The 72,089-nt window shown below is 42.9% G+C and overlaps 1 protein-coding gene across 3 annotated transcripts; it reads right to left on the bottom strand.

The window, feature by feature from the left end:
* Positions 1–19,705: 19,705 nt before the first annotated feature.
* Positions 19,706–63,512, bottom strand: PWWP3B (PWWP domain containing 3B). 3 transcript variants are annotated; one of them, XM_062184138.1, is made up of 5 exons: positions 63,441–63,512; positions 40,941–41,090; positions 27,894–27,997; positions 25,500–25,627; positions 19,706–23,343 (listed from the first exon to the last, which is right to left on the bottom strand). In XM_062184138.1, exon 5 carries the CDS (start codon positions 23,136–23,138, stop codon positions 21,060–21,062), a length of 2,079 nt encoding a protein of 692 aa, XP_062040122.1. In that variant the 5' UTR covers positions 23,139–23,343; positions 25,500–25,627; positions 27,894–27,997; positions 40,941–41,090; positions 63,441–63,512; the 3' UTR covers positions 19,706–21,059. The 3 variants fall into 3 exon arrangements, with proteins under 3 accessions (XP_062040122.1, XP_062040123.1, XP_062040124.1); XM_062184139.1 differs by having other exon boundaries at positions 40,941–41,095; positions 63,441–63,503; XM_062184140.1 differs by lacking the exon at positions 27,894–27,997.
* Positions 63,513–72,089: the final 8,577 nt, after the last annotated feature.

Raw genomic sequence — 72,089 nt, 5'->3', positions numbered from 1 at the left:
AGCCTTCCCCACGACCCATACCAGTGTCCTGTGGGATCGCTAACGGCCCAGCTTTCCCGCGAGACCCACGGCGAGGACTGACGTGCACTGGGCATGTCGCGTGCTTGGTTGAGAAGCAAGTCCAACCCTGCCAGCCACCAAACCACCCCACCCCTGACCCTCAGCTGCCACTGCTGCCTCCCTGGCCTCAAGGACGGGGAGGAGGCATCGGAACGACGTGTGAGACGCCCTGCATGTGCGCCTCGCACTGCTCCGTGGTCCCCGAGGCCGTGACCAACCAGAGCTCACCCTTAACTCGCACAACTGGTCTTTGTCACCGCTGAAGGACACGCCGAGGTGCAGAAGGCCCAAGTGCTTCCCAGTACTGCTCATTGTCCTAGACTCCAGGTATATTTCACTGCAATCCAGGCCAATAAAGAATCTCCTGTGGCCGGGGATGTGGCAAAGCTCGTAAATCCACCTCCTACAGTGCTGGCATTCTATTTGGGCGCTGGTTTGAGTCCCAGCTGTTCCACTTTCGATGCAGCTCTCTGCTATGGACTGGGAAAGCAGTGGAAGATGGCCCAAGTCTTTGGGCCCTTGAACTCATGTCGAAGACCTGGAAGAGGCTCCTGGCTCCTGGCTTCTGATCAGCTCCATTCTCCGTTGTGGCCATCTGGGGAGTGAATCAGTGGATGGACGCCCTCTCTCTCTCTCTGCCTCTCCTCTCTCTGTGTAACTCTGCCTTTCAAATAAATAAATAAATCTTGAAAAAAGAATCTCCTGCCTTCTGTTAAGTCATTTGTTGAATGCCTGTTTTCCATGATGTGTCCCTTTTATCCCCAGAACGCCAGCATTGGCCAGAGTGGAAAGGCCACTGGTGACTCACACAAATGAGAGTGAAATACGTACAAGGCAGGGGATTAGACCGTGACATTGTGAGGTCTCTTTTCAGAGCACGGCCCCAAGGGTGTCCTGCCCCTGTGTCCGAGGTGCTCCTGTCCTACTTGTGCCCAGGGCTTGCACGAGGGTAAGTTGGTTGCCATGGGTGGAATGCCCATGGGCACACTGGATACCATAGAGGAACACCACACTCAGAGAAGGTAGAGACATCCAACCCTCCATGTACAGAGCAAGACAGCCTACACACTGAGCTATGCCTCAGATCAAAACGGACAGGTCAGTGTGTATACATAAAGAGATGGTTTGCTGGCTTTGGGGTGCCCCTGTTTCAGCTACTGGTTGTGACGCCAACATCCCATATCAGAGTGCCAGTTTGAGTCCCAACTACCTCACTTCTTTTTTTTTTTAAAGAAAGGTTTATTTTGGGGTGGGGGAAGCCTGATGGGCTAGGAGGAGAGGGTAAGAAAGAGGAGGAGGATGTAAGAGAGAGAGAGAGATTGAGAGAGCACGTATTCAGGAACTGGTCCTCTTAAACATTAGCTGGGAGGGGGCAGGGAAGTAGGAGCAGGAAATCCCATTAGGGTTGGGGTGGAGCTGACACCTGTGGTTGGGCTATCTGGTCACCTGGCTTTGAGCAATGATGGTGGGGGCCAGAGCCCAAGATGGTATCTGGGGCATAGATGGTGCCACAGATAAGACTGTGCCATTTTACTAACATTCCCCCCTTCTGTTTTTTATAAAGCAGCTGTTGTATGAGATTACACCAGCCCAAAAGTCCCAGAGGGGTAGAATGATGATGTACCTCACTCCTTTTTTAAAAAAGTGTTTATTTGAGAGGCAAAGCTACAGAAAGACAGATGCAGAGACAGAGAGAAATCTCCATCTGCTGATTCTCTCCCCAACTGGCCACAATGACCAGAGCTGCACTGATCCGAAAGCAGTACCCAGGAGCCTCCTCCAGGTCTCCCATGAAGCTGTAGGGGCCCAAGGACTTGGGCCATCTTCTACTGCTATCCCAGGCCACAGCAGAGAGCTGGATCAGAAATGGAGAAGTGGGGACTCGAACTGGTGCCCATATGGGATGCCGGCACTACAGGTGGCTGCTCTACCCGCTAAGCCATAGTGCCGGCCCCTCAACTACCTCACTTCTGATTTAGCTCCCCACTCATTGAGCCTGCTAGAGCAGCAGACAATGGCTCATGAACTTGAGTCCCTACCACCCATGTGGGGAGACCCAGATGGAGTTTCCCTAGCTTCAGCCTGGCCCAGCCCCAGCTGTGGCAGCAATTTGAGGAGTGAACCAGAGATGGAAGATTTCTCTCTCTCTCTCTTTCACATATATGAATAAATAAATACTGTTCATTTTATGATAGTAAATATTTTAATAAACCGATATTGATAACTAAAGAAGCAGAGGAAGGGAGTCGTGACAAAAAAGGCTTGCACTGTCCTCGTGGGCATTGTGTTTGGTGGCCACTGACATAAACTTCCCCCAGGGCTGGTTGCAATGTACTCTGTCAGGGAACACTGCCTTCTACACAGCCAGTTAATGAGCCTGCTCAGTTGTGTGCCATTGTCAGATGTCATCTACTTGGGCTTGTAGAAAGACGTTTTGGCAAAGTTGGCCAGGATCATACACGTGTTTCTGGGTCCACGGGTATATGCGGCTTCTCTCCGCCATCTTTGCATGCTGATCACGTAAAGAGAAACCTGCTTTTGTCAGTCCTCCTGGGACCTCTTAGCCAAGAACCCCCCATGTTCCTGTTGGAGTACAGGGGATGGAGACCACACTTAGGCCTGTGTACAACGCCAAGGAAGGTTCCAGCAGCTCCTCCGTGAGCAACACAGGTGTCAAGGCCCACATTCTGGGCGGTGCAGTCTCTCATGAATGTGAAATAGCAGGGTTGTCCACGGGTAGACTTTGCAATCAGAGACTCACCCAGAATGGTGGATGAGGACTGAGTGTGGCTCTGCGGCTTCCGCGCTGTGTGGCGTGAATTATTTTAGGAGCTGCTCTGTTTCCTAGTCTCCTTTTCCAACAAACAGCCACAATGTCAACATGTCTGTGCCACAGGGGTCGACAGGAGGACACACAAGTGCCCTCTGTGTTTCATTCGGCTCATAAAGGACAAATAAAGGTGCGAAACACACAAGCCAAGTCCCCGTAACACGATGTCACACAAGGTGCATGGGAGCTGGGATTTCAGCCTCCAACTACGTTCCTCCAGGTGTCAATGCAGAGAACATCAGTGGACATCTAGATTTTCTATCAACATTCTCACACCTTGCATGAGGGGGGACAAATAGGTTTACCATGCACCCTCGATCCTGAATGAGCAAATAGAAGGGGCAGTGGCCAGTGAGTATGTTAAGGCACCTTCAGCAATTGTATTTAAGAACAGAAGTGTGAAAGACATTCTTTGCTTTTCCACATTCCAATGTGCAAAGCAGGAAAATAAAGTGAAATATAAGGTTTGTCAACATCTGTGGAAATCAGCACTGAAGGAAACCTGCTTATGCTCAAGTTCACAAAGATGGGAAGAGAGACCGCCAATGAAACTGTGGATTTCTGCAGCCAGTGAAATATTCTTCCTGGTATTTGTCATGTCCTGTTTTGCTGTGAGAACCTGCTTTCTACTGTTTCATTAGTTCATTTTTAATTGCCAGCTCCTTCCACTCTCATTCTTACGTTTTCTCTGAAAAGAATCATTTAGATAAATGCCAAAGCTAGAATTTCCAATTTGATGTGACACAGATTACCAACCTCAGCTAACTAGACACACAAATTTGCATACAGCCTTGCTTTGATGCTCAGGATAATCTACCACATTCAGTAAAGTCTAAGGGGGGACAGCACTGTGGCTATGCCTAGATTTCAAATATTGGCACCAAAATAAACTTATGCAGTGCCAGCATCCCATATGGGCATCAGTTTGAATCCTGGCTGCTCCACTTACCATCCAGCTCTCTGCTGTAGCCTGGGAAAGCAGTAGAAGATGGCCCAAGTCCTTGGCCCCTGCACCCGCATGGGAGACCTGGAAGAAGCTCCTGGCTCCTGGCTTCAGATTGGCTCAGGCCTGGCCATTGCCACCAATTGGGGAGTGAACCATCGGATGGAAGACCTCTCTCTCTCTCTGTCTCTCTCCTTCTTTCTCTGTGTAGCTCTGACTTTCAAATAAATAAATCAATCTTTTAAAAAAGATAAGGAGGAGTATTATATGAGATTTTATTTTGCTGTCATTTTTTCCAAATATGAGACCATTAAATGATTTTATTTCCTAGTTTTTCTTCTTTAACCATTTCAACATTATTCCTTAAGATAATAGATTACAAAATCTTTTTATTAATCAAGATAATATTTCAATTGTATGCATATGCATCTATATCTCATATCTCATACTACATCACAAAGATTTTTAAAAATTTATTTATTATTTATTTTTTGAAAGGCAAAGTGACAGGGATGGAGGGAGGGAGAGAGAGAAATAGAAAGAGAAAGAGAGATATAGCTTTCATCCACTGGTTCACTCCACAAATGGCCACAATGGCCACCATGGCCACAATGGCCAAGGCTGGGCTAGCCCAAAGCCTGAAGCCTCCAATTCTATCAGGGTCCCCCATGAGGGTGGCAAGGACTCAAGTATTTGAGTCATCCCCCACTGCTTCCCAGACACCTTAGCATGTGACTGGATCAGAAGTGCAATGTAGGTCGATCCAAATCATCATTCTGACAAGGGATGCTGGTATTCTAATCAGTGATTTAATCCATTGTGTTAAAAATGCCTGCCTCTACATTACACACATTTGTAAGCTAAATTAGTATCTTCTATCACTCTCTCCTAAGAAAACATAAAGATGCAGATAAATGGGATGTGTAACCCAAACTATTTGTTTACACGGCAAGATGGCAAAGAAAAATACTCCCATGTCATTTGTTAAGTAGCCAATAGCAGGATAAAAAGCAACAACAGGAATATGTACTCTCATTTAAATACAAATGTGTGTGCATTTGTGTGTGTGTGTAAGTGTGAAATGACAAGAAATACACGGCAGTACCGTCCATCTACTACATGGAAAATGTCACCATCAACAAACCACTGTGTTCTTGTGTCAGAAAATATGTTTGTGTGTGTGTGTGCATGAGTGTATGTGTTTGTTTTTATGCATGTTTAAGAGGCTGTTTTCCAAAATGATAAAGCATGTTATTTTAAACTCATTTTATTCTGACAATATGAATGCTCATTAAAAAAAGTCAAATGTTTACAAACTTCCAAAATGTGATTCTTTTCATGGGATGTATTTCTATGAATGGAAGTATTTTTTTTTAATTCTATAGCACATTTTTAAAAATATTTATTTAATTAGTTACAGAGAAGCAGAGACAGAGAGAAAAAGAAAGATCTTCAATCCGCAGGTTCACTCCCTAGATGGCTGCAATGGCCAGAGCTGCACCGATCTGAAGCCAGGATCCAGGAGCTTCTTCCAGGTCTCCCAGGACAGTGTAGGGGCCTAAGGACTTGGGCCATCTTCTACTGCTTTCCTAGGCCTTAGCAGAGAGCTGGATTGGAAATGGAGCAGCCGGATCTCGAATCAGTACCCATACAGGGTGTCGGCACTGCAGGCAGTGGCTTTACCTGCTACGCCATAGTGCTGGCTCCTCTATAGCACATTTAAAAATAAATGCTTGTGTTTGCATGTCTCTTAGAAAGTGTGACTCAGGTTAATGGTGCATTTTTTATACATCCTCAAATTATAAATTTTTCTGATAAAAATGATTCATGCTCAACATAAATAAATAATTGTAAAATACTTTAAACTTTAAAACATCCAAATTACAGTCACATCTCCCAGGAGCCCCTTTATAGCTTTTAATACCAGGTTTGTGTATAAACCCAGAAGTTTCATTTCATTTTCTATAGCCAGTTATCTCATTCATTTCATATACTCTGTTCCCCCCTGCCTTCGTCTGTTTCTCCTTCCCTGTCTCCCTACTCTTCATGTGTGTGTTGTCCCTATCTCCCCGTCCCTCCATCCCTCTTGCCTTCTCTTTAAACATTAATACATGATACCAAATACATTTAACTTACGTTAATGAAGCCCCCAAATTACTGAAATCTTGGGTTTCCACAAGTATCCAAATAGCTCAATTTATCCGGACTCAAACCTCCTAATACTTGGTATAATGTTTTAAATAAAAGTCACATTGATTTAAGGAGCAAGTATGAATCTTGCCTAATTCATATCCCATAAATCCATAATGTTCTAAGGAACATTATTCAATAAGCTGTAGAAACTATAAGTTTTTCATCTCCATACTTTTAAAAATAATGATGACTCATTTTTCACCATTGCTTTCAGATTGAAATGAAATCACTGATCAAAATGTAGTTTTCCATTATCCAATCAATAGCTATGCTCTCTAAAATTATTAACTTGGGAGTTATATTTCGATAGCCCCTTACCTGAATGGTTGATACATCATACATCTGGAGTTCTATGTAAGGGCACATTTCCCAAAATGACCCTCATTGAACACCAGTACCCATAGACTGAAATTCATTTTTGGTGACTTTAATCTCAAATCCACATCACCAAAATTTATTTATTCCCTTAGAGTTTTTTTATAACCTGTGGAAAAAGCCATCTAAGAGTACTATTTTGTAAACATAATAAAGAAACTTTTTTATTATAAAATACAGGTGATTCGTAATGTTCCTACGTAACGGAAGAGTGGCAGAATATGTTACCACAAAATGTCGCTTTGACATAGAACTATTTTGAGCTAAAACCTCTTGAGAAACAACAGATGCAAGAGGGCATTCTAACCTCCCTGTTTTCTTCTTGGAAACAAAGATCACAACTTGCATTTGAAATGTGCCCTTTCTGTACCAGAAAAATAGGAATACTCTTCATCGGGGAGTCATAGCTCAGGGAGTTCTGTACAAACTGACCTTGTTAAGATAATTCTTATCTTGCTTTAGCCTCCTCACATCATTTAGTTGCTTTGCCTCATTGCTACTTGTGTTTAACCTGGTATATATATATATATATATATATATATATATATATATATATAAACACTGAGGCTTTGCCACTTCTTTGGGCCTTCATTTTCTTATGAGGGCCTTTGTGGCACACGAGCCTTAGATATAAGTTTTAGGCTCTCCTTCTGTTACTCTCCATGACTTATCAGGCCTAGCTGAGAATTCTGAGAGTACAGGCAAAATTTTTCCTCGCTTACTTAACAGAAATATATTGCTTACTCTGCCACCTTAATGATACTAGAAATTATTTAGTATTGCCTTCTGTACTTAAAAGGAACTTTTGATAATCAATTATTTTGGCATTGAGTATATGGGACGGTTTAACGAGAATCTGAGTCTTCCCCCAAATTGCACTTTTTCCCCTAATAAATAATGCCCATTTTGTCAGAGGAACTTTTATTGTATAATGTTGACATGAATATATTGTGTTTACAAAATAATGCAATTAATTTAGCTTTCTTTCTGTTCTTCTGAATGTTACTCTGTGTCCACCGGTAAGATCCAGTTCCAAATCTGAAAGGCTAACTTGGCTCTCCCTGCACAGGTGTCAGGCTATTTTGAGACACAGAAACAGGGGAACTGAATGGGTAACTAGTGACTCAGCTACTCACATCTCTCCTCATGAGTAACGGAGAGTCTCTCTCAAGTTACAGGGGGAGATTGGACCCTATTTTTGCACAAAAATAACACAATGCCTCAAACACACACAGATAGAATGTGTGTGATAGATAATGATGGAAGACCCCAGTAGGCTTGTTATATACACGTGGATTCCTCTCTTTCTGCCTGTAAGAATCCTTGCAAGTTGTTTCTGCCTCTAGCCATTAGAGAGCATGTCCCAGTCGTCATAGAAACCAACATATCAGCATACCAATCAGTTTCGCATTAGCTGTCCACAGAAATGGGAAAGTACAAATTTAACCTCAGAATCACTGAAATGAATGAATGGATAAATGGCAATATTACAAGGGATTATACTATCAACTCCCAAAATGTCACCATGGGAGTAAGATAAAAGAATTTTGAAGAAATAACTTTAAAAGAAAGAAGAGAATATATAATCATTGTGGATTTCCTGTCAGACATATCCAAATTGGTCTCAGTCTCTGGACAGGATAACCTGAAAATCTGAAATAACTGAGGCTTGTGTTGAAGCGCATCTCAAATTCCACACAGCCCTAAACCTAGTGCAAACAGTCAATAACTCCAGCTGACATGATTCACAAGATTAACATGTTCTTTCTACTGAACCTGAAATTCCTCCTCAGAGGCAGAGCATTGTATCACAGTTCAGTGGTTCAGGCTCCTATGACTTGCACTGGTACAACCAAATGGATGACTGAGGTAGAATAAAAATGTTAGAATTTGGACATTGAGATGACTCAGAGAAAGCAGCATCTAAGAATGAGAGGTATATAAGAAACATATTTTCCCTGCACTAAGATCTTTGTTGGTAATGGGCAAACTTGATTACAGTATTCTCCGTGAATGTAATGATACCATGCTCAAGGACATTTGGTAATTTTGCAACAACATACAGGGTACAAAGTTTAGCAAGTAGCAATCCTCCAGATACAGTATTAGGGAAATCAGCCACTGAGGAGCTACCTGAGTTAAGGACACTGCTAAATTTTTGGACAAATATCTATAAAGATGGCAGTATGAAGAAAATGATTCCAGAAAAGATAGTCTGACATCTAATTCTGAAACAAAATGGGATAGAAACACTTTTATTGCTCTTTCCCTTTAAATATCACAGGAAAAACTCAACAATCACCGAAGGACTCCACAGGTGGAAGGAAGAAATCGACAGGCCAGGGAACTCAGACATGAGGAAAGATGTGGCTGTGAGACCCTTGGGCTTTATTTTAGTCTCCCATATATTGCTCCTTAGGTGTCAGAGAGGCCTAGAATCAAGAAAGTCCAACAATCACGGAAGACAAATAAAAGAACACAAGAAGAGTCTGCCCTTTCTGCCCAAAGGAATCGAGAAATTGTATCCCAGTAAAGACTTCGTGGGGCAGTCTGCCCTAACCAACAAACAACCAGTACAGTAGTGGCCTGGTCCACAGTAACAGCATAGTCATTGGGGCCCAGCCGAGGATCCAGCTGGCAATGCACAGACCAGTGGCAGAATGGTTCACCACAGCATCAGTAATCAAGGTGCAGTGTTTGATGAACTCTTATCCAATGGCTGGGGATGCACAGCTGGCACCTGCAGGGACCAACTGGGAGAAAAGCAGAGCCAGAACAAAGCCAATCAGAATAGCAGTGACTCAGGCTCAGAATGCTACATTGCCTTTTGAACTAAAGGTCACAAAATTGGGCAGAATCTGTAAGCTAGACATAAATAGGGTGACTGCCTATTGAAATGGAATGTTTATATATGACGAGGATCTCTGAACATAATGGTTAAAATATTCATACTGTATGATCTTACATAGGGAACCTAAAAACACTGAACTGTGGCTACAGGAGAATCCTCTAAATTTAATAGTCCCTTTAGCAGTTCCCATGCCTACTTTCTTTTACAATTAGTACACAGTTCAACATGCCTACTTTCTTTTAATTATTACCTTTTATTCCTTCCTTCCCTATAACCTGAAAAATTAGAGATTCCAGAAAGCCCTTGTGACTTTAAATGACTGCATGAGTACAAAAAGAAGAGACTAGGAAACAGAAAATCTGTACTAAAAGTAACAAAGCTAAGACTCAAGCCCATACACATTACAACTATGGATGACTCCAGTATGAGGGTTCTCAGAAAAAAAATACAGAATATGCAAATAAATTTGCATTTCAGACACACAGAATTTTTAAGTACAAGTATGTCCTATGCAATATTTTGTGTGTATTTGAAATTCAATTTTAACTTGGTTTCATGTAATTTTGTTTGCAAATCTCATCAATCTTGCAAAAATATTTATCTTCTGTGTTTAAGTCTAAAAGACAGAATGTGTGTCTTGGTTTCCTTCTCCATTTTCACCTCACTAAAAATATTGAGAACATTCACGCATTTACCATACAGGCATATTTCTTGACTTTCTTGGCACATGCCCTGTGGAGTCTAGGAAATTTCAAATGGGTACTTATTGCTTTTAAGTCCTTTGGCTACCACAAGCACAAGGAGGGATGCCTTCTGTGCATGTTGATAGGAAGTAGAGCTGTGTCCTACTGCATCTTGTTTCTCTAACTACGGTAAATGTGTATCACAGAGACTATCTATGTGTTTACCTTTTCTTTGTTTAAAAAAAAAGATTCACTCCCCAAATGGCCACAATGGCTAGAGCTGGGTCGATCCAAAGCCAGGAGCTTCTTTGGGGTCTCCCACATGGATGCAGGTCCAACAACTTGGGGCATACTTTGCTGTTTTCCTAGGCCATTAAAAGGGAGCTAAATTGGAAGTGGAGCATCCAGGACTCTAACTGGCACCCATAAGGGGTGCCAGCACCACAGGTGGAGGCTTAGCCTGCTATGTCACAGCGCCTGCCCTGTGTTCACCTTTTCTAATGACGAATTTGTATGGTCATTCTCAAATGTACCTGAATTTTATTTCTTAAATTAATTTTAACATAGCACATATGTTAAACACCTACCTGTAAATATATTATCTATTGTATCTGTAGATTTCACCACTGCTAGGGAACAATATAATCTGTACTATTGCAACCTCCTATTCATCTTCTGTCTCGTGTTGTTTTGTACCAGAGCACTATGAAGTGGCTTATCTTTTTTTTTAATATTTACCTGCCAAATAAAGATTGTGTATCTTCAAGGTATACTATATAATTATTTGATATAAGCATGCATTGTGTAATGACTATCACAATCAAAATAATTCCTCACCACCTATGCCATACATTATATCCCCAGAACTTGCTCATGTTTTAACTTAAAATCAACAAAGAAATAATGGAGTTAAATAATGGAGTTAAATTGCACCCTAGATTAATTGGACCTAACAGACATCTACAGAACTTTCCATCCAACACCTATGAAATACACATTCTTCTCAATAGCAAATGAAATATATTCCAGGATAGATCAATTGGTAGGTCTTAAAACAAGTCTCAACAAATTTAAAAGAATAGAAATAATGTTGGTTATTTTTTGAATGCATGGAAATGAAACAACTAACTCCTGAACAACAAATGGGCCAATGAAGAAATCAAGGGGGCAATTTAAAAAGTTACTGAAATGAATGAAAATGTAAACACAACATACTAAAGCCTATGGGATAGAGAAAAAGAAAGCCTAAGAGGGAAGAAATGGACAAATTACTGGAAACATGCACCTTACCAATATTGAATCAAGAGGAAGCCTAATACCTGAACAGACTAATGTTGAGTAGTAAGACTGAATCAGCAATAAAAAATTTTTCCATCATTGAAAAAAACCGCATGGCTTCTTTGTTGTCTTCCATCATTCTTTTAAGAATTAACACCAACTTTCTTAAATTATTTCAAAAAAAAGAGGAGGGAATGGTTGGCCAGCATTATTATCTTGATACCGAAACCAGACAAGAAAACAACAAAAAAGAAGGCTACAGGTGAATATCCTTGATAAACTCCAATGCAAATATCCTCAGCAAAATACTGGCAAATCAAATCCCATAGCACATTAAAAAGATGACTTACCATGATCAAGTAGGATTGATCTCAGGGATGCAACGATGATCCAATATACAAAAATCAATAAATGTGATATATCACATCAGCAGAATGAAGGACAAAAACTGTATGATCATCTCAATAAATACAGAAAAGGCATTTGATAAAATTCAATATCTCTTAATGATTAAAAAACTACCTCCCCGAGTATAAAAGAAACATACCTCAAAACTAATAAAGGGCATACATAACAAACCAATGGCTAACATCATATTGAATGAGGGAAAAAAGGGAAGGCTTTCTCTCCAAGATCTGGAATGTGACAAGGATGCCCACTTTTACCAATTTTATTCAGTGTAGCACTGAAAATCTTAACTAGAGCAAGTAAGCAACAGAAAGAAATAAAGTACATCCAACTGGGAAAGGAGAAAGTCAAACTCACTGTTTGCAGAGAACAGGATTTCATATGTATGGTTTATAAACATGTTCTTCCATTCCATAGGTTGTCTCTGTACTCTATTGCTTCCTTTGCTGTGTAGCCCTAGATTGCTGAATGTTTTCTTTTTTTCTTAAATGTTTATTTATTTGAGAGAGTTAACAGACAGTGAGAGGGAAAGACAGAGAAAGGTTCCATCCACTGGTTCACTCCCCAAATGGCCACATCGCTGGAGCTGAGCTGATCTGAAGCCAGGAGCCAGGTGCTTCTTCTGGGTTCCCCACATGGGATCAGGGGCCCAAGGACTTGGGCCATCTTCCGCTGCTTTCCCAGGATCATTAGCAGAGAGCAGTTGAAGTGGGGCAGCCAGAACTTGAACTGGCGCCCATATGGGATGCCAGCATTAAAGATGATGGCTTTACCCGCTACAGCGCCGGCCCCTGTTGAGTATTCTTATAATGAAACAGTGTTGTAGGAGTGGGCGCTGTGGTACAGTGAGTTAGGACACCACTTGGGATGCCTCCATCCAATACAGAGTGCCTGGTATTGAGTCCTGCCTCAGCCTTCTGATCCAGCTTTATGTTAATATACCTAGGAAGCAGAAGATGGAGACTCAAGTACGTGAGTGCTTGTCAGCCATCTGGAAAACCTGAATGGAATTCCTGGTTCCTGGTTTCAACCTGGCTCAGCCTGTTGTTGGCATTTGGGGACTGAACCAGTGAATGGAAGATCTTTGGACCTCTTTCTCTCTGTCTGCCTTCCTTAAAAATAAAAATTAATATGGCCGGCGCTGTGGTGTAGCGGGTTAAAGCCCTGGCCTGAAGTGTCGGCATCCCACGTGGGTACCAGTTCGAGTCCCAGCTGCTCCTCTTCTGATCCAGCTCTCTGCTATGGCCTGGGAAAGCAGTAGAAGATGGCCCAAGTCCTTGGGCCCCTGCACCCATGTGGGAGACCCAGAGGAAGCTCCTGGCTCCTGGCTGCGAATCAGTGCAGCTCCAGCCCTTGTGGCCATCTGGGTAGTGAACCAGCAAATGGAAGACCTCTCTCTGTCTCTATCTCTCTCTGTAACTCTGACTTTCAAATAAATGAAATAAACCTTTTTAAAAAATGAATAAATATTTAAAAAATAAAAAAGGATGTTGGAAGTTGACAGATGATATTGCTGTGTCAATAGAAATGATCATGTGTGTGTTTGTCCCTTCATTTTATTTTTTTCTTTTTTGAAAATTTTTTGTTTTAATATAAAAATAAAGGATTTCACAGATACAATTCTAAGAAGATATCCATACTTTACTCCCCTGCCCCAGGCCCCCCGCCTTCCTTTCTTTTTTCTTCCTTTAATTTTGGCAACAACATACTTTCAATTTACGTTATAATCACAGGCTTAATGTACCATGAATGGTTTATTACATTGTTTGATATTTGTATGTTGAACCACCCTTGTCCCTATTGCTTCTGAATAATCTGTTAAAGTCACTGTTATATTCGGTTTGCTAGTATCTTATTGAGGATTTCTGCATATGTATAGATGAGGGATATTGGTTCACGATTTTCTTTTCATGTATTATTTTTGTCTGGCTTTTGGATCAGGTACATCCATGGTCTCATTAAATGAGCAAGGAAATTTTCCTTCCTCCTCTGTTTTTTGAAAATATTCTGAGGAGGAGAGACTTTCATTCCTTTTTTAGATTTTTGGTGAAATTCACTAGTGAAGTCATCTGGTCTTGGGCTTGTCTTCCTTAGGAGATTCTTGATTACTGATTAAATCTCTTACAGGATTATGCATTTTCTATTTTTTCCTGAATCAGTTTTGAGGGTTTGTGTATTTCTAGGAATTTCTCCATTTCATATAAAAGATACAATTTGTTGACATCCAATTATTCATAATATTATATCTTTCTTATGTGTGTAGGGTCAGTAGTAATTCATGCACTTTAGTTCTGATTTTAGTAATTTTCATCTTCTATTTTTCTTAGTCTATTACAAGGTTTGTCAATTACTGTTGATCACTTCAAATAATTTATTTTTATTTTCTTGCTTTTTCTATTGTTCTTTCTCTATTTTATCTCTGCTGTAATTATTATTATTTTGTTCTCTCTGCTAACTTCAAATTTATTTTGCTCTTCTTTTTCTGATTCTTTAAAGCATGAAGTTAGATTATTGGTTTGGTGTTTATTTTATTATAGTCCAGAATAGCTATTTCTCTGAGCCATGCATTCTCTGCATCTCATAAACCCGGAATGCTGTATTTTGCTTTCACTCATCTCAAGCGATTTTTAAATTTTCTTTGAGATTTCTTCTTTAACCCATTAAGAATGTGTTGTAAAATTTCCACATATATCTGAATTTTCCTGTTTTACTTCTGCTTTCAATTTGTACTTATATTCCTTTGTGATCAGAGAACATACTTTTTGTGATGTTAATCTTTTTACACTTATTAAGACTTATTTTGTGACCCAACATCTTGTCAATTTGAAGCTCTTCATCTATTTTTGTAAGACATCCCCTTTCTCCATCCCTCAGTGTTTAGTAACCACCATTCTCCTTTCTGTTTCTTTGAATTTGACTAATTTAATTTAATTTGCAAGGCAGCAAGAAAAACATCTTCCACCTGCTGATTCACTATCCAAAGGTCTGCAACAGCCATGGCTGGGCCTGGCCAAGCTGGAAGCCAAGCAATCAGTCTGGATCTCTCAAACAGGTGGCAGGGACTCAATTTCTTCAGCCATCACCTGGCTGCCTCCCAGGAGACATAGCAGGAAGCTGAAATCAAGAGTGCAGCCTAGGCCTGCGCCGTGGCTCAACAGGCTAATCCTCCACCTAGCGGCGCCGGCACACTGGGTTCTAGTCCTGGTCAGGGCACCAGATTCTGTCCCGGTTGCCCCTCTTCCAGGCCAGCTCTCTGCTATGGACCGGGAGTGAAGTGGAGGATGGCCCAAGTGCTTGGGCCCTGCACCCCATGGGAGACCAGGAGAAGCACCTGGCTCCTGGCTTCGGATCAGCACGGTGCGCAGGCCACAGCGGCCATTGGAGGGTGAACCAACGGCAAAGGAAGACCTTTCTCTCTCTCTCTCACTGTCCACTCTGCCTGTCAAAAAAAAAAAAAAAAAAAAAAAAAGAGTGCAGCCAAGATGCAAACCCAAGCACTCTGACGTGAAGTGCAGATGTCCCAAGCAGTGTCTTAACTGCTGCACCAAAGGCCTACCTCAGATTTTGACTACTTTAAACACTCATTTAAATGAAGTCATCTAAGCATTTGTCTTTTGTGACTGGATTATTTCCCCTACCATATAGCACATGACAGGATTTCCTCTCTCTTTTTAAGGCTGAATAGTATTTCATTTTACATATATGTCACATTTTGGTTGTACACTCTCCCATCCATGGACATTTGGGTTGCTGCCGTTATCTTTTTGTAAGATTGCAAAATACCAAGAGTGTTGATTCTGAGTTTTCACCAGCATATTCATTTCTCTGGGGAATTGACAGGTCCTTGAGAATTCCCTACTCCACATTTTCAGTGGCTCCGCTTAACTAAACAATTTTTTAAAATTTCTACATCACACATTGAAATCAACATTGCAAATGTATATAATGTATTATAATTTTTATTTGAAATTACCTGAACATCTGTCTTCCTCTTAAAACGTAAACTTACTAAATGAAAGAAAAATAGGTAATCACTCATCCAACAGGAAATGCGATATGATTTTTTCCTAAAAAGTGAAGAGGATATGAAGAAAGAGGTCTTGGGGCTGTCACTGTGGTGCAGTGGGTTAAGCCTGTGATACCTGCATCCCTTATCAGAGCACCAGCTCCAGTCCCTGCTTCTCCGTTTCCCATTCAGTTCCCTGGGAAGGCTGCAGAATATGGCCCAAATACTTTGGCTCTTTCACCCATGTGGGAGACCCAGATGGAGTTCTAGGCTCTTGGTTTCAGCTTGGCCAAGTGCATGGTATTGCAGCCATTTGGGGAGGGAACCAGCAGATGGAAAATCAATCTCTCTCTCTCTCTCTCTCTCTTTCTCTTTCTGCCTTTCAAATAAATACATCTTTAGAAAATTTAACTTTTATAACATTTACTATCAGGAAAGTCTTGTTGCATGTTAGAATAAACAATTCATCAGATTCAAATTTCAACCTTAATTGTGTGTATATATATATATATATATATATATTTAAAGATTTGTTTATTTATTTGAAAGTCAGAGTTACACAGAGAGAGGAGATGCAGACAGAGAGAGAGAGAGAGAGGTCTTCCATCCGATGGTTCACTCCCCAATTGGCCACAACGGCCAGAGCTGCGCCGATTCAAAGCCAGGAGCCAAGAGCTTCTTCCAGGTCTCCCACGCGGGTGCAGGGTACCAAGGATTTAGGCCATCTTCTACTGCTTTCCCAGGCCATAGCAGAGAGCTGGATCAGAAGCGGAGCAGCCATATGCCACAATGCTGGCCCCCAATTGTATATATTTAACAATATTTAGAAAATAATCATATTTAGCTGAATGAGGAATTATTTTGTGACCAACTTCCAATTTCCAGATTCTTGTCTATCTTGTTGTTTTAGCAATTTCTAATGATTAACCAATCAGAATTTATATTGTTTGGACCAGTGGAAATTATTCTATCAATAAGCCATAATAACTCTTCCTTGGTTTGAGACAAATAATATATATTTGGAGACGAAAGACTCAGAACAAGGTTCTTGCTTTTTCTGCTTTTTATTCCAAACTACATGTGATCTTAAGCAGTCAGCCTGAACTTGTGTGTTTTGAGTAGCCGAATTGGAAATACAATGACATTAGCTGCCTTCTACGTGGGAGCAGATGGCTGTGTTACAAGGATCCCTTCACTGACAGTTAGGAAGAGAGCCAAAAGCCTATATGTTTTAAAAATCATTCAACTATTGAAGAATGGTTACTCCTCAAAATGGAGTTTCAGGCAAGTGTAGCGTGAACAGTCTTTCTCAAGGCTGCCAAGATAACAGATTTATTCACAGACATATAGACTGGATATAGATAGTGCATTCATTTTGTCTTCTGATTGTAGATTTTTTTTTTGCAAAATCAACTGAAGCTAATGATAATGCATAAGCAAGGGTCTCTGTCATTGGTTTGATGTTTCAAACCTATTATTCCAAAAGTAATTAGGCATAATAGGGACATTCAGGAATTATCTTAAGACGAGATGCAATCGTTTATATCAATGAAGCAAAAAAGAAGAAAATATTCAATTTGTATTTCTGAGAGAAATACATTAAAAAATTTAAATTGCATTTGCTGATAATGGCTGCACAGGGAGTCAGATAGTGAACAAAGGAGAAAGAGCCCAGCAGGCTTCTTGCTGCAGCTCTGCTCCTCTAATACCCCATCCCCTTCCATGCCAATCCAACATGGCTGCAGGGTTGAACCCCTTTCCCATGATGCACTTAAGCCTCATTTTCTCCATCATGCACAAGATGCCATGATGATGTGTATGCTGAGCTCCTCATGGAGATGCCATGAAACCTTCCCAGAGATCACCACATGCACTAAAGCCCTGCCCGACCTTTGCCCTCATTTGTATATTCTGTTAGGGCACCACACTCCACCCCATAAAGAGGCAACTCAAACTTCAGTGGGGACAGCAGCAGCAGCGCCAGCAGTTGCCCCTCTCCTTGTGGAAGGAGCCTGTCTGTACTTCTGTCTTGAGTGTGTACTCTCTCATTAATTTCTTTAAATAAACCCTGCTCTCATTCTTGCACTTTATGTCTCTGTTTTGAATTCATCACTCTTGCCTAGAAAATAATTTGGGGACCTTCACACCCCTGTACCCCCCAGAACACTTGTTTGATATCTGACCATTGCTGTTTTGTGTAAAAGAAAAAATGAATGTGAAACATATTAAAATATTAGTCAACAGAAATATTAGAAAATAAAATGGTATTTTCCTTTGAAAATATTTGACAAATTGGCAGATCATCTAAGCTATTAAATTTGTATGCAAAGTACCACCGAGAGTATTATAATATTCTTTTAATGGTCATGGGATTAGTAGCTATGTCCTTTCATTCCTGATATTGTTAACTTGAGTTTTCTATTTTTCTTGATTGCTTTGGCTAAGACCTTATCAAATTTATTGATCTTTACAAAGAAGAAGCTTTAGGTTTCATTGACTTATTATTTTATTATTTTCAGCTTTATTGATTTCTATTGTTTATTTTCTTTCTTCTGCCTGTTTCTGATTTAGTGTGGGTTTCATTCCTTAGGTCCATAAGGCGAAAATGTAGGTTATTGATTTTAGCAGGAGAGACGGGGGAAATGTGTGTAATTGTTATCCAGAACAGGAAATTTACTAACTTTTAATACTTTGTACATATGAATGTTTATAAACAAGAGTGTCAAATTGTTAAATCAACCTCACGAGTCACTGTGTACTTACGTCTCATGTGGGATCTGTCCTTAATGTGTTGTCCAATGTGAAGTAATGCTATAACTAGTACTGAAACAGTATTTTTACACTTTGTGTTTCTGTGTGGAGGCAAACTGATGAAATCTTTACTTAGTATATACTGAATTGATTTTCTGTATATAAAGATAATTGAAAATGAAAAAAAAACTTGGTGTTAAATTGGAAATTGCATAGAAAATTAATCAATTTTTAAAAAAATATCATGTAGGATCTCTGTCCTTAATGTGCTGTACATTGTGATTTAATGCTGTACTCCAACAGTATTTTTCACTTTGTGTTGCTATGTGAGGGCAAACTGTTGAAATCTTTACTTAATATATACTAAACTGATCTTCTGTATATAAAGAGAATTGAAATTGAATCTTGATGTGAATGGAAGGGGAGAGGGGAGGGTTGCGGGTGGGAGGGAAGTTATGGGGGGGGGAAGCCATTGTAATCCATAAGCTGTACTTTGGAAATTTATATTCATTAAATAAAAGCTTTAAAAAATGTTTACTGCATATTGATACAGTAGCACCTACTTATATTTTATCATATATATATATATATATATATATATTTACTGCTAGTTGTCCTAGCCTGAATGTCCATAAAAGAGAGCCTGATACAAATACTTCTATGTGAACATTTGTTTAGGATGGTAATTTATATATATATATATTTATTTTTTAAATATTTATTTATTTTAACTTGAAAGTCACAGTTACACAGAGAGAAAAGGAGAGGCAGAGAGAGAAAGAGAGAGAGAGGTCTTCCACCCACTGGTTCACTCCGCAGAGAGAGAGAGAGAGAGAGAGAGAGAGAGGTCTTCCATCCGCTGGTTCACTCCCCAGATGGCCACAACGGCCGGAGCTGCGCTGACCCAAAGTCAGGAGCCAGGAGCTTCTTCCAGGTCTCCCATGCAGGTGCAGTTGCCCAAGCACTTGGGCCATCTTCTACTGCTTTCCCAGGCCATAGCTGGATCAGAAGTGGAACAGCCAGGACCCAAACCGGCGCCCATAGAAGATACCAGCACTGCAGGCAGCAGCTCTACCCGCTACACCACAGTGCCAGCCCCAGGATGGTAATTTATATTGCGTGTTAAAATAATGGCAACTACAGAAAACAAAAATTCCAAACAATTTTGTGTGTGTGTGTGTGTGTGTGTATTCAAACTTACACAAACATCTCTTAGGTAGCTGCAATATCTGAAGCATGACATGCACATCCAAAGTGAAGAATATAATGATTTTATTGAAAGTCAAAACATCAAACTTTTATAAATTTCACATAAACATGTAGCCATTTGAACGCATAAAAAGAGCCCCAAGGTGACAGATGTCTCATTATAAGTGGTCAAAATAAAGACAGGTGCATGTTAAGCCTTCAGCATTTCTTTTACCATCAAGTTTTTAAAATAAACTAGCTTTCCTAACATTTATTCTCACAAAAATCTGTTTCAAGCAAAAATAAATGATCCATTGGCTTCAGATTTTAATGGTTTATATTTAACCATATTTGGAATACTGTCACATTTATTCAAATGGAGGCATTTTCTGTGACTTTATTCTAAGTTCCCATATTCTGGTCCGTCTACAACTGCTAGTAGTGTGGAATGATTTATAAGTTGGTGTTTACATTATTGGAACGAGTTGGAACTATTCTATGGAGAAGTCAGATAAAAAAGCTTGCTTGGTTTGAGACATATTTGGAGATAAAAGACTTGGAACATGGCACTTGCTTTTTCTACAGTTTATATAAAACTAGATGGGCTCATAAGCAGTCACCCTAGCTCACATAACTAGGTTGGCCAGGTCCTGAATACAATGACTCTAGCTGCCTTCTACATGTGGTCAGAGAACTACATTGAGAAGATCCACTCATAGTTATGGAGACAGCCAGGAGCCTGTTCATTTCAAGAAAGTGTTTAGCCTTTGAAGGAGAGACTCCCCAAAATGAAATTTCAGGGAAGTATAGAATGAACAATCCCGCTCAAGGTTCAAGGCTGTCAGAATTATTTTCTGCATGCTGAGATGTTATTCACACATGTATAGACTACATGCAAATAATTCATTTTTTGTATTTCAGATTTTTTTGCAAAAGCAATTCTAGTTAATTATAATATATAGCAAAGCTTATCTATCTTTGGTTCTAGGTCTCAGAGATTTTTTTTTCCAAAAATAAATAGGCATAGCAATAAAAATAATTCAACTATCTTAAGAGAAAACTGAATATCTTATAAAAAGCAAAAAATATATAAGTGCTGTTTCTTAGACTTTTTTCTAATTATCTTGCTTAATATCTAATACCAGTGCAATTGTAATATTAAAATGACTGTGCACATTGTATTTACCTATACACCATAGAAACAAAAATATCATAAAACCAAATAGTACTTTCCCTTAAAAATCATTTATGCACTATGCATTCTAAAAATGTATGGAAAAGTAAATTGCTGAAATGCTGGCAAAATTGACTTTGAGAAAGCATAACCAAAGGAAGTGAAGATGTAATGATACCCACAGATCCCAGAGATAAAAATAAAAAAAACCACATTACTCAAAGTCTCCAGTTCTCAGAAATGTAGAGAATTTTCAGAGATTTTTCAAAGAAATAATATCTATGAAAGCATATTGTTATGATTTGGACTCTCAGGAGATTTAATGAGCTTCCTTTGTTAATGGTTTCCGTCTCTTTTCAAATAAGATTTTTGAATCAAATAATTCTCTTTCCCTATAGCCTAGAGATGGTCCTTTTAGATACTTTGCTTCTGCTGCTTTGTAATCTAACCCATCAACAGCTGAGATTGAACAAATAATTGCTTCTGGTAGAAGGACTTCCAGGATAAATTTAATTTTATCATGTTTTATGAGACTCATCATTTTTTCATCTACTTGATTGCAGACTCCTTGTAAATATTTCACCACTTCATCCAACTGATCGTCATCCTCAAAGTATGTTTCAATACAGGGCGAGAATCTCTTTGCATTCAAAAATGATTTCAGCCATCTGGATCCTTTTGTGCCATTTAAAATGGACTGAAGATGGTCTTCTGTTCCCTTTGCATTCACAATGAAGTCCACAAGGTTTTTGTTGGCTCGGTCTCGTGCAGCTTTCATTCGGTCAGGAAGAATTTTCTGGAAGGACATTTTCTTGGTCTGAGAAGTCACAGTCATGTGTTCCACAGCATCTTCATTATACAGCTTTGGAAATATATTCCGGAAGGTCTCCTGTTTGACTACTTTCCTAACTGGATAGCTAATATCAGCAGCATAATACTCAAAGAAAGAGCCTGCGAAAGAACCACAACCTATTCGAACTCTGTAGTCACAAATCAGTGAGATGCACCAGTCAATACTTTCACTGTAATCTTCCCTGGCTTTATCCACTAGTGTTTGCTTCTCTTTGCAGTCGAATTTCTTTAATCTTCTGAAGGATACTCTCACGCCTTTCTTTTCAGGAGTCATGTTTGCCTCAACAAAAAGCACACTTGCTTTCCTTTCTTTTCGCCTGATGCTTTTTACCACTGCTGGCCAATAAGGATATTTTTGATATTTAAACCAGACTATCATTCCTGTTTCAAAGGAACGTTTCTCGTATTGAAAAATGAAGCGTGGAAGTTCTTCTTCTTCCTCATCATCAGCTAATATGGAATCAATGATAGAATTTAGGTGCAATGACTTGTCAGAAGCCTGAAATTCCTCAAGATCATCAAAATCCAGTCTCTCAAGATTCCTTTCTCTATTTGCAACAAGTGAACAGGCAAGGGCAGGGTTAGGGGCACTAGCAGAGACCTGCTCTTCCCATGAACAACTCCCAGTGGATGTTGTAGCACCCACTTCAGATTCTACAGAAGGCTGATTCTGGCTGGGCTCTAAGCATGGATTCGGATTAGAAGGACCTTCACCTGGATCTTCAATATTCTCTGAGAAACTAGAACATTCAGAGGAAACAGGTAGGGGCCCTGGGCACACGTCTTGTGGCTCCTCTTTCAAAGCTTTGGGTGTAAAGACAGTATCTGATGGCAGATCTGGAAGACATTTCTCTTCTTTAGCATATACATCCTCCTCTTTGACTGTGGAATGAATGGGCATAAGTGAAATATCGATCTTTTTCTTGTCTTCTTTTTCATCTTCATCTTCTGAACGTGAAGGGAAAGTCTGGCCCCAGCTAGAGTCTAGCAATGGCTTTGTTTCCATTTCCCCTGGAATAATACTGCTGGTTGTGTGCACCTGTGATTTATCATCAGCCAGGGAATCATTCTCTGGAGATACTAACAAGGATGCCGGGTTTTCACTTTCCTCGAGGTATTTGGGTAAGTCTCCTTCCTGCTTCCGATACTTCTTCTGAGGCGGTGAATCGGACAGCTTTTGCGGCACATTTTCAGACAGGGTAGCAGTCTCCTCTTCACCTGAAATGCTTGCTTCACTCAAATTTGGTCTCTCATTCAGAATATCCAGTGCCACTTTAAGTGCTCTTCCATAGGCTGTCTCATCCCTAGGTGAAGCACCAGCCTCTGACTGCGCTGCTAGTGAGGAGGTAATGGCTTCAATCTGAGATTTGTTTAGGAGCTTTGTTTCTGTGCTATCTACTATAATTTTTTCTTCTAGTGAGAGTATTTGAACTTCTAGGGAAAATGTCTTTTTTCTCTTACTGTTTGGTGACGTTTCATAACTGGACAAAACCTTTGCTGGCCACAACTGGTCTTTCCAATTGCACAGGACATACTCAGCATCCATTATGATTTAGATCCGTGTACCGATTGCTTATTATCAGTGGTTGGGGTGGCTAGCTAACCCTGTCACTGCTAATGTAGGTGCTACCAAAAACAACACTCTCAACAAATGCTCTTTTGTTTTCTGACAACAAAAAGTTAGTTTGAAGGCACTGTTCTTCTCCACCTCAGTTTCCAAAAGGTACTTGAACACGTTGTTTGGGACAATCCTAGACAATACAGAAATAGAGGAAAGGAATACCATCAGCAAATAAAATTATTTTGTCAGATTAGGAGGTGAACAACTGCAGATAGAGAAGGGATAAAAGAGAATGTGAAGTGCAACATTGGTCAGAGGGGAAAAGGGGTGTGTGTAGGGGGTGGTGGGTAATAAGAACTAGAAATGCAGTTTTACAACATGTCAAAATCAAGAACTTGCCCTTATCACAGTGCTTGTTTGTGAAGCGGTGAATGTGTGCACATGCCAGCAGAAGTGGGAGAACTTGGGTGGGGGGCGGTGTCAGGGTCTAGTTATGTTATTGAATACTTTGGTACCTTTGTGCTCCCATGGGTATACTTAATGGCAGTGGCTCTCCAAATTTACCATGCATGAGACTCATTAGGAAGACTTGTTGAATCTCCAGGCTTCCTCCTAAGAATTTAATTCAGATCTGACTTGAACTCAAAATTAGTGAAATCAGCCAGTCCCCAAAAGACAAACATCATATGTTTTCTCTGATACGTGGTAGTTAATACAGAATACAAAAAAAAAATTGTATAAGACTGAAATGGACATCTTGTGACTTGATTGTTGTTTTTAGCCCTTGTGCATACTCCTGTTGGAACTGTGGTCTTTCTACTTTTTATTACTTGAATGCTACGGTTAGTGGTGCATTAAGCCTATGATTATAGAGTGGGCTGAAATTATGTTTTTGAAAAATTAAAGAAAAAAAGGAAGGAAGGAGGGGGGGATTGAGGGAGAGAGAGTGAAGTAGGGAGGGCAGTATGGTTATCTTCTTAACAGTGTACCTATGAAATCTATTCTTTTTATATTAATAAAAATTTTAAAAACCTGATAGAAAAGAAAAATAGGCAAAGCTACAACAACAAAACCAAAAATTTTTATATTTCTAATAAGTTCTCAAATGATTGTGGTGCTGCATGTCCAAGAACTTTTAAGAAGCACTGTTTTGCTGAACACACGATTTTATAATTTTAAGCTGCAAGTGCTTTGCTATTCACTCAAAAAAAGCAGACAAAGACTATAGAGTTTATATTTCCTAGACCCAGACAACATTATAATGACACTGCTTTTTAAGTTTATTAAAGCAGAAATCCAAATGAGTGCTATGACCACTTATTTTTTTAGAGTTATTTACTTATTTGAAAAGAAGAGAAAAGAGGAGGAGGAGGGGGAGAGAGAAAGGGAGGGAGAGAGACAGAGAGGGAGAAACAATCTCCCATCTGCTGATTCATTACCCAAATGGTCATAAGAGCCAGGTCTGTGCTAGGCCACAGCCAGGAGCCTGGAACTCTGCTGGTCTGCCAAATGGGTGGCAGGGGCCCAAGTACTTGGGTCATTTTTCAGTGGCTTTATGCATGCATTAGCAGGAAACTGGATCAGAAGATCAACCCAGACACAAACTGACACTCCAATATGGGAAGCTGGCACGTTGCAAGCACTGACTTAACCTGCTATGGCAAAACAACTGGCCCCTAAGGTCACTTACTGAATAGAGTAGTAATCAAAGAATGAAGAATCAGACCATTGGCTGAAACATCAGGGGAACTCCTATAGACCACCTAGCATGATTTCTTCACAATGATTTAATGTGTGAGACTCTTTATAAAAACTAGAAGTTATGAGTTTTAATCATAAAGTTATATAGTTGCAGAACAGAGAGTAAAATGAATCATACCCTATATTCCCAACCTAACATGATCTTAATACGCAAACATGGTCTTTAATTTAAAATGCTATGACTGGGCCAGCAATGTGGCACAGTAGGTTAAGTCACCACCTGTGATGCCAGTATCCCATATAAGCACCTGTATGAGTCCTGGCTACTCCACTTCCCATCCAGCTCCCTACTAATGTGCCTGGAAAGGCAACGGTTGATGGCCCAAGTGCTTGGGTTTCTGCCACGTACATGGGAGACCTGGATGCAGTTTCAAGTTCCACGCTTCAGCCTGGCCCAGCCCTGGCCACTGAGGCCACTGGGGGAAACCAGGTGATGAAAGATCTCTCTCTCTCTCTCTCTCTCTCTCTCTGTAACTCTTTCAAATAAATAAATAAATAAATAATTTTTAAAAATGCTGTGACTGTAGAAAAAGAGAAAAATACATTATCTCTCAGAACTGTTTCATAAGATGGGAAGAGTCTTACCCTTTGCCAGGGATTGTGGTAGCAGAGCCTTCGCCCCGTGTGGCCCTTCTGTGGGTACACAGTCTTTCTGGACCTCAGATGATATCACGTGCCAATTTCCCAGGTCACAAGTGTCTCTGATATTTTTCCTAAAGGAATACAGGGGAAAAACCATTTAAATGGAAAAGTGTAAAGAAATTTCCCTACCAAAACTCTAGCAGGGACTCCATTCACAAACATAGGAACAAGCTGAAACCTCACCCATGATATATATGCCCTGTTTGTTGTCCTTCTTGTCCTTACACTATAAATGCTTGCTGTGACACAATTATATGTAGTTCATCCTGAAATCATCACTCTCAGGAAAAGTATGAGAGAAGGGAAGTGTACTTATCTTGTGTCTACTATGAGGCAGGTTCTAGATTTTCGGTTTGAATCCTTACAGCAGTGGTAAGGTAGATTTTTTCTTCTTTATACATATATTTTAATAAACTAATAATTACACTGTTATGTATTATCTGATAGTCTAATAATATAAAATAAGTTCATTGCTTTGTTTACCTCTTCATAAAAAATGGTTGCCTGGCGAAAATGAAGGACATTTTGCAAGTGCCATCTTGTGACCAAACCTGAATTTCAGCCTGCACTTGAGTAAAGGCATAAACTCTATCACTAACCAGATCCTTGCTATTGGAGAAGGATGCGAATTACTTCCAGCCAGCCAGCAGCTTTCTCAGGCTTCTAGAATTCTCTATTCTAAACTTAAGGGTTTTGTTGTGTGAGACTGTAATATGATCATAATGTCTTAACTACAATATTTCTGATGATAAAAATATCCAACAGCCTATTAAAATTGAAAAGATACAGAAAGCAATATGAAGAAGAAAGTACAATGCTATGTAAAATATCCAGTACGAAGATTTTCTATATATCTTTCCAGATTTTTGGCATATATAGATGAATGTGTACCATTTCATAGTATCTTCAGATCCCACTCAAGGGCCTGCCTTGAACATCATTCTAAATGAAATATTTTCCAGGTGATTTTAAATAAGTTTCATTAAATAAGGGCTGTCCCAAGCTTATAACATCTAATTCGATGTTTTCCCTGAAGATATAAAAATGTATATATTAATAATTTTTAAAAATAGAGAACAGTAAAGCTATCCCTGTCTTCAACTCTACAAACAATCCTGTTGATAACTTTGCGGGTTATGCTTTTCCAAATTTGGTTACATATATTGTAGCAGTAGACATATGTTATACTAACACACATATTTGTGCTTATTCTTATACTAATACACATATTTATTATTTTACATGCTATTCTGTAATTTTCTTTGCTCAGTTTCTGAGATTTCTCTGACATTTTCAAGGCACTACATGGAGAGGTTCCTGCTTTAATTTACCAGATGCATTTAATGGCTGCACCATGCCATCTAATATCTTTCAAACTGCTCCTAGAAATAAATTAAATCATCTCTCTGCATCACTCTTAAACATAGACTACATAGACAAATGGGTTTTGCTGACCTCATCCTCATCTGTGGATTGAAAGAATGAATTGCAAGGAGGACACATGAATGGCTGTCCTTGACACAGCAACCAGGCTACCCATTTAATCAGGTCCAGGAAAATTGCCACTATTGGGAAAAGGCGGGGGTGGGGTGGGGGGTGGGAGCTTGTGTGTGTGTTGTGTGTCTATGAGCATTTCTGCATCTGGAACAAAATGGGTATACTGTTTCAGCTTCATTTTTGTTTCATGATTATAAAATTAATTATGAGGAAATCTACTCCAAAAATGCAGAAACAGGTTAAAAAAATTGAAGTAGCAACCTGACCATTCAGAAATGCTGAATGTTAATATGGGAACGGGAGATTTATTTTTCTCCAGAGTTTATTCCAATCATATATGTATACTTGTACATGCATATGTTACTGCAAGAGTCTTCATTCAACCTTATACTTGATCCCTTCTCCGGACACATCACGTGACACATACAGAGTCTTTCTATGCATCAATCCATTTATAGAAATATGTCCTCTATGCTGCCAAATACTTCTACCAGTTATTTTTCTGTGTAAATTAATAATTGTTTAAAAATTCAAACAATAGCAGAATGTCTAGCAATACAAACATGGAATGCCAAGTCAATAAATTAGCATGAATGGCCCTCCTGCACTAAAGCCTTAAGTTAGAGGCTGTAATCTGATCACCCCTTCTCCCACTGTGGACTTATAAAGCACTGGGAGACAGAAAAATTCCAGAGGATTAATTCCTTCAAAATGCCAGCAATTCTCTCAAACCCACACATTGTTCTTACTGCTCCAAGACTGCCATCCCTATTTTTTCTCCTTTTACTCTGGGGCCCTGAGAAGTCACTAGAAAATAACCAAATTTAAGACAGCCATTACCTTGAAGCTTCTTGTCAGCTGCAGCCTGGTGAAAGCAGCTCCTCCCCCAAGACTGGTCAGGCACAGCTCCCTTCCAGCTGCTCAGAGCACGCTCCGCCCCCTGGCTGGGATGAAGAGCAGAAGTCCCCCCCGCCCCAAATTAGAGGTGGGAGAAATGCCAAGAGAAATCATTGCAGTGTTGTAAAAATGTTCCTTTTAAAAGAACTTTAAAGTGAAATGGCAACAAGTGTCTGTCTATTTTCCATTCAAACCCTAAGAGTGGGTGATTTCTTGAAGAAAGGAGGTAGCAAATCGCTTTCTCTTGTATTAAAAATCCAGATAAAATGTTCCCTACATGTATTGTTTTCTTGCCTTCTTTGGCATCTAATAGCTACAGCTGAATTTAAAACTCAGCTGGACAAAGCTCCATTAAAACAGTCCACTAATATTGGTTGGGACTGCACTAAATTGTGCATTATTAAAGGAGCACTGACTTTTTAGAATTCTCTTTTTTGTTTCCAGGGCATGGATGACTCTCCCTTTAATTAAGTCTTCCTTAAACCCTTCAGCAAAGTTCCAGATCCCTTTTCACCACGTGGTTATTTCTGACTAGAAGCTGAAAAGAATTGGTTTAGCAGGAAATAGCCATTTCACATGTCCTCATCAATAATCAATCATTCATTCTTCACGTATATACATGAATATACATGAAGAATGAATATATGTATACATGAACATACATATATATACATGAAGAACGTATATATATGTGCATTCTTCAGTGTATACATAAAGAATGAATTCATGTATATACATGAAGAATGTACATATATACATAAAGAATGTATATATATGAATTTTTGTACATATATACATAAAGAATGTATATATGAATTTATTCTTCATGTATACACATGAAGAATGTACATATATATTCATGAAGAACACACAACACACACACACACACACACCACTATATATATAATATATATATATATATATATAAAGAATATATATATAAAGAATGAATTGTCTTTCTGCCACAGGAAGTTTTCCATTTCAATCTTTCACAGACTTCTGTTATTTTTTATGCTGTTTTACAACCGTGCATCATATTTATAATGAATAGGACAGAAACGTCTATTTACTCACTCAATTTCACTGTTTGCATTTTTCCTCACTGGCAGAAGCCCAGCTGTATTCAAGGTAACAGTATCAGCTCCTATAACATAACTTTTCCCAGACTCCCTCACTGTAAGCCATGGCCATGTGATGGAAGTTCTTGCCAAAGAATGCAAGCAGAAATTGCTGTGAAAATCTAGAGAAAGCATTTGCCAAAGAGGATAAAAACCAGCTTAGACTTCTTTTCACTTTCCCCCTTTATTTTCCTTCCTACAATTTGACAGTGACAGAGTTTGGAAAGTCATTCCAGACTAAGAAGTGCCTTAAGAAAAGGATGTAGCTCACTAAGGATGGATGATCATGAACCACCTGAATAGTGGGACTACTTCATTACAATCTCCTGCATTTAATGGAATAACAATCTTACCTAGGTCATTGTATTTTCCAATCTTTTTATTTAATAGTAAAACAACATAGTTTATATTATAATCACCAAGAAAAGTAACATCATTGTAATAGATTTAATACTTCAAAGCTTCCAAAGTATTACTTTATAATCTAAGAAGCACTATCAGGCCAATGTATATATGGTTTTATTTAAATTAAGAGATTTCTTTCATTATGTATTTTATAATACATAAATAGTAGTTTCCATTCTGTCTTACCTCACATGTTTGGAAAAAGTCAAATGCATACAAAGTATGGTCACTACATTAAATACTATATAGTTTTTGTATTTATTTTTGTCTATTTTCTATATTGCACATAAGTCAGGAAATGTTATAATCACCTCACCAGTTTCCAAATAACATATAAAGGAAAAGATTAATTAAAGCATAATATTTTATATTCACTGCTTTGTAGAAGGAATTGGAGAATAACTGATAATAATAAATGCGAAAACTGTATTACTACAATGATGATAGGTTATATTATAGCTAAAATAATACCTCACATCTACAAAAATTTTCTATATACCAGGCACTGTTCTCAGTACTTGACATATTATCTCATTTAATAATTGCATGGCTGTTTCAAGGAGTAAAGGCCCACAACTGATTCATTCTATATAAGAAGAGTATTATTATTAAGAATAATGGCAATGATAATAGATGCCCAAAGTGATTTTTTTAAAATCATGTGCCAGGCACTCCAGAAAGTGCTCTATATACATCATCCCACTAGATTTTCACAAAATCTTATTAGACAGATACCATGGTTGAAAGTGTTCCCCAATGTTGATGTGTTGGAAACTTAATCTCCAATGCAACCGTGTTGAAAAATGAGACTTTAACATTTATTTATTTATAGAAAGGGACACACACACATACACAGAGACAGAGAGAGGGAGAGAACTCCTATTGACTCGCTCACTCCCCAAATGCCCTCACGGGCCCATCTGGGACTAGTCAGAAGGCTTGAACTTAATCCAGGTCTCCCACATGAACGGCAGGTACACAGCTACTTGAACCATCACCTGCTATCTCCCAGGATGCACATTAGCAGAAGTTTGAGTCAGGGGCTAGAGAAGGAGCCTGAAATCAAATTCCAGGCACTTTGCCATGAGATGTGGGTATTGTTTTAACTGTCATCTTAACGGTTAGGACAAATGACCACCCCAGGAGAAATGAGCTTGTTAAGAAGTGATTAGGACATGGGAATTCTGCTCTCATTAATGAATTAATGCTGCTATTGCAGAAGTGGGTTACTTATCAGGAGAGAGAGTTGCTGATGAAAGGATGAGTTAAGTGCCTCCCCACCCCCACACACATAAATGTCATGACTCCAGCAAGAAAGCCCTCATCAGAGGTGACTCTTCAACCTTGGACTTCCTAACCTCAAGAACCAAGAGCTAAATAAACTTCTAGTGTTTGTGAATCTCAGGCATTCTGACACTGCAACATAAAATAAAGTAAGACAGAAAATTAGTATCCAGAGGTGGGGTTCTTGTTATAAACAAATACTTGACAATGTGGAAGCAGGTTTGGAACAAGGTAACGGGTAGAGGCTGGATAAACTAAGAGGGATGGGCTAGAAAAATCTTAGGCTGCTGTGACTTGAGCATTAAATGGAGATTCTGGTGAGGGCTCAGGAGAGGAAGACAGCTGTGGGGAAAGTCTCAGTCTTAGAGATGACAAACATGGTCATGATCAGGATACCGGGAGAAGTATGGCCAGTAAAAGGCGTTCTGAGAAGATCTCGGACTGAAACGAAGAACAAGGTTTCAGCAGTTGCATTAAAGGCCATCGTTGTTATACAGTTGCAAAAAAACCTCGGCAGAATTCTGGTTCCTGCATCTCCGTTCTAGAGCTTTATGGGAAGGCATTCATTCGGATTGACACAATAGCCTATCCAGCTGGAGAATTATCTAAGCAGAAAAGTGAGGAACTGCAGGCTTCCTCTGACTGCTTACAGTAAAATAGACATGATTTAAAGACGGAGCTTATCATTAAAAGGGAAGCAGAAGCCGGCGCCGTAGCTTAACAGGCTAATCCTCTGCCTTGCAGCGCCAGCACACTGGGTTCTGGTCCCGATCGGGGCGCCGGATTCTATCCTGGTTGCCCCTCTTCCAGGCCAGCTCTCTGCTATGGCCCGGGAAGGCAGTGGAGGATGGCCCAAGTCCTTGGGCCCTGCACCCGCATGGGAGACCAGGAGAAGCACCTGGCTCCTGCTTCTGATCAGCGAGATGCGCGGCCGCAGCGGCCATTTGAGGGTGAACCAACGGCAAAAAGGAAGACCTTTCTCTCTGTCTCTCTCTCTCACTATCCACTCTGCCTTTAAAAAAAATAATAAAATAAAATTAAATTAAATTTAAAAAAAAGGGAAGCAGAGAAGAAAGATTGGAAAATCTGTATACTTGTTATATATAAAAAGGCATTTTTAACTTTTATTTAATGAATATAATTTCCAATGTACAGCTTATGGATTACAATGGCTTCCCCCTCGCCATAACTTCCCTCCCACCTGCAACCTCCCCTCTCCCGCTCCCTCTTCCCTTCCATTCACACCAAGATTCATTTTCAATTCTCTTTATATACAGAAGATCATTTAGTATATATTAAGTAAAGATTTCAACAGTTTGGCACCCACATAGAAACACAAAGTGAAACATACTGTTTGAGTACTAGTTACAGCATTAAATCACAATGTACAGCACATTAAGGACAGAGATCCCACATGAAGAGCAAGTGCACAGTGACTCCTGTTGTTGACCCAACAAATTGACACTCTAGTTTATGGCGCCAGTAACCACCCTAGGCTGTCGTCATGAGTTGCCAAGGCTATGGAAGCCTTCCAAGTTCGCTGACTCTGATCATATTTAGACAAGGTCATAAAAGGCAGGGTGAGGATAGTAACCAATGTTCCTAAGAGTGGCGTTAACCAGGTCTGAACAATTATACAGCATTAAGTGGGGAAGAGGACCATCAGTACACACAGGTTGGGAGTAGAGCCATTGGTGGTAGAGTAGAGGTTATGATTACAAAGGAATGAGGCCCAAGTGCGCTAGACGGGGTCTAGAACAAAGGACAAAGTCATTATTAGAGGAGCTAAGAAAGGTGCTGTCTAAGCTACAATTAAGTTTTCTGATTGAGAGGCAAATAGAACCTGACAGAAGGGGCCTGGTAATAATCTGGTGGGCTTTAGGCCTTGTAAGTTAAGAGGCCCAGACCTATCTATCTCTTCGCATGGGGTACATCCTAAGGGAGGTGTGAACCACCTGAGGGAAGGCACCCTGTTGACTTTCATTACTTAGCTGGCCTGGGAGGAGGGCTGGCCAGGTAAAGGCAGGTGGCATCTCTAACAAGAAATTTACAGTTCTGCCTGCAATGTTGCTGACCCTGCTTGGCCGTCCCCTCAGCTGCAGTGGTCACTTTGGAAGTTGGGCTAAGTGAAGGGCTTTTCAGCTTAGAGCCAATAAGATCTGTGGCTCTGACCTGGGCATCCTTTGACTCCAGGGCAGGTCCATTTCCAGTGATCCAACTCTTGGCAGAGCTGCCAGTAAAAAGGCATATTTTAGAGGAGAAAAGTAAGGCTCTGGCCAGATGGCTGAATGAATGAATGAATCTGAAATAGTTATGTATTTAGAGTCACTGGGTCTTAAAAGAGTGGTGTACCTGGTTCTGCACATAACCCACCTCTGTACCTCTCTATCTCTCATTCTATATCCAGTTGGCTAAGACATGGGTCTAACATAATACGACATCATCATGGGAGTGATTGACTTCCCATCATATTTGCCAGATTATACTGATTAGAAACAAGGCATCCTATCCCTAACCCAAGGCACAAGTTCTGTCCACATTCAAGGGGAGAAGATTATCATAGGATGTGTCTGCTACAAGGGGAGAAGATTATAATAGGATGTGTCTGCTACAATAATGTATGATTGCATTCATATGGCATTTTCAAACAGCTAAAAATATAGCAATGATATAAAGATCAGTGTTATCAGGTGTACAGGTGGGAAGGGTGTTCCTACACACGGATAGCACAAGGAAGTTGTGAGGGTGATGGAACTCTTCTGTCTTTTGATTGGGGGAGGTGTGGTTATATGAACCTATAATTACATTAAAAATCAGAGAACTATAAACTGCAAAAGGACACATATAAAGTGTGATACTTTAAAGTATAATTTTAACATATAATAATTCACATTTTGAAAATTTAAGTTGGAAATGTAGTAATAACATTATATAAAGAGCAATTCTTCATCAGTAAGCTTTAGAAACCATCTGCACTTTTAATGACCACAAAATAACTATCATGCATTCACTATTTAAAAAGCACCAGTTCCACTTCCACTTAGGATAGAAAAAACCATATGAGAATGTCACCCATAAATAAGCAATTACAAATTTTGAGATAACATACAAAACCATAACTTTCCTTGAGTCCATCAGAGAACTTAGTTAAACTGAATTCCAAAGGGCAACCAGTCCCTTTAAGGATAGACAGACAGAAGGTTCCACTTCGCCTTGGCCACAGTATAGAGGCAAAGGCTACTGTCATGCAAGCAGGTAAAAAGAAATCAGCTGAGGGGCATGTGTTTGGACTAGTGCTTAAGGTACCCACATCCCATGCTGGAGTACCTGGATTCAATAACTGGCTTTGAATCCTGACTCCAGATTCCTGGGAGTCAGCAAATGATGGTTCAAGCAGTTGGGTTTCTGTCACCCACATGGGAGACATAGACTGCTTCAGTACTACCATCTCTCTTTTTATCTCTATTTCTCTCCATTCTCTGCCTCTCTCTCTTAAATAATTATAAAAGAATCAGCTGAGATTTTAATGAATTCTTAAAGGTAAGGCCCGGATTGTGTCAATTTGCAATATCTGGAACCTCCACTGCCAAGCTGTTTTTTTTTTTTTAATCATGATCCTTAGCCAGAAACTCACAAAAATGAGTGGGGACAAAGAGAGGACATAAAAGAGCCCATATCACTGGCTCAGGTGTGCAGGAAGCAATCAACTGTTGCAGGGAACAGACACATGGATTCAAACACTTAAACCTTTCGATCATGGAGATCAAAAGCCTTAAGCAACTAGGCTAAAAGAGGCACACTGTCTCTTCCTGGACTCAGGCAACAATCTATTGCTTCTAGGGTAGAAGCAAAATTCATCTTCCTGGGGAGAGAGTGACAAGAAACTCTCCCATCCTTAGGACAAAGTCATGAATCCATTGTTGTTGAAGAAGTAGAAGCAAAAACTTTGCGTCTTTGACCTTCTCAGATGTAGGATCTTACAAGGATAAAAAGTTCTAGTCAATATAATAAGGCCTGAAAATGAATGAATGGCATATGGATTGGAAAGAAGCATAACTTCAGATAGCATGATGAACTATGTAGAAAATCCCAATGCATTTACCAAATGAAAGCTATTGACTTACTCAGCAAGTTTAACAGTATCACCAGATTCAAGGTCAATATAATTCACCTTACTTCTATACCAAAAACACTCTTGGAAGTTGAAAAACCAAGTATCTTTTACAGTATCACCAAAAACAGAAAATACTAAAGGAGGATAAAGCCAACAAATATGTGCAAAATTTGTGTGCTGAAGACATAAACTACTGAGAGATATTAAAGCACACCTATCTAAATAAACAGAGAAATATGTCATGTTCATTGAGTAACATACTCACTAGTTTTAGGATGTACCATCTCCTAAATCATATCTATAGGATCACTGAATCTCGACCAAAAATCCTAGTAGCCTTTTTTTTAGAAATTGAGAAATCTAAAATGCATATGGAAAAACAAAGAAACCATAACAGTCAAACCAATTATGAAAAGGAAATACAAAAGCTGCAAGACCCACACTACCTGATTTCAAGACTAATCAAGATAGTGTGTTTAGTGTGTTATTGACATAAGATTGGCATGTACATCAATAGAGCAAAAAGGCCAGAAAATATGGACAATAGATTTTTTTTTGCAAAGGTAATTAAATGGAGAAATAAGGTATTTCCAACAAAAAGTGCTGGAACACTATACATCATATGTGAAATATATTCTTCTCAAAACCATTAACTAAGGCTATACAAAAATGAATTTAGGGGCCAGCGTTGTGGCACAGTGGGTTAAAGCCCTGGCCTGCAGCATCGGCATCCCATATGGGCTCCAGTTCGAGTCCCAGCTGCTCCACTCCTGATCCAGCTTTCTGCTGTGGCCTAGGAAAGCAGTGGAAGATGGCCCAAGTCCTTGGGGCCCTGCACCCATGTGGGAGAGCCGGAAAAAGCTCCTGGTTCCTGGCTCGCAACTCCGGCCGTTGTGGCCATCTGAGGAGCGAACCAGCAGATGGAAGGCCTCTCTCTCTCTCTCTCTCTCTCTCTCTGCCTCTGTCTCTCTGTAGCTCTGCCTTTCAAATAAATAAATAAATCTTTAAGAAAACATACAGAGTGCCAATGGATATGATTGATAGGAATCAAGACTCAGGATGATAGAGTGGGAAACATTTTTAAGGGAATAAAATGCCAAAAAGATTGGTGAGGACCTCGCAACCTCACTATCATAGCACACAAGTAAATTTCTACCACACTCTGAGCATTCAAGTAGAGAATAAGGTATAGTGTTCTTCCTCATATTAACAAGCAAAGAGAAAGATCTATCTGGGGTTTGCCTTGGGGAATTTAAAAAGAAAAAAACATTCATAGGAAAGGATCAAGGTAGGACCAAAATTATTTCTGTCACCTCTCTAATTAACGGTACTTTCCAGTTTCCTTCCTTCCTTCCTTCCTTCCTTCCTTCCTTCCTTCCTTCCTTTCTTCTTTCTTTCTTTCTTTCTTTCTTTCTTTCTTTCTTTCTTTCTTTCTTTCTTTCTTTCTTTCTTTCTTTCTTTCTTTCTTTCTTTCAAGAGATAAGAGACTATTAAACACCAAATGCATAGGGTTTGGCATTGTGGTGCAGTGGGTGAAGTTGCTTAAAAAGAAAAAAACATTCATAGGAAAGGGTCAAGGTAGGACCAAAATTATTTCTGTCACCTCTCTAATTAATGGTACTTTCCAGTTTCCTTCCTTCCTTCCTTCCTTCCTTCCTTCCTTCCTTTCTTCTTTCTTTCTTTCTTTCTTTCAAGAGATAAGAGACTATTAAACACCAAATGCATAGGGTTTGGCATTGTGGTGCAGTGGGTGAAGTTGCTTAAAAAGAAAAAACATTCATAGGAAAGGGTCAAGGGTAGGACCAAAATTATTTCTGTCACCTCTCTAATTAATGGTACTTTCCAGTTTCCTTCCTTCCTTCCTTCCTTCCTTCCTTCCTTCCTTCCTTCCTTCCTTCCTTCTTTCTTCTTTCTTTCTTTCTTTCTTTCTTTCTTTCTTTCTTTCTTTCTTTCTTTCTTTCAAGAGATAAGAGACTATTAAACACCAAATGCATAGGGTTTGGCATTGTGGTGCAGTGGGGTGAAGTTGCTTAAAAAGAAAAAAACATTCATAGGAAAGGGTCAAGGTAGGACCAAAATTATTTCTGTCACCTCTCTAATTAATGGTACTTTCCAGTTTCCTTCCTTCCTTCCTTCCTTCCTTCCTTCCTTCCTTCCTTCCTGAAGAGATAAGAGACTATTAAAGACCAAATGGATAGGGCTTGGCATTGTGGTGCAGTGGGTGAAGTTGCTGATTGCAAATGCTGGCATCCTATATTGGTATGCTTGTTCAAGTTCCAGTTGCTGCACTTCCAATTCAGCTCCCTGCTAATGCACCAGGGAAAGCAGTGGAAGATGTTCTAAGGACTTTGGCACTTGTCACCTATATGGGAGACCCAGATGGAGCTCCTACTTTGGCTTGGCCCAGCCTTGGCCATTGCAACCATTTGGGTGAATCAGTAGATGGAAGATCCATTATCTCTCTATTCTCTCTCTCTCTGTCACTCTGCCTTTCAAGTAAATAAATTTTTTTTTTACTTTTTTTGTTTTATTTGACAGGTAGAGTTATAGACAGTGAGAGAGAGAAAGGTCTTCCTTCCGTTGGTTCACTCCTCAAATGGCCGCTATGGCCTGGCGCTGTGCCTATCCGAAGCCAGGAGGCCAGGTGCCTCCTCCTGGTCTCCCATGCGGGTGCAGGGGCCCAAACACTTGGGCCATCCTCCACTTCCCTCCCGGACCACAGCAGAGAGCTGGACTGGAAGAGGAGAAACTGGGACTAGAACCCGGCGCCCATGTGGAATGACAGCGCCGCAGGCGGAGGATTAACCAAGTGAGCCAATAAATCTTTTTTTTCAAAAGATCAAATATCTAAACTTAGGAGTTTCTTAGGTAAGCATTATGGCAAGGTTGCTATGTGTTCCAAATTCTCAAACGAGACAAACATACAGACAGGGGATTAAAATCCAGTTGTACTGTTGAAATCTTTACTTAATATATACTAAACTGATCTTCTGTATATAAAGAGAATTGAAAATAAATCTTGATTGTGAATGGAAGGGGAGAGGGAGTGGGAAAGGGGAAGGTTGCGGGTGGGAGGGAAGTTATGGGGGGGCAAGTCATTGTAATCCATAAGCTGTACTTTGGAAATTTATATTCATTAAATAAAAGTTTTAAAAAAAAGAATTCAGTTGTAATGCAACTAGTGGACTAGACAGGCAGTTGGTGCTACCAAATATCAAAATGTATTACATGGGGCTGGTGCTGTGGCACAAAGTTAAAGCCCCTGCCTGTGGTGCCAGCGTCCCATATGGGTGCCGGTTTGAGTCCCAGCTGCTCCACTTCTGATCCAGCTCCCTGATAATTGCACCTGGGAAAGCAGCAGAAGATGGCTTAAGTCCTTGGGCCCCTGCACCTACATGGGAAACCCGGAGGAGGCTCCTGGCTCCTGGATTTGGATCTGCTCAGCTCTGGCTGTTGTGGCCACTTGGAGAGTGAACCAGCAGATGGAGGACCTCTCTCTCTCTCTCTGCCTCTACCTCTCTCTGTAACTCTTTCAAATAAATCTTAAGAAACACATATTACAAGGTTAAAGTAATTTTTTAAAGTTCAGTGACAGTTCAATTGTATAGCAAGAGGTAGATATGCACACAGGAAGAAAGGGAAAAGGAAAACTTGTACAAAATGATCCTCAGAAGAGCTGATGCTATACATGATTCACTGGCACACTTGGCTATAGGCTAGAAACGAATCCGTGAACCCTCAACTTAGGAAAATCCTTAGGTCGCTGAACTGTGTTTGACTGTCTGGTTTAACCAGAGAATTATTTGAGAGGGCTCTACTGCCTTAGGTTACTGATTTTCTCCTTCTGTGGCTTCTGCATATCCTCCTAAAGGTCACAGGTAAGCTTTAATAAAGAGCTCTGAATGGGTGACACTAGAGGATCCACATTTAAAGACAAGAGGTAAGGAACAATAATGCTGGAGAAGACATAGAAAAAACTCACGGGCAGGTGTTGTGATGCAGCAGGTTAAACCGTATCTGAGTGCCTGGAATGGTGCTCTCCACTGCTTCGATCAGCTTCCTGCTACTGTGCCTGGGAGCCAGCAGGTGAAGGTATGCCCGAAGTACTTGGTTCTTGCTATGTGTAATGGAGACCAGGATGGAGTTCCTGGCTCCTGCTTCAGCCTGGCTGAGTAGCAGTTGTTGCAGGCATTTGGAGAGCGAACCAATGCATAGACAATCACTGTCTGTCTCTTCCTGTCACTATGACTTTTAAATAAATAAATACTTTTAAAATACCTGGGCCTCAGGGGCTGGTGCTGTGGCGCAACAGGTTAACACCATGGACTGAAGCACCGGCATCCCATATGGGCGCCGGCATCCCATATGGGCGCCGGCATCCCATATGGCCACCGGTCAAGACCCAGCTGCTCCACTTTCAATCCAGCTCTCGGCTATGGCCTGGGAAAGCAGAAGAAGATGGCCCAAGTCCTTGGGCTCCTGCACCTACATGGGAGACCTGGAAGAAGCTCCTGGCTCCTGGCTTCGATTGGCTCAGCTCTGGCCATTGCAGCCATCTGGGGAGTGAACCAGTGGATGGAAGACCTCTCTCTCTCTCTCTCTCTCTGTCTCTCCTTCTCTCTTTGTAACTCTGACTTTCAAATAAATAAATAAATCTTAAAAAAAAAAAAAACAACTTGGGCCTCAGACAGAGAAACATAGTATGTTTGAGGAAAGTACTTTTAAAAAAATCCAAACAGTAGTAGTTCTTTTTTTTTTTTTAATTTGAGAGAAAAAGTTATAGTTACCCCTTGCTTCTTCGCTCTCCAATTGCCTGTAACAAGTAGGGCTGGGCCAGGCTGAGGCTACAAGCCCAGAACTCCACCCAGGTCTCCTGCATGGGTAGCAGGGACCCAAGGACTTGACCCATCATCTGCTGCCTCCCACTGTGCACATTAGTAGGAGCAGAAATTGGGAGAGGAGCTGAGACTTGAACCCAGGCACTCTGACGTGAGAATAGTTGTATGAGGCTCTAGTATGTAACCCTTATAAAAGCTGTCACATATAAGGGCTGTGTATGTGTGGGGGAGGGGATATGGTCAGGAAGTGCTGCAGAGTACGTTGGGGACACCATTTCTTTTTTTTGTATTTTATTTATTTATTTATTTTTTACAGTTCTAAGAATATAATGATACTCCCTCCCTCTCTCCAGGTTTCTAGATGTTTATTCCAGGAGAATGTTCTTAAATTTTCTAACTGCCAGTGCTGCCCTATCTACTCAAGGCAGGCAGACTCAGATGCAAAGGTCTGTCTCTCTGCACTGACTCAGATAACAATACAATAACCTTGCTACAAGGATGAGCTTCGTAGTCAGAGGTTCAGAATTGCTGTCATGGCTACCTACCAGACACGATCATTTTCTAGAATTTCTCAACAGACAGGTGGTTGAATGGGAAATACAAGTCCTCCATAAGTAGCCATCATTATGACCATTTGTATAATATCTTTATAGGGGATTAGCACCCAGATGTTCCTCAACTTACAATGGGCTTATAGCCTAGTAAACCCATCAGCAATAGAAAATACTTGAAGTCCAAAAATGTATTAACACATTTTGGGGACACTGTGGCATGCAAAAACAAACAAAAAAAAAAAGGAAAACCTCTCAAAAATATGAACGACATAGTACATGGTGGAGTATCAGTCATCCACTCTCACGATTATGTGTCTGACGGTGAGTCATGACTTGACTCTCACGATTATGTGTCTGACGGTGAGTCATGACTTGCTATCACTACCATCCACCGCATTACACTGTATATTGCTAGCCAAGGAAAAGATCAACACTGCAGTTTTGAAGTATCATGTCTACTGAATGCATATCCATTTTACATCATTAAGGAAGCAAAATGGCGTAAGTCGATCCACCATAAGTTGGAGTCTATTTGTGTTTAATTTCTTCCAGACACTAGAATCTGTTCCTCTTAAATTCATATGCTGTTAAGGGCAGAGCAGGGAAAACAATATATTATACCTCGTTCTCAACGTGTTTTCAAGATGAGCTGTTTCATGAAATGGGAAGAGTCTTACCCTCTGTCAGCGAGATTGTGGTGGGTCTGGCCCTGTGACTCAGCAGAGCCTTCACCCCCGCGGTGGCCCTTCTGGGGGTGCACAGCCTTTCTGGAGCTCAGCTGGGGTCACGTGCAGATTGCCAAGGTCACAGGTGTCTCTGATATCAACCTAGGCTTTCCAAAAGGAAGACAGGGAAAAAGACAAGTAAATGAAAAAAAATAAGTGTGAAGAAATTTCCCTAATGAGACTTGAGCAGACATTTCACTGGAAAACACGGGGAACGAGCTGAAACCTTCATGGTGTAAATGCTGTGTTGGTTGCCATTGTCCTTAGACTGTGAAATGCCCTCTGTGACAGATCATTTGGTTCATGTTGAAATCATCTCCCTCAGAAAACTATGAGGTGGAGGTGGAAGAGAAAGGAAATGACAATTGCCTTGTGTCTCCTATGGGACAGACTATGCAGCATCTTTTTTGTTTTCTGTTTGAATTCTCACATCAGTCCTTGGGTAGGGCTTTTTCTTCCAGACACAGGTTTTTTTTTTTTTAATGGAATTTCAATCACACTCTACGTGCTGTCTCTTAGTCTGCTAACACAAAAAATGCTTCATTGCTTTGTTTGCTCACTTCAGAAAAATAGCTGCCTGGAGAAAATTTAGGCTATCTGGTAAGCGCCACCTTGTGACTAGAACCGGAACTGTCACTACCAAGTCCTTTTGGGAGAAGGTGGGAAAAGGGTGGGAACTGCATCCTGCCAACCAGCAGCTTTCTCAGGCTTCTAGAATATACCATACTCAAATTTGAAGCTTTGTTATGCATTACACACACAAAAAAATGGGATACAAGTGTGTTCAACTTCCAATGGTCTGATTGTGAAAAAAAAAGTATATGCTTGCTGAAGTTTGAAAACAATAGAAAAAGAAAGTACAATTCTGAAAAGAACATTATTCCCTGTATATCTTCACAAGTTTTTCTTTGCAAACACTAATAAATGCATATAATTTCATGCCATCTTTTTAAAGGCGAGTTCATGGTTTGTACATTTTTCCCATCAATAAGGATTTTCTATGTGATTCTTTAATGAATCACATCAAGTACAATTTTCCCCCCAACTTTGTAACATTTCATCTTATTTTTTCTGATAGTTAAAAATGGCAAGCTATGTATTAATACTTATTTAAAAACAGATATCAAAGCCACTTCTGACTTTCCAACAACTTAAACAATTCAATTAGTAAGTTGCCTTTTTTTGTATTGATGTTGTCGCTTATCTCTAACTAACATAATGTGGTGCCTGACATTCTGAAATTTGCTTATTTTCACCTTGTCCTCCTTCTGAGACATCTTTTCAAACCACTGCAGGTTCATACTTCTATTTGTCAGCCCTATAACGTTCCATTGTATGGATGTGCCATGTCACCTCACACTTTGAAGACTGCTTATGGAAATAAACTCAATCTACCTTACTCTTAAGATGATATAGAGAAACGGCTCTTGCTGACCACAGCTGTGCCTGTGGCCTGAAGGGAAGAGTTGCGGGAGGGGGGGGGGAGGACACACACAGGATTGTAGACCACGCAGCAAACAGGCTACCCGTTTGATCAGGTCCAGGAAAATTTCCACTCCGCAAAAGACAAGAGGGGGTGGCTATGGGAGCGTGTCTGTGTGTGAGTCTCTGAGTGTTCATGTGTCTGAAACAAAATGTGTATGCTCATTCAGCATCATCTTGCTCTTCCAATTATAAAAAAATGATCCTGGAATAAAGTAATTCTAAAATACTGAAGCCAGTTAAAAATGGATTTGAAAAATCCCAGTAATGTGAACACTCAGAGAAGCTCACTGTTACATGAGTCTAGTTCACCTCTACCAGGGAAATGCATCTAGATTTTTCACAAGTGTTATCACTCAACAGCATGTCTGAACCCCTGTCCACATTCATGTACACTTACATTTGTGTGTGTGTGTGTGTGCCATGCACTTCATATGTTTACATTTTTTTCTATCAATGATTTTTGGACTGAATAGTAAATGTTTGAATCAAAATATAATCCAATCTGTAATGAAGCTAGAAATAGGGAAGGCCACGTAAAAATGAACATGAACGGCATGCCTCACTGAAGTCTTAATTTAGAAGCTGTAATCTGATCGCCCATTCCCATACTGTGGACTTGAAAAATATCGGGAGAAGCAAAAATTCCAGAGGATTCATTCCAACCCAGTAACAGCAACTCAACCAAAACGATATTCCATTCCCATCTCTCCAGGCAACAATCTATTCTTTTTTTTTTCAATCTCAATACCAAGGCACGAAGAAATTCCCAGAAAATAACTAGCTTTAAGACAGCCATTACCTTGAAGCTTCTTGTCAGCTGCAGCCTCGTGAAATGCGGCCCCTCCCCCAAGACTGGCCAGACACAGTTCCCCTTCCCAGCTGCTCAGAGCAGGCTCCGCCCCCCTCCTAGGGATCAGGAAAGCAGGGGGGGCCTTTCCCTCATTTCAAGGGAAGAGAATCACCAAGTTAAACTGCAATTCACTTAACGAGAAAGAACGTTCATTTTAAAAGCACTTGAAAGCAGAATGGCAACATGTGTCTCTTTGATTTACATTCAATCCTAAGGATGGGTGATTTCCTACCAAAAAAAAAAAAAAAAAAAGTACAAGTGCCTTTAGCATCAGTGAAGAACAGCTTTCACCTACTTTTCTTGCCTACTCAGGCACCTTCATTCTGGATTTTTAAAAAGACCCACTAGGTCCTTGTTTGTGATTGCACTGAAGTACTATATTACTTTGTGAAGAATTAATTCTCTACAACTTTAATTCTTCTGGTCCTGGGACATGATCTCGTTCTCCCCCTCTCTCTCTATCCCTATAAAACATCAACTGCATCCTTAAAGAGATATATACCTGAATATAGTGTAATAAAAAAAAAAAACCTATGGTAAAACACAATAAATCAAAGTTGAAAATAGAACAAACTTGATAAAACTGGTTTCAATCCAAAAACATCTGTAATCTAGGGGGCCTGCGCTGTGGCCTAGTGGGTAAAGCCGCCACCTGCAGCACCAGAATCCCATATTGGTGCCAGTTAAGTCCTAGTTGTTCCTCTTCTGAACCAGCTCCCTGCTAATGTGCCTGGGAAAGCAGCGGAAGATGGCCCAAGTGCTTGGGCCCTGCACCTGCATGGGAGACCTGGAAGAAGCACCTGGCTCCTGGTTTCGGATCAGGGCAGCAGTGTGGGAGACTTAGAAGAAGCTTCTGACTCTTGGTTTCGGCCTGGCCCAGCTCCAGCCATTGCAGCCATTTTGGGGAGTGACCAGAGGATGGAAGATTCTCTCTCTCTCTCTCTCTTTCAAATAAATAATCCTTTAAAAATCTGTAATCTAAATAGCTCTTATGTAGTCATGAGAAACAAATAGCAAAGTAAAAAATATGGGCAAAGAATATAGACAGGGGCTGGCGCTGTGGCGCAGAGGGTTAACGGCCTGGCCTGAAGTGCCGGCATCCCATATGGGCGCCGGTTCTAGTCCTGGCTGCTCCACTTCTGATCCAGCTCTGCTATGGCCTGGGAAAGCAGCAGAAGATGGCCCAAGTCCTTGGGCCCCTGCACCCGTGTGGGAGACCTGGAAGAAGCTCCTGGCTCCTGGCTTCGGATCGGCTCAGCTCTGGCCGTTGCAGCCATCTGGGGGAGTAAACCAACGGAAGGAAGAAGACCTCTCTCTCTCTCTCTACCTCACTCTGTAACTGTCTTTCAAACAAGCAAAAGAAATCTTTAAAAAAAAAATATAGACAATTCACAGTGTTCTGAAGGAGTTATTCTCCCTCACTCCTGATATTTACTTCCTGTGAGAAAATCCCTGCAATGTGACTACAGAGATCTCTGTCCTTCTAGGCACAGTTGCAAACCTCAAGGCTGTTTGGGTCGATGTGATTCAACTTGATGTTCTGTTATAAGGCCTTTTTAATTATCAAAACAGTCAGTGCCCTGCAAGTGCAAGTTACCTGCTTCTGTACTAGAGTGGACACCTTGGCTTCCATCTACAAATCCATTTGTTTTATTCGTTTGTTCAGTGGAGAAAGGGAGGTGCTATTTATCTGGACTCCTCAAAACCCAAATATTCAAAGTAAAAATCCAAATTCATCAATGCAAAGAAAAAGGTAGCCACCTTCCCTAATGATCAAAGATGCAAGAAGATACAGTAATTTAAATGTCATGTTTCTATCTAAGGTGACTAACAAAAATGCCAAGAAATGCTACTATGAACACTTAACAAGGAAACAAGGAAACAGGCACCCTTTTCTATGTCCGAAATCCCAAAGCAGGGAAGAGGGCAAGAGAAAAGCCGAGTCAAAGTTTATGTGACTCATGGGACCTGCGGGTTAAGCCGCTTCCTGCGACACTGGCATCCCATATCAGACCACCAGTTCAAGTCCCAGCTGTTCAGGCTCCAACCCAGCTCCCTGCTAATGCACCTGGGACAGCAGTGGAAGATGGCCCAAGTCCTTGGGCCCCTGCACCCACGTGGGGAACCCAGATAGAATTTCAGGCTGCTGGCTTCCGCCTCAACCAGCCCTGGCCATTGCAGGCATTTGGGGAGTGAACCAAGGAAGAGACGATCTCACTCTGTCACTGTCCCCTTCAAATAAGTAAATCTTAAAAAAAAATAATCTGACTTCAAAACAGGAGTGTGCTCTCTCTCCACCAGTACTCACCGTCTTCTGGATTCAGAATCCAATCTCTTTGGTAGAATCAAGGATGATGGGTCTGGCGCTGTGGCGCAGCGGGTTAACGCGCTGGCCTGAAGCACCGGCATCCCATATGGGAGCAGGTTCTAGTCCTGGCTGCTCCACTTCCGATCCAGCTCTCTGCTATGGCCTGGGAAAGCAGTAGAAGATGACCCAAGTCCTTGGGCCTCTGCACCCGCATAGGAGACCCGGAAGAAGCTCCTGGCTCCTGGCTTTGGATCAGTGCAGTTCTGGCCGTTGCAGCCAATTGGGGAGTGAACCAACGGAAGGAAGACCCCTCTCTCTCTCTCTCTGCTTCTCCTCTCTCTCTATGTAACTCTGAATTTCAAGTAAAAAATAAATAAATCTTTTTTTTTAAAGAAGAACCAAGGATGATATCATTTACTTTCATATTAGGAAGAAAGTTATGAATATCACTGCACAGTGAGTGTTGCCTAATTTGCTATCTCTGCTGGTAAACACACAGGGACTAAAACCATCTTCAAGAATGACCAGACTTATCCATGAACTCCCTGTCTCCCACATTGGCGAGTGCTGTGCTTCGGCACTGTCGGTATCTGCATGATCACATTCACTTGGCCTCAGAGTAGTTATGACATCTCTTCCATGTTAGAGGGGCCCAGCGGGAACTTATACATCAGATACAGCTCTTCCAATTCAGGGGCTGCAAATCAGTTGGGATGCTGCGCAGTGCCCCCACCTTTTAAACAACATTTATTTATTTGGAAGTCAAAGTTCCAGGGAGAGAGAGAGAAAAAAAAAGGGGAGAGAGAGAGAGAGAGATGTTCCATCTCCTGGTTTACTACCCAAATGGCCTCAACAGCTGGGGCTGGGCTAGGTGGTAGCCAGAAGCCAAGCGCTTCTTCGGGGTCTCCCATTTGGGTGCAGGGGCCCGAGAACTTGGACCATCTTCTACTGCCTTCCCAGACACATTAGCAGAGAGCTGTATTGGAAGTGGATCAGCTGGGACTTGAATCGGTGCTCATATGGGATGCTGGTTCCACAGGCAGTAGCTTAACCCGCTGAGTTGGCCTCCAGGTTTAGGTCTCTTAAAGATAATGTTATTCTATGTTTAAATACAAAATTATTCTATGTATGTAAAGTGGGTGAACTCTCACAGCCCCGTGCACTATCACTGAGAAGAGATAAGCACATCTCTGGCTACATTGTAACTATTCGCTTGGAGAAACCAAGCTGCACTGGAACACAGCTCTTTTTGTAATGAGCAAACGGAGAGAAAGAACATTGTTTGCCTGGGGACTCTAAAGAAAGAAGCAATCACCCTTTTTTAAAAAACAATTATTTATTTATTTATTTGAAAGGCAGAGTTACAGAGAGAGAGGGAGGGAGGGAGGGAGGGGGAGAGAGAGAGAGAGAGAGAGAGACATCTTCCTCCTGTTGCTTCATTCCCCGAATGGCCACAATGACGAGGAAAGGGCCAGGCTGAAGCCAGGAGTCAGGAGTTTCATCCATATCTCCCACATGGGTGCAGGGGCCCAAGCACTTGGGCAATCTTCTTTTTTCTTTAATGATATATTTTATTATTTATTTGAAAGACAGAGTTACAGAGAGAGATAGAGACAGAGAGAGAGGTCTTCCATCCACTGGTTCACTGCCCAATTGGCCTAAACGACTGGAGCTGCACCAATCCGAAGCCAGGAGCCAGGAGCTTCTTCTGGGTCTCCCACGTGGATGCAGGGGCCCAAGGACTTGGGCCATCTTCCACTGCTTTCTCAGGCCATAGCAGAGAGCTGGATTGGAAGAGGAGCAGCCAGGACTCGAACCGGCGCCCATATGGGATGCCAGAGCATCAGGCCAGGGCTTTAACCCACTTCGCCACAGCGCCGGCCCCATATTGCTTTTCCCAGGACATTAGCAGGGAGCTGGATCAGAAGTAGAGCAGCTGAGACTGAAACTGGCATCAATGTGGGATGCCAATGCTGCCAGTGGCAGTTTAACCTGCTGTGCCACAGTACCAGTCCCAAGAAAGAAGTCGTCATTCTTCCAGAAATCCGTAACAGAAGGGCTGGGTGGGGTTATCATTATCCTGGTAATTGATCTGGAAAGGACACCAAGAATTCTTTGGTGCAGTATGGGTTTCCATATCTAGCCTATAGGAGTTTGTCATGGAGGCATTAAGACAGGGTTCCATGTTTTAGTTTTTAGAGAGACAGGAAGTCGCCCAGTTCCGGTTTTGAAATCTTTGTTAGCTCTGTGGAAAGAGAACTTTTAAATCCTTGACAATTATGCAAGGCTGACATCTCCACATCCTAGATAGCAGAGTTAACAGAGACACAGGGTCATATACACCACTGGGATTAACTGAGGCTGTTCAGATATCAAATATTAAACTGCATGTCACTTAAAAATAATACAAAAGACGGTCAGATGTCATATTCTCTAAAAAAAAAAAGCTGTGTTCTTAAAGAAGCATTCTTCTATTGTTTTAAGGCTACTAAGTGGTTCTCCAAGGCTAGAGCCTCTTTTTATCCCCCAAAACTTCACAAAACCACTGGAATAAAGTGTTTTCAGTGGGCATAACTGGATTAGTTCAGTACATGGCAAAAAATAAAACAAATCAAATTAATGAGTTGACTTCACTAAGAAGAAAGGTAGTGGACAATGAGAATGGATACAAGGAACAAGGGAGAAGACCAAGGAGTGGGTAGCAGGGACATGGTACCTATTTTGCAAGAGAGGAACAAGAGTTGAGAAGTAGTAAGATAATACAAAGCTGACCGCCTTCTGTGCTTTCTGCGGCATAATAAGAAAGGAATACTGGTGGGAAGGTCTTTGGTGGTATCAGGGACATTATTTGTGCCCCTGAATGACTGGGGCTTTTGGATGTCTCAGGGTTATCGTAACAGAATGCTAGCTTTTAATGTTCATTTTTAACGTTTATTTATTTATTGCACACGCAGAGTGACAAAGAGATGGGAGGGAGGGAGGGAGGGAGAGAGAGAGAGAGAGAGAGAGAGGGAGAGAGTTCTTCCTTTGCTGGTTTACTTCTCAAATGGCTGCAACAGCCAGGGCTTGGCCAGGCCAAAGCCGTGAACCACCAGGAGTTCTGCCAGTGTTCCCAGGTGGGTGGCAGGGAAGAGAAGGACATGGGGAATCCTCTGCTGCTTTTTCAGGCACATCAGCAGGGAGCTGGATCTAAAGGAGAGCAGACAAGACTCCAACCAGTGCTCTACTATGGGATGTAATCAATGAGGGCAATGTACCATGACAGCACACAGGAGTCTATTTTTAAAGGATGTATTTGTTTATTTGAACAGGACAGGGAAAAGGAGAGGGAGAGGGAGTGGAAGAGAAGGGAGAGAAGAGGGAGAAGGAGATAGGGGAGGGAAACAGAGGGGAGGGAGAAAGCAAGAGGAGGGAGAGGGAGAAGAAGAGAAAGAGGGAGAGGAGGATGGAGAGGGGGAGAGGGAAAGGAGAGTGGAGAGGGAAAGGAGGAGGGAGAGGTGAAGGAAGGAGAGGGGAGGAGGGAAATTGAGGAGTGGGAGAGAGAAGGGGAGAAGAGGATGGAGGAGAGGAAGAGGAGGAGAGGAGGGAGGAGAGGATGACAGGGAGTAGAGGAGGGAGAAGGAGATAAGGAGGGAGGAAGGAGAGAAAAACAAGGAAGAGGGAGGGGAGGGGAGGCAGAGGAGAAGCAGATAAGAGGAGGGAGAGGAAGAGGAGGCATAGGGAGAGGAGAGGGCAGGGAGGAAGAGAAAGAGGAGGGAGAGAGAAGAGAGGGAGAGGACTGAGAAGGAGAGAAGGGAGAGGGAGAGAAGGAAGAGAGAGAGGAGGGAGAAGGAAAGGACAGAAAGGGAGACTAAAGAAAGAGAGAGGAGGAGGAGGAAGTGGAAAAGGAGGGGTAGGAAGCAGAATAAGGAGATGGGGGAAAAGAATAGGAGGAGGGAGGAGGGCAGGAAGAGAGAGGGGGAGAAAATAAGGGAGAGGGAGAGAGAGAGGGAGAGGAGGAGGGCCAAAGAGAAGAGGAGGCATAGGGAGAGAAGGGGACAGGGAGCAGTAGAGGAGGGGAGGAGAGGGAGGAAGGAGCAGGGTGAGGAGAGGAAGAAGAAGAAAACAGGGAGAAGGAAGGAGGCAGCGGAAAGAAGGAGGGAGGGAGAGGGAGAGAAAATGGAGGGAGAAGAGATGAGAGGGGATGGAGAAGAATAGTGGGGAGAAGGGGAGAGTAAGGGAAAGGGAGAGGAACCAGAAAGAGAGAAGGGAAAAGTGGAGGAGGAAAGAGAGAGAGAGAGCAAGCGAGAAGGAGTGAGGATATTAGACAGAGGGAGAGGAGGAGGGAGACAGAAAAAATGAAAAGAGACAGGAGAGGGAAAGGAGAGAGGAAGGAGAAGGGAGGGGGGAGGAGGGAGGGGAAGAGGAGGGAGAGGCAGAGGAGGTAGAGTGGGAGGTGGGAAAGTAAGCTGAAGAGGAGGGAGAGGGAGAGGAGGAGAAGGAGAGAAGGGAGAGAGGGGAGAGAGAAAATGGGGCAGAGGAAGACGGACAGGAGTGAGGGAGAGGAGGAAGAGAAAGCAGGGAGTGGGAGGGAATAAGAGAGAGAGGAGAGGAAACATAGGGAGAGGGAGAGGAGGAAGAGAAGCCAGAGATTCAGAGGAAAGACAAGGAGAGGCTGGAGAAGGTTTGGAGTAGAAACAGGGAGAGGAGGAGGAAGGAGATGAGGAGGGAGAGGGTGAGGAACACAGAGAGGGTGAGCAGGAGGGAGAGAGAGGAGGTAGGGAGAGGGAGGAGATGGAGGTGAGGGAGGAGATGGAGGTGAGGGAAAGTAGGGAGAGTAGGGTGACAGAGAGGAGGGAGTGGGGGAAAAGGAAGGAAGATGTGGGAGAGGGAGAAGGAGAGTAGGCAGAGGGAGAGGAGTGAGAAAGCAAAGCAAGCAAGAGTAGATGACAGTTGGGGCCGGTGTCATCTGCAGCATCAGCATCCCATATGGGCGCTGGTTCGAGTCCCAGCTGCTCCACTTCGATTCCAGCTCTCTGCTATGGCCTGGCAAAGCAGTGGAAGATGAAGATGACCCAAGTCCTTGGGCCCCTGCACCCACATGGGAGACCCGAAAGAAGCTCCTGGCTCCTGGCTTTGGATCAGCTCAGCTCAGCTCCAGCTGTTGCAGCCATCTGGGGAGTGAACCGGCAGATGGATGACCTTTCTCTCTGTCTCTCCCTCCATATATAACTATATCTCTCAAATAAATAAATAAAATCTTTTTTTTAAAAAAAAAGAGACTGATGAGGGAGAGGAGGGGCAAGGATAGACTACAGAGGGAGAGGGCCAGGAGGAGAGAGACTGCAGGAGGGAGAGGAGGGAGTCTGCTAGGAACAAGGAGAGTGCAAGGAGGAGGCGATGGGGAGGAGGAATGAGAAGGAGTGGAGGGACAGGAAGGAGAGTGAGACTAGGGAATGGGAGAGAAGGCAGAAGGAGGGGAGGTTGAGGAAGAGGGAGAGGAGGGAGAGGCAAAGGAAAGAGGGAAAGGAGAGAGAGGGAGGGGTGAAGGGGAAGGAAACCAGGGAGAGGGAAAGGGGGGAAGGCAAGAGGGAAAGGAAGAGGAGGGAGAGTGGGCGGGGAAGGGAGAGAAAGAAAAGGGAGAAAGAGATGAGGGATCGATCAAGGTAGAGGAGAAGGGTGAGGGTGAAGAGGATGAGGAAGGAGAGGAGAGGTGGGAGAGGGGTGGGAGGGACAGGGAGAGGAGTTAGAGGAGGGAGATGGAGACAAGGTAGAGGGAGAGGAGTGAGAGGCAGAAGAGGGAGGGATAAAAGAGGAAGATGGAGAGGAGCACAGAGAGTTATGCAAGGAGAGAGAGGATAGGAGGAAGGGAGCATGGAGGAGTAAGAGGGCCAAAAGGAGGGAGAGGGAGAGGAGAAACAAATAACAGATCAAGAGGGAGAGGAGGAAGGGAGGGAGAGCAGCACAGAGAGGAAGAGGGGAAGTGGGCAAATGGAGAAGAGGGAGTGGGAGAGGAGCCAGAGGGAGAGGAATAGGTTAGTAAGAGGAGGTAGACAGAGTGGAAGGGAACAGAGAGCAGAGATAGGGAGTGGGGAGGGAGGGAGAGGAGGAGGGAGAAGGAAAGAAAAAGGGAGAGGTGGCAGAAGGAGAGGAAAGACTGCAAGAGGAGGAGGGAGAAGGAGAGGAGGTGGAGGGAGAGGAAAGAAAGGGAGAGGTAGAGGGAGTGGAGGGAGAGGGCGAGAAGGGAGGGGAGAAAGTAGAGTGAGAGAGGAGAAAGTGATAGGGGAGGGAGAGGGGAAGAAGGGAGATAGGGAGGAGAGGGTGAGGAGGGAGAGGGAGAATAAGAGGGACAAAGCAGGGAGGGATAGGAAGAGGGATGGAGAGGAGGGGAGCAGGAGTTGGGGAGGAGACAGAAGGGGTGAGGAGATGAAAGGGCAGGGAGAGGAGGAGCAAGGTGAAGAGGAGGGAGAGAAGAGGGAAAGGAGGGGAGAGAGAGGAGGAAGAGCACAGGATGGAGAGGAAAGAAGGGGAGAGGAGGAGTGAGAGGGCAAGATAGAGGGAGAGTGAGAGGGGGACTAAAGAGAGGAGGTACTAGGTTAGGAGGGAAAAGGAGAGGAGGAGGGGGAGGGGAGAGGAAGGACAAAAGTGAGAGGGAGTGGAGGGAGAAGGAGAGTAGGCAGAGGAGCAAGAGAGTGAGGAAGGAGAGAAACACTTGAGGGGGCTGGGGGATGAGGGCAACAAGGGAGAAGGGTGAGGAGCAGAGAGAAGAGGAAGTAGAGGAGGAGGGCTGCAAGCAGTGACAGGGTGATCTGGAGAGAGAGGGCAAGGCGGAGTGACAGGTGAGGCGGGGTCAGAGGGCAATGTGGAGGGAGAGGGGAGGAGAAGGGAGAGGAGGCACAGGATGGAGGGAGAGACTGGGAGAAGACAGGGCAGAGGCAGAGCAGAGAAGGCTAGATAGGAGGGTGAGTGAGGGGCTGGTGAATGAGCAAAGCAGGGAGGAGAAGATGACAGTAAGAAAGGGGAGGGTCAGGGAGAGGAGTTAGAGGGACAGGAGGCAGAGGTGATGGAGAGGGAGAGGAGGGAGAAAAGGGACCAAGAGAGCCAGAGAAGGGAGAGGAAGTGGAGAGGCAGGGATGGGGGAGGGGAACGTGAGAAGGAAGATTGAGAAGAGAGAGAAGGGGGAGAAGGGGAGGGAACGGGAGAGGACTGAGACAGACAGAAAGGAGAGAGAGAGAAAGGAGGCCTAGATGAGGGAAAGGGAGGGAGAGGAGGGAAGCAGAGAGTGCAAGGAGGAGAGGGAAGCAGAGAAATGTGGGGGAGGAGGCAGAGTTGGGAGAGAAACAGGCTGGATATGGAAGGAAGGGAGAGTGGCGGGGTGAGGGAGAGGGAAAGAAGGAAAAAAGAGGAGGAGAGAGAGTGTAGGGAGGGGGGAGGGAGAGTGAGAGAAAGGGGACAGAAAGGAAAGAGAGGGAGAGAAGGGAGAGGGACACAGAGAGGAAGGACAGGGATCAGAGGGAGCCACAAGGGAGCTAGTGGAGGGAGGAGAGGAGAGAGAGCAGGAGAGAGGGAGAGGAGGGAAACTAGAAGAGAGAGAACAGAGTGAATGGAAGGAAGGAGAGGCGATGAGGAGGCGTCAGAGGGTAAAGAGGCAGTGGGAATGGAGTTACAGAAGGAGAGGAGGGAGGTGGAGATGACAGAGAGGGAGAGCAGGGAGATGAGGAGGAAGGAGAGAGGATGGATAGAGAGAAAGATGAGAGAGGGGGAAAGGAGGAAGAGGGAGAGGAGGAAGAGAGGAGGAAAGAGAGAGACATGGGAAGTAAGAGGGAGAGCATGGAGGCGGGGAGAGGGAGAGGAAGTGGAGGCCGAGGAGGGAGGGACAGGAATGAGAGAGAGGAAGAGAATAGAGAGGAGGGACAGTGAGAGGGAGGAGAGTAGGAGAGGAGGGGAAGGGATGGGAAGAGAAGGGAGAAAGAGGAAGGACAGAGAGAGGGAGAGGACAGGCACGGAGATGTGGACAGGGAGAGGAGGGAGAGGAAGAGGTGGGAGGGTAGGAATAGGGAGAGGTACAGGGAGAGGGAGAGCAGGAGGCGGAGGTAGAAAAGGGTCAGGAGAAGAGAGAAGTGGGAGAGGGAGAGAAGGAGGAAGAATAGAAAGGAGATTTAAAAAGCAGGAGGGGAAGGAGAGGCGGGATAGAGAAAGAGGGAGAGAACAGAGAGGGAATGAGGGAGAGGAAGGGCAGGGAAAGCGAGAAAAGAGCACAGGGAGCTGGAGAGGAGTGATGGGGGAGGGAGAAGGAGAGGAAGGAGAGACAGAAGAGGGTGAGGAAGAAATAGAGGAGAGAGGGAGAAGAGGGAAGGGAGAGGGAGAGGAAAAGAGCAATGGAGGGAAAGGATCAGAGGAGAGAGGGAGAGGAAGGAGAGGGAGAGGGTGATGAGCAGGGAGTGGAAGAAGAGGAGAGAGAGGGTAAGCAGGAGATAGAGGAGGAGGGGGAGGGAGAGGAGGAAGTAGAGCAAGAGGACTAGGGAGAGGGAGAGGAGGAAGTAAGAGAGATAAGGGAAAGGGAGATTAGGGAGAAGGGAAGGAGGAGAGAAAGGTAGAGGGAAAAGGAGAGGGAATGAATGGAGAAGAGGAAATGAACAAGAGGAAGAGGAGGGCCAAGGTGAGGAAGGGTATGAAGGAAGGGGATAGGAGGCAGGAGGAGCAAGTAAGGGAGTGTGAGGACAAGGGTGAGGCAAGGAGTAGGGGGAGTGTAATGGGTGAGAGAGAGTGGGGGAGAGGGATGAGGAATGAGGGGAAGGAGAGGAGGAGGGAGACAGAGGGATGGGAAAACTACAGGAGTGAGAGGTATAGGAGGGAGAGAGAGAGGGGAAGAGGAGGCAGAGAGGAGAGAGAGGGAGAGAAGGGACAGGGCTGAAAGGGAGAAGAGGTAGAGGACTGAGAGCTTGAGTAGGGAGAGCAGGAAGGAGGAGAGGAGGGAGTAGTGGTAGAGAGAGAGGGAGATGAGTGAAAGCAAGAAGGAGTGAGGGGGTCTAATGGATGTAGAGGGAGAAAAGGAGGGAGACAGAGAGAGAAGGGAGAGAGAGAGGAGGGACAGGCAGAGGGAGAGGGAGAGGGAGGAGGAGAAGGAAGAGGTGGAAGAGGGAAGGGAAGAGAGGAATAGGGCCTGGACCAAAAGGGGGAGGAGGAAGGAGAGGCAGAGAGAGTGAGAACAGGAAAGAGAATAGAGAGAGGAGGGAGAGGAAGTAGAGGAGGGTTAGGAAGATAAGGGATGTGAGTGAGCAGGAGAGGAGGGCACGAGGAGAGGCCTAGAGAGACAGGAGGGAAAGGAAAAAGAGATGAGCAGGTGACCCAGAGGAAGGAAATGAGGAAAAAGGCTACCAGGAGGGTGGGGAGTAGGGAGAGGGAGAGGTCCACACGGAGGGAGGAGGGGGTAAGGAGGAGGGGGTCTGGGCAAGGAGTGGGGAAAAGGAGAGGAGGAGGGAGGGGAGAGGAGGGAGAGGAAGGGGAGGAGAGGAGTGAGTGGGAAGAGAGAGCAAGGTGAAGGAGAAAGACTAGTGAGAAGGAGAGGAAACAGAAAGAGAGGAGGGAGAAGGAACAGAGGAGAGAGAGGAGAGGAATGGGCAGCAAGGAAGCCAGAGGAGGAGGGGGTGGGAGAGGAGTAGGGCAAGAACCAGGCAGAGGAAGAGGAGTGGTAAGAGGAAGGAGAGTGAGATAATGGAGAGGGAGAGGGTGTGGAAGAAAAGGAAACGGAGGGAGAGGAGGGAGAGGGAGAGATGTGAGTGAGGGATAGGGAGAGGGATGCAGAGCAGGGGAGTAGGGGGAGGGAGAGAGAAGGAGAGGGGGAGGAGTGGGGAGAGGAGGAGCTAGATTAAGGGAGGGAGGGAGAGAAAGAGAGAGATGGAGAGGAGGGTGGGGAGGAAGGGGAGGGAGAGGAAGAGGAAGGGAGAGGATAGAGGCACAGGGAAAGGAGGCAGAGGGAGAAGGAGAGGAAGAGCAAGAGAGAGAAGAAGGAGAGGGGGGAAAGAAAGAGGATTGGGGAGAGTGTGAAGAGGAGGAGGGAGAAAGGAGAGGGATAGGAGGAAGAGAGGAGGGAGAAGGAGAGGTGGGGGATGAGGAAGGAGAGGAGGGCTATGGACAGGAGGAGGGAGAAGGTGAGGAGGAGAGAGGGAGAGGAGAGGGAAGAAGGGAGACAGAAGAGAGATCAAGGAGAGGAGATGGGGAAAAGGAAACAGAGAAAAAGGAGGAGGAGGAGGACAGAGAGATAGTGGAGGAAGAGAGAGAGAGGTGGGAGAGGGTGAGGAGGAGAGTGGGTGAGGAGCAAGAGACACAGATGAGGAGGGGGTAGTGAGGGTGAACAAGAGGAGGCAGTAGAGGGAGGGAGGAGGAGGGAAAGGGTAAGGAGGACTGAGACAAGGGAAGGAGATAGAGGGGAGGGAGAGGGGGAGGAGTCAGAGGGCAGAAAGGAGGGAGAAGAAGAGGAAAGGAGAGAGGAGGGACACATACAGAGAGCAGGGAGGGGGGAAGGGAGAGAGAGTGGGGAGGAGGGGAGAGAAGAAGAGAGGAGGGAAACAGGGAACAAAAAGGGAGAGGAGAGGAGAGGAGATGGAGGAGGCAGAGAGAGAACAAAGACAGGAGGCAGGGCCAGAGGAGGAGGGAGAGGCCCAGGAGGAGCAGGATGGCAAGGAGAAGGGAGGGGAGGAGGAGGAAGAAGAGGTTGAGGAGCAAGGAGAGCCATAGGGAGAGGAAGAGGGAGATGGGGAGAGAGAGAGGGAGTGAGTCCATCTGCTGGGTCACTCCCCAAATGCCTGCAACACCCAGTGCTAGGCCAGAGGGAAGCCAGGAGCCTGGAACTGCATCAGGGTCTCTTGTGTTTGGCAGGGGCCCAAGCACTTGGGCCTTCAGCTGCCTTCCCAGGCACATTAGCAGGGAGCTGTGTTGGACATGGAGCAGCTGGCACTAGGACTGGACTCCTGTAACAGGATGCCTGCACTGTAGGCTGCAGATTATCCCACAGTGTCAGAACACCTGCCCCAAGAGCCCGGTTTTTTTATTCTCTTCTTTTTTAAAGATTTTTTAATTTATTTGAATGGGGAGGGGAGACAGGGGAGAGAGGGCCAGATTGGGAGGGAAAGAGGGAGGGACAGAGAGAAAGAGATTGATCTTCCATCTGCTAGTTCATTCCCCCTGCAAACAGCCAGGGCAGGGCCAGGACCAAGAAAGGATCCCAAAAATCCATTCGGGTCTCTCACGTGGAGGGCAGGGGCCCCAGCATTTGGACCAATTCTGCCATGAGCAGAGAGACACATTGGAAGCAGGACAGCTAGGGCTCCTAACCAGCGCCCCGATATGGGATGCGGGTCTGGCCAGCACAGCTTAACCTGATGCACCATAGTGCTGCTCCAGTCTTTACTGATTCCTAGGCTGCTAGCTTCCCTCTCACAAGGAATTATAGGTGACGTCAAGTGCACAGACAGTGGAGAGCAGCAGCAGAACCTCAGGGAGAGCACGACCATGCAGTAAGAGATTTGGGGTGGTTTCAGGACAAGCATTACCCTGTTAAACCACCGCAGAGCATCCTTCAAGAAGCTATGCCGAGGTCTACGTGAGCTAGGTCCTCGGACCTTAAGGAGAGGCCAGTGTCACGTCCCGTGGAACGTGGTGACAGCATCCCAGCACAGGTGCCAAAGACAGCACACTCGGGCCACGGGCTGCAACCTGGGGCAGACCCCTGAGCAGCCTCCTGCACGGGTTCTTCACGAAGGCTTCATGCAGGAGACTCTTTCTGAAACCAGAAGCTGTGAGCTCAGTGGTCAAATGGGACAGGGGCAGGACAGGGAGCACGTGGACCACGCTCGACATGCTCAACCCGCACGACTTTCCTAGGTGAAGCGCTGTCTTTTACAACGCCATGACTCAGGGCAGGGAGCACCATACAGCACAAGTCAGTTCTCCACGCGGCTTCAGCACGCACTGATTCAAGAAAGGAAGAGCCATACCCTCTGCCAGGCGGATCCCGGAGGAGCCGCGAGCCTGTTGGCCTCTCAAGCAGCCCTCCTCAGCACAGCCTCCGCTTGCTCAGCCCTGCGGGGCCCACTGCACACAGGTGTCACAGGTGTCGCGTCTCTGCTGCTATGCCGGCTCCCCGAAGGAAGACGGCGATCAAAGCACACCACCTGGAAATGTCACGAACTTCCCCTACCCAAACTGGAGCAGGTGTGTCGTTTGGACACACGGAAGGAGCTGAACCAGGGCCCAGGTTTCTGGTCCCTCTTGTCCCCATGCGAGGAAAAGCTCTCGGGCCCAGCTACCAGATGCAGTTCATGCTGAAGTCACTGCTTTCTGGGAAACAATTACCTGGACAGTTACCTGTGTCTTCCTCTTTAAAAATGTATTTATTTACTGATTTTTAAAATGTGTTTATTGGGTGTTTTGAAAGCGATCTATCGGAAAGGCAGAGACACACAGAGTTCCACCAGTTCAGCCCTCACATGCCTGCAACAGCTGGGGCTTGGGCCAGACTGACGCCAGGCCAGGAAAGGGGTCCAGGTGTCCCACGTGTGTGGCAGAGACCCCAGGTCATGATCCAGCACCGGTGCCTCCCAGGCTGTGCATCAGCAGGAAGCTGGATTGCAGGTGTGCGTAGGGCTGCAACCCAGGCCCTCCCCTGAGGCATGTGCGTGACCGAGCAGATGTACCACTGCACTACCCCACCCTAGGCATTCCCCACTTTGCCAATTTCGGGCTGGGGGGTGACCGAGTCCTGCACAGTGGCCCCATTGTGGCTGATGGGTCCCACTATGCACCCCCAGGCCATCCGTAGCCCACTTTCTCCCTAGGACAGCCACAGTTCGCCTCCCTCCCACGCGCTCAGAAACAGGGAGGTGTGAGCCTGGCCGGAGCGGAAGCCCCCTTAGGCAGGCAGGCAGGCAGGCAGGCAGGGGTGGGTGGGTGAGCTCTGAACCCAGGACACAAGCCACCCTGCCCGCAGCTGTGTGAAGGCCTCTCCACGGGGACTGCCAGGACAAGGGTGAAATACAGAAGGGGACAACGTGCATGGCTCCCACATAGGTGCTTCCTAAGGCGAGCCATGTTCTGGCCCACGGTGCCCGAGCCATCACCAAGAACCCAGAGAGGCTCCCTCCACACCCTGCTCAGCACTGTGCCTTGTGTCCCCTCACTCCCCACATCCTGCACCCCACCAGTGCAGCCTGGGCTGGCCCTGATGCCTCCCCCACATCCTGCACCCCACCAGGGCAGCCCGGCCTGAGACCAGCCAGGAGACAGATGCCTTGGTCTTGATAACTAGCTCACAGCATGTGGGCCTTGGGCCTCCAACAAGGCAGAAGCTTCTGCAGGGAGAAAAGGACAAGGCCAGACCCCTACTGAATGTGAGATAGAGCACAGAGTGCATCCCGGAAGCCAGGCAGGTCCTGGGCCTGCCTGCTGGGGAGCAGGGTCCCGCGTGCTGGGGGCCACATCCTGGTACTGCACAGGAACTGGTAATCCAAGCCTTGGGGTGCACAGAGAAGGCTGGGGCCCATACACGCACTGGGCTGAATGTGGCCTGGAGGTCACGAAGGCATTTGGGCTGGGGCGGCGTTCCTGGTAGAGGGTCCCAGGGCAGACGGAAGAGTCACAGGAAGTGAACAATAGCCGGCCAGGGACAGCTGTGATGGAGGGATGTGAAGAAGAGAGGGGCCCAGGAGGGATGGGTGAGGATGGTCCTGCACTGGATGGAGGGTTAGCCATAGGTCATAGCCCCTCCCACTCCCCCACCCCGCCACCCCCACCCCTGTCTTGCCCCCGCACTTTGCCTGAGGCTGTGGGCAGGGTAAGTTCCCTCTGGGACTCTGACCAGTGCAAGTCCTATCCCTACTGGTTTCTCATAGAAATGCAGACGAAGGAAGCAGACCCTCCGCCCAGGCAGCTAATGAAGGGCCACCAAGGACAGGTGGCCTTGGGTGGACCAGGCTGGGTCTCTGAGTTCTTGGAGGCAGGTCCCCCTAGCAGGGCTCCAGCCATCACAGAAGAGGCTGGGTTCCTAGTGTTCCCAGAAGCTTCTGGCAGGGGACTCCTGCTCACACCAGTGGACAGGGAATGTATGGAGGGCAGGGGTTTTGCAAGGCTGGGAAGGTGGTCTGCATGTGAAGCCGAGACCCCAGACCTTGGCAAGCAGTAGGGAAAGACTCCAGATGCTGGTTACACAGGAAGATTGACGTCTTGTGTTCCGAAAGGGCACATGACAAGTACTATCGACCACACCCATACATGCCAGGGCGCCCCCTTGTGTCTTCTGTAAGCCAAATAGGTGGATTCAATTATACACTTTTATTTTATTTTATTTTTTAAAGATTTATTTATTTATTTGAAAGTCAGAGTTACAGAGAGGCAGAGGCGCAGAGAGGGGGGGGGGGGAGGGAGGGAGAGAGAGATAGGTCTTCCATTTGCTGGTTCACACCCCAAATGGCTGCAACATCCAGAGTTGTACTGATCCGAAGCCAGGAGCCAGGAGCTTCTTCCGGGTCTCCCACTGGGGTACAGGGGCCCAAGTAATTGGGCTGTCTTCTACTGCTTTCCCAGGCCATAGCAGAGAGTTGGATTGGAAGTAGAGCAGCTGGAACTTGAACCAGAGCCCATATGGGATGCCAGCACTGCAGGTAGTGGCTTTACTTGCTACACCACAGCGCCGGTCCCACTGGTGGTTACAATTTTAAAAACACACCCTGTGTGGGCAGGCTTGTGGCACAGAGAGCTAAGCTTCCACTGTGGCCAGATATATATGAGCCCTGATTCAAGTCCCACTTGGTCTGCTTCTGATGCAGCTCGCTGCTAATGTGCTTGTGAAAGCAGCATAAGGTGGCTCAGGTATTTGGAACCCTGCCATTCACACGGGAGACCCAGATGCAGCTCCTGTTTCCAGTCTCTGTGCAGAGGTGGGGAAAACAAACCCACATAGATTCTAGTGATTAAGCTTTATGCAGGCTGGTCAGTCCTGATTATTGTGGCCCTTTGGGGTGTAAACCACTGGATGGAAGATGTCTCTCTCTCGCTCTGTCTCTCTCTCTCCCTTTTTGTCACTCTGTCTTTAAAATAAATAAAATAAAGGTTTAAAAAATCTTTATGCATAAATCCTCATTAGTCCTTGTATGGTATTTTTGTTATTGCTTTTATTCACATGTACTACTTCAATAGAACTTCAATCACACACCACATACTGTCTCAAGTTTGCTCACAGAAAATATTTTTTATTGCTTTGTTTGTCCACACATAAAAATGGCTGCCTGGAGAAAAGTGTTGGAAACCTGTTAAAAGCCATCTTGTGACCAGAACTAGAACTGCAGATAATCTGGATCTCTAGTGAGAAAGGGTAGAAACTACTCATTCCCAAAACGTAACCTTTTCTGGCTTCTAGAAGTTTCCATTCTCAGCTTAAATGTGTGGGCACGTGTCATATACAACTGGGGTCATAGTGTTCTCATTTTAATGTTTGTCATTCCAATATCTGTATGCATACTGAATATACTTCTTCATCTTTTGAATTTTCAAAAATGAAAGCAAATCCTCACATTAATGGTCAAAATATACTAGTGTGTTCTATATACTTCTAGATTTTTCTGTGAATTCTAATAAATATGCATGTTTTTTGAAATCAGACCTTTATCCTCCATTAAATATATATGATCAACTTCCCATTCATATTTTCTACATCTTTTAAAAATGATATATTTATATGAAAGGCAGAGTGTTTGGGATAGAAACAAAGAGACAGAGACAGGGGAGGGAGAGAGATTTTTCATCTGCTGGTTCATTCAATTTTTTAAGATTTATTTATTTATTTGAAAGGCAGAGTTACAGAGAGACAAAGATATTGTCCATTTATTGAGCCATTCCACGAATGACCAGAAAACTGGGGCTGGGCCAGGCAGAAGCCAGGACTCCATCCTGGTTTCCCACATGGGTGGCAGGGGCTCAACTACCTGAGCCATTTTCTGCTGCTTTCCCAGGTGCATAAGCAGGCCGCTGGATGGCAATCAGAACAGCTGGGCCTCAAACCTATGCTCCTATGCAATGGCAGCATCTCAGGCAGCAGCTTATCCTGCTGTGCCAGAATCCTTTCTCCCATGATTCACTCTCCAAAGGCTCACCACAGCCTTGGCTGGGCCAGGCCAAAACCAGGAGCCAGGGACTCCAGGTTCCCCATGTGAGTGGCAGGAATCCAAGTTCATGTGCCATCATCTGCTGCATCTCGGGCACATTAACAGGAAGCTGGATCCGAAGTAGAGGCAGGTCTCTATGCCAGAGACTCAGATATGGGGTGCAGGCATTCCAAATGGTGGCTTAATCCACTGTGCCCCAATGCCTGTCCCTCTACATCATTTTTGTATGTGTGTGAATTACAAGATTTTTTCCAGTTCTCTAACTTTAAAAAAAAATTATTTGAAAGGCAGAGTGACAGGAGTGTGAGGAAGTAGGAGGGAGGGGAAGAGGGAGAGCAAGGAGGGGGGAGGGAGTAGGGGAGGAGAAGCAAGGAGGCTTGGAGGATGGAGGAGAGAAAGAAAGCGGGGGAGGGGGTGGGATTTGATATTTTAATTTCAAGGAAAGCACAGTCACCAGATAAAACAAGAAAGTCCATCTTCCACCAATGACAATGGAGTATGTGTTTGTATCTGTCCAAGTATTTGTAACAAAAAGGATTATTCCCTTTTTGGCTCTATTACTGCTTCCAAAGTGTCCAAGTACATAAACTCTAAAGAAGAAAGCACATAAACACCATCAGCACTCTACTCCCTGAGCTGTTCACTGCTTCTATTTGTGTCTAATCCTTTTGCTGTTTTTACTCTCATCACATTTAAATTTGAATACGCTATCTGAAATTACATTGATCATTCACATACTGGAGCATCTTTCCATATTTCTACAAGTTGACACCATTTGGGGGAAGGTAGCTTTTCCCCCAATTCCAACTTCGTATCTCAGTCATTTTTATGCTGACATAGGTACTCCATGCTAAAAGAAATGTGGAAGAAAGACGTGGGAAGTTTCCTTCCCTTTCTTTGTCATCCTTTATCAATAAACATCCTTTACTACTGCCACCTCTTGCTCCTTGTTCTTCTATTTATATATTTTATATATGTAATATATAATATAATATAATATATAGTTTTTGGTGTTCCAGATACTTTTTACATTACAGTGCAAATAGGCATCTTCCTTTCTCTTTATAGATAGTGAGAGCTGTAGACTAATATACCATTTGTCACATCATTAAAAAAGCAAATCTTTTAAGATAGTGAGCATCCCCTGACAGACAAACCAGCCCCTATCCCCAGGTACTTGAACCTGGAGTTAAACATTCTTTTAGATTCCTCTTCAAAATCCACCAATACAGTAAGATTTGTTCGAAACACATGAGGCACATCGCAAACCATGGGAAAAAACAAATGCTTAGGTAATAACTTAATTTTTCATATAGGATGATCATAACCTTCTTTACCAAATAAGGAAGATGAAAGTCCCTAGTTTGGTGTCCTCACTATCTCGGCCACAGCTGCTTCTTTATTGAAATATACATCGTCCTATTCAAAAGTTAGCATTGGCAACTGTCTGAAGACCTCCCCCTCACAGGTGTAATATGATCGCCACCTCCCCCACTGAGTACTTTTACAAGGAGAGACACTAGATCGATATGAATTTTCGCAGGAAAAAAACACTCTCACAAAACTACACTCCTTTCACATTGCTCCCAGGCTGTTAATCCCTTCCTGCCTCACCCTCATCCCAAATCTTCTAGAAGTCTCCGAAAACACGGAGCTTTTCGGTCAGCCATTACCTCGGAACGCCGTCTCTTCAGCGGAAGCCTCAGGAGCCTGTATGAAGCGCGACTCCTCCCCCGAGAGGAGCCGGGCGACGCTCTCTTTTATGCTCCGAACGCGAGCTCCGCCCCCTTCTGGTGATGGGAAAACCAGGAGGTCCTTCTTTCGGAGGGAGGAGAAACACGAAGTTCCACTGGACAGTTGAAGGGAAGAAATGTAACTTTTAAAGAACTTTAAAAGGTAACAGCAGCTTATGTCTGCTCAATTTCTATTCAAACCCCTGGGCTAGGTGATTTACTGAAGAGGGGAAAAAAAAAAAGAAAAAGAAAATCTCTCTTTCCTACACGGTTAAGATATTTGTTGTATATTTTTTTCTGACTCTTTCGTGAACTTTATTTCCAGTTAATTTAAAATATCCAGTAAAAAAAATTTAAAGTTCAGTATCTTGATTTGGATTGCAATGAATTCATACTTTAAGTAGAATCAATTCTTTACAATTTTGAAACTGAACTTGATACATGATGTTTCTCCTTTTATTTAAGTTTTTTGTACTTCCTTCCTTGGGCTGTTCCTAAAAAAACTCCTCAAACAAAATTTTATTAAATTGAAAATGAGAAAAAAATTTGTATTAGTAAAACAAGAAGCCAAATTCAAAAATCAATCCCAAGGGGCCCGTGCTGTGGCGCAGTGGGTAAAGCTGCTCCCTGCAGTGCTACTGTGCCCAGTTTGAGTCCCCATTGCTCCATTTCCAATCTAGCTCTCTTAATGCTCCTGGGAAAGCAGCAGAGGATGGCCCAAGTGCTTGGGCACTTATATTCACGGAGATACCCGGATGAAGCTCCTGGTGCCTGGCTTCAGTCTGGCCCACCCCCATATAACATAACTCGTTTCAACTCGAGTTGGAAAAGGTGACAGCAATCAAATGATGGCCCCATGAAAGCGAGGAAGTTTTGGTGGAAGAAGATTGGGCAGTCTCTGTGGTGGTGGTGATGGATCTGGTGTGGAAGTGGTGGATATGGTAGCGGCAGGTTCCAAAAACAGCAGAAAAGGATGCCGTTCTTAGCAGGAAAGAGAGTGAGAAATTGCCAGGAAAGCCGCAGGTTCCTTTGAGACAGTCTTCCAAAATGCATTAGAGGGACTGCACAAATCTGACACAGAAGGAATGATGAGCTACAGTCAGACAAGTGACTGCAGCTTAAACCGGAAATGCTTCTTGTTCGGGACTGCCATAGCCCTTTTGCAAAAAGTGCCATTAGATGCCCATTCCTGAAGTCCTTTCATCTCTTGTAGCTTTGTCTTTGCTTTTCCCTTTCATTACATCAGGTATATTGCCCTGTAAATTGTAGTGTACCAGGAAGTAAAATTTAAGGATTTTTTAACTTTTCAAAAAGATATGTAATAACACCAGAATGGAGAGAAAAGGGGCAAGTAAGAAACTTGATTGTCTCTAACAGAACAAGGGGAAACAGTAGTCAGCTCCTTCTGAAACTCTTTTAACATACAAAGCATTTTTATACCGCCCAAATTAAAATCTATTCATTTTGATTTTCTAGTGCCTCTTATGATTTACTTCTTTTTCTTTCAGTCTTATTGAGGGATAGCTGACAAATAAAATTGTTTGTATTCCAGAAGGGCAATGTGATACTTTGACATATGTATACATTATGAAGTGATTAATGCAATCAAGCTAATTAACATATCCATCATCTCACAGTTACCTTTTCCTGTGGTGAGAATGGTTAAGATTGAACCTCTTTTTTTTTTTAAGATTTATTTATTTATTTGAGAGGTAGAGTTACAGACAGTGAGAGGGGAGGAGAGAGAGAGAGGGATCTTCCCTCCTCTGGTTCACTCCCCAATTGGCCACAACGGCAGGAGCTGTGCCAATCCGAAGCCAGGAGCCAGAAGCTTCCTCCGGGTCTCCCACATGGGTGCAGGGGCCCAAGGACTTGGGCCATTTTCCACTGCTTTCCCAGGCCACAGCAGAAAGCTGGATCAGAAGGGGAGCAGCCGGGACTCAAACCGGCACCCATATGGGATGCCGGCACTATAGGCGGTGGCTTTACCCACTATGCCACAGCATCGGCCCCTCTTTTTGTAAATTTCCAATATACACTATACATATTATGAACCACCTCACCATACTTACTCATCTTATAACTGAAAGTTTCTACCCTTCAACCAGTATCTCCACATTTTCTTCAACCCTGATCTTAGTAAGCATCCTTCTCATCCCATTTCTATGTGTTAGATATTTTTTAAATTCCACATGTGAATGAAATCATGTGGTATTTATGTTTCTGTGTCTAGCTGAATATGATGACCTTTGATTTCATCCGTGTTGTTGTAAATAGTAGGATTTCTTTCTTTTTTAAGACTGAATAAAATTTCATTGTGTATAAAAATTTATACCACTTTTTCTTTATCCATTCATCCACTGATGAACACTTAATGCTGTTTCCATATCTTGGCTACTGTGAATAATGCTGCAATAATGAACATGGAGTGCAAATACTGATTTCATTTGTTTTGGATATATTTCTGGAAGTGCAACTGTTGGGTTGTGTAGAAGTTCTTCTAATTTTTGGAAGAACCTCCATGCTGTTTTCCAAAATAAGTGTATCAATTGACATTAGCAATATGTAAGAATTTCCTTTTCTCCATATCCTTGTCAACACTCGTTGTCATTCACTTATTGATAATAGCCTTCCTAACAGTCATGGGATGATCTCATTGTGGTTCTGATCTGCATTTCCCTGATGATTTATAATGTTGAACACTTTTTATATACCTTTTCTGTTGGTCATATGTGTGCCTTGTTTGAAAAAAAAAAAGTCTGCTTAAGTCTTTTGCCTATTTTTAAATCAAATTGTTGGTTTTCTTGCTATTGAGTTGCTTGAATCCCTTATATATTTTGCATGTTAACCTATTATCAGATGTGTGGCTTGCAAATATTTTCTCCCATTCCTTTGGTTGCCTTTTCATTTGGTGAATTGTTTCCTTTGCAGTGCAGACACATTTTAGTTTGATGTAATCCCACTTATTTTTTCATTTGACTTTTAATAGCTAGTTCCCTCAAGGGCTCTACTATGCTTTTAACAATCAAAACTTCTGAATGCTGAAACTCTATAAAACCAATTTCTCTTCCTAAGAATCTCTGCAAATCTGTGGGACCAACTGTGCTATTGTGTATTAAGGACATAACACTAACATTGTTCATTGAACCTGGCAACATCAAGAACAGAGAACTGATAAAGTGTTCTTTAAAATCACAAGACCTTGAGAAATATTACTATTCGGACTAAAAGGTTTCTACTCTGAAGAGTTGCTTTTTATTGTTGATGTAGTTTTGTTTTCTTTCCTATTAAAAGTTCCAAAAATATGAATTATTGAAAATATCAAAGGCTGGTGAGGATGAAGATTTAATGGAAGTTTCATGCACTCATTGGCAACAGGAAAGTAAGTATGAACTAGCGTTTTGAGAAATGTTTGGCATTCTCACCTGAAGCTGCACATTGTAAAGGTTACCAGGGAATTACGTGGGGCTTTCAGTAACTGAGTGGAGTGTCTAAATTTGTAGTAGAGACATGGTTTCCACAGAGAAGTATCAGTACTACAGAGGATATATACGATGATCCAGTGGGACATAGGAAGTGATTGGAAAGCTTTTATTTATAAATAATTTTAATGAACATAATAAATTATTAGTATTGTGATGCATTGTCTACTTTATAAAAAATGTAGTTATTAAAGGATGAAGTTTGAAAATTTTACATTGGTGATTTTAAAGATGTGGAGAGCTCTTCTTTATAAGATTCACAGGCCATGTAGTGCTCCATCTTGTCTTATTCCTGATTTGCCTGGTTTGGGGTTATCGTCTCATGAAAATAGTATTCAATCAGAACTTACTGAATTTCCTATATACTGATTTCCCTCCTCAGAAAGGCTACCATTACTTCCATCAAGTTTTTAAGACAAATAACCATGCACATAATGGTATGCTAATTTAAATAAGAGTGGATTAGGGATGATTGGAGAGGTTTAAATAACTAAAATGAAAAATGATCTTAGAATATTCATTCTGTCCTCATAATGAGATCACAAAAATTTATTGTTTATTTTTCTTATATCATCTTAAAATAGCAAAAATTTAACATGCTTCATCTGCATGTATTTTTTTAAATAAGATTTATTTATTTACTTGAAAATAAGTTACACAGAGAGAAGGAGAGGCAGAGAGAGAAAGAGAGAGAGAGAGAGAGAGAGGTCTTCCATCTGCTGGTTCACTCCCCAATTAGCTGTAACAGCTGGAGCTGTGCCGATCAGAAGCCAGGAGCCACGAGCTTCTTCCGGGTCTCCCACGCAGGTGCAGGAGCCCAAGGACTTGGACCATCTTCTACTGCTTTCCTAGGCCATAGCAGAGAGCTGGATCAGAAGTGAAGCAGCCAGGACTTGAACCAGCGCCCATATGGGATGCCGGCACTGCAGCTCCGGCCCCTGCATGTATACTTTCAATTCACAAAATTAACTTATATCCATTTTTAAATATTTATTTATTTGAAAAGCACAGTGAGAGAGATAGAAATATTGCATCTTTTGGTTTACTTCCGAAATGGCCAATCTGAAGCCAGGAACCAGGAGCTTCTTCTGAGTCTCCCATGTAGGTGGAGGAGCACAAACACTTGGACCATCCTCCTTTGCTTTCCCAGAAGCATTAGCAGGGAGCTGAAACAGAGGTATAGCAGCTGGTACTTGAACCGGCATCCATATGGGATGCCAGTGCCCCAGACTGTGGTTTACCTGCTATGCCACAGCACTGGTCCCTTAACTTATATCCTTTTATGCCATCTCTGTTATGCTAATTGACTCTTCATTTCAGGAAGAGCTACAATTTTTTAAATTTATTTCAGTGCTTCTTTCTGATATGTTTATTTTAAATATTTCATTGTCACTATAGTTAATGAGGCATCCATGGATAAAATTATTTCTTGCTCTTTGGTACCTAAATTCTAATTTTAATTGAGCTAACAATTTATGCTAATAATTTCTTTTATTTTATGCTCCAAATCAGATACTAGATTTATGTGTCTGTTACACCCAAATAATCTCTGATGGTCTCCATATGACTAGAAAGTAATATAAAAGGCTTAGTCTTCAACTTTATAAAAGAGATGAAAAGCATAGGCAAGTATGTCTGGTGTGCTTTGTGTTTTATAATTAGGTCTACAGTATTAGAGTAACTCTTTTTCAGACACACATTATGGAAAAATGAGCAAATTAAAAAGAGAAAATCAACTTCTATAATTTTGTATAGCTAAAGAGCTACTGACATAAAATGCTTTAATAACTATCTTTTTAGGATAGACACATGCTTCAATTCACGTGCATAGGCTGACACCAAAATATTTTAGAAATTGATGCGTAAGCTTTCATTTCTAGATTATTATTTATTCCTTCTTTATTTACTAATAATTGTGGTCCACACTTCATGGGAAAGTATTAAAAACCCTTGAGATTGTCAATCATAGTCTATAAAACATTACACTTTTGACTCTGTCTCTCTCTGTAACTCTACCTTTTGAATAAATAAAATAAATCTTTAAAAAAAACAGTGTAGGGGGGTGTTGTGGTGAAGAGGGTAAAACCATCACTTGCAATGCTGGCATCCCATATTGAGTATCAGTTCCAGTCCTGGCTACTCTGCTTCCAATCCAGATGCCTACTAATTCTCCTGGGAAAGCAGCAGAAGATGTTGCAAGTACTTGGGTCTCTGGGACACATGTGGAAGACCCAAATGTAGCTCCAGGCTCCTGGTTTTTGCCTGACCTACCCCCGGCTATTGTAGTCATTTGGAGAGTGAACCAGCAGATGGATGAATCTCTCTAATTCTGTCCTTCAAATAAATAAAATAAATCTTTTTAAAAATTATTGTTTAGATCCTTAAGTAAAGATCATGATTAGTTCCGTATGTTTATGTATTATATCTAATAGAGGAGCCTTTGCTTTCCATTCTGATATATTCACTCACTGTAATATGTTAACCAAATCTGTCAGTTTTGCAGCTCCTCCCTCCCTCCACATGCACTTAAGGTCAAGGATTGGGTATTACGGAACAAAAATCTAAGAAAGTTAGTCTTAGAGTAACAATGAAACGTATTACACAAAGGATCTTATATTCAAAATTTCTCTGATTCTTTTGGTGTGGAAGCAGAGAACTTGAGGATGTATACTGCTGTTCTCAAGACAAATGGACCAAGAGTTAGTGATATGGGCCGGCGCCGCGGCTCACTAGGCTAATCCTCCGCCTTGCGGCGCCGGCACACCGGGTTCTAGTCCCGGTCGGGGCACTGATCCTGTCCCGGTTGCCCCTCTTCCAGGCCAGCTCTCTGCTGTGGCCGGGGAGTGCAGTGGAGGATGGCCCAAGTGCTTGGGCCCTGCACCCCATGGGAGACCAGGAGAAGCACCTGGCTCCTGCCATCGAATCAGCGCGGTGCGCCGGCCTCAGCGCGCTACCGCGGCGGCCATTGGAGGGTGAACCAACGGCAAAAGGAAGACCTTTCTCTCTGTCTCTCTCTCACTGTCCACTCTGCCTGTCAAAAAAAAAAAAGAGTTAGTGATATGAAATGAAGGGAGGGTTGAATATAGGTATGAATCAAATCTAATTGTGGTTGCTTGTGTTGGGATGTTTTAGGTATTGTGCTTGGTATTTTCTATTCTGACAGTCTTATACCATGACATTTTTCTCTTTCTCCTCCTTTCCCTTCTGCTTCTCCTCTTCCTTTTAAAAATTCTAATTCTCAGAATCATAGGATAACTAAAATCTCTCACTCTGTAAGTAACTTGGAATTCAAGTGGTTCCCCCAAAAATTCATGGAAAGAATATTATAATGTAGCTTGTGTCATCAAATTTCAAGATCTAACAAACTAAATTCTTCAGAACATTGCAATACATGGTACAGCCCATGAGAATCCAGAAACATCAAATTGCCTCTATGTTTTCATTAGGAATCGTTCAAGCAAAAAAGACTGTAAATATGAACTTTGAGGGAGATAAAAACTCAAGAGATTACGGCTCTAGATATATAGGAGACTGTTAATCAACCCTATTTAGCCTTTATGTATTGCCAAGGAGGCATATGGCAGGATGATTATAGGAGTTTTTTTTTTTTTCAAAGTGACAGGAATTTTGACAGGTAGGCATTTATTTCCCGGCTCTTCTGCTTAACTTATTACTTGTATAATCTTAATTACATTTCTTAACTGCTGCATGCCTCAAGTTTAATCATTGATAAAATGCATGTAATCTTAATACTTATCTCTACAGTTGACAGTAGTTATTAAAACAGTACAGTAGTTCACCAGAAATTGTTTTAACTGTAATCACACAAGAAATATGACATTTAAACATAAAACCACTTTCTCAGAATTAAGACAACAAATAACAGGAACAGTATTTGAAACCATGCCTAAAATGTTGCCCAAGGAGCTGTAAAGAATGTCTCTTTTCTGGTAGGTCAGGAATTATGGACATTTAGGGGGACCTTTGAAAATGTAGAATTACTCCCGCAGTAATAAGTATTTCAATCAGAGAGAGGTGAGTTTCTTGGCCTTTACCTTTTAGATTTGGTGAAGATAAATTCATAAACACGGTAAAAGAACATTTCTGAAGTAATGAAGACCATTTAAAATGGAGCTTTCAATATTTTTCCAAACCATCCGACAAAAACTATCAGGACTGGGTATTTCCCATCATAAAACAGTTGGTAACAACACAGTCAGGAAGCTTGCATACGTTTAGTAACACTTGATGCACTTGTGTAAAGAATATCAGGATTTTATAATAGCATTATAAAAACTCAGGTGCATGCAGAAAGTTAATTTTTTACCATTAAGATGGATTTGTCCTAGGTGCTGGAAACTGAGTTAGAAGAGTACTGTAAACAAACAAAGAAACAAACAAACCTTGCTAGTAATCATGGTTATAATAGCAATGTATAAAAGTTAATCTAAGTTTCACTATATTTTAAAATTATTAAAAATGCTTAGCAAACAACATGCTAAAATATGAGTCATGATTGCTTTTAGGGAGGAGAAGACCAACATAAGCAAGGATCAAAAACAGAAAGAAAAAACTGTCACAAAACTAAGAAATGGGCAAAATATTTTCTGTATCTTTGTTTTCAGCTTCATAAAAACAACATTGACAATAACTTGCTCTATTTGTTCTGCCTCCAATCTCTGTTGACTTTGTCTCATGCATTCTTGTTAGATGTCCCTATTACACACTGTTACTAGGGGATAAAAACATTTAATCTCAAGTAGATATAGTCTTAACATCTGCAACTTCAATGCGCTGTTGTTTATCTTGTGCTGATAGCACATAGTGTGCTGTTACAAGCTTCCTTTGCAACAACATGCAAGGACATTATGTGTTTAAAGACTTTGGGAAAGGGTCATTTCTTAATTTTTTTAAAGATTTATTTATTTATTTGAAAGTCAGAGTTACACAGAGAGAGAAGGAGAGGCAGAGAGAGAGGTCTTCCATCCGATGGTTCATTCCCCAATTGGCTTCAATGACCGGAGCTGCGCCGATCTGTAGCCAGGAGCCAGGAGCTTCCTCCAGGTCTCCCACGGGGGTGCAGGGGCTCAAGGACTTGGGCCATCTT

Source organism: Lepus europaeus, chromosome X (genome assembly GCF_033115175.1).
Source record: "Lepus europaeus isolate LE1 chromosome X, mLepTim1.pri, whole genome shotgun sequence".
Taxonomy (NCBI): domain Eukaryota; kingdom Metazoa; phylum Chordata; class Mammalia; order Lagomorpha; family Leporidae; genus Lepus; species Lepus europaeus.
The sequence above is the reverse complement of the archived record's forward strand: the minus strand, read 5'-3'. Positions and strand labels throughout refer to the sequence as shown.

What these genes read in the sequence shown, in the direction of transcription:
- PWWP3B (XM_062184138.1), bottom strand. Translation starts at nt 23,138, where the DNA reads ATGGATGCTGAGTATGTCCTGTGCAATTGGAAAGACCAGTTGTGGCCA.